Source organism: Helianthus annuus, chromosome 3 (assembly GCF_002127325.2).
Source record: "Helianthus annuus cultivar XRQ/B chromosome 3, HanXRQr2.0-SUNRISE, whole genome shotgun sequence".
Lineage (NCBI taxonomy): Eukaryota > Viridiplantae > Streptophyta > Magnoliopsida > Asterales > Asteraceae > Helianthus > Helianthus annuus.
The window spans coordinates 74,872,399-74,944,487 of NC_035435.2; the positions used below are offsets into that span (position 1 = coordinate 74,872,399).

Sequence of the window (72,089 nt, forward strand, 5' to 3'; positions counted from 1 at the left end):
GGTAATGACATTATATCATATAGACGTTCAAAATACTGCACTCCAAACTCCCTTCTGATCGCATAAGCATTAACATGAGGCAGGAAACCCCAGCTAATGATGTCACCAAGTGAAATGCTTCGATCTCTCTAATAATACTTCAACGGCCTTTTGAATTTTCTTTCATGACTAACATTAAACCACTTCTGCCGTTCTTCCTTCTGCATATCCTTAGGAGTACCATCGAAATTTTTGTCTTTTAAGATCTCAGCCACTTTCCTTCTCAACTCGTCTCTATTCTCTTCAGTAAAGAACTCCATCAGTATAGGATACTGAGAAGTATCTTCACTCATACTCTCATCATCAGTGCAATCTTCAACCTCAACCCTATCATACATATCAGCATCCTCTACATACTTGTACTCGTATTTTGGTTGATGGTTGATGTCGAACGCATTTAATTCCTCTTCAAAATCAAATTTGAAGTCAGGATCCACCATACGTGTCATTTCCTTAATCTCTTCCAATGTATACGTATGTCTGTGTTCACCTTCCTCCATATCAGTGTCTAATCTCAAAATTAACTTTTCAACATGTTTTACATTCTTATCATCACCATGCTCCCCCTTTCCTTCAGCTCTCCCTGTCTCTTCATTCACACTGTTATTCAAAAAATCATCAACAGTTCTTTGACTTGACTGTTCAGTCATTTTAATTCCCATACCACCTTGAGCATCATCATCGTCATTATCAGAACCATGACTGCTAGCAGAAAAGACTTTCTCATCATCATCATCTTCCTTGTCATCATCGTCATCGTCGTCATCCACATCGTCACCTTCAACAGGATCATCTTCAAGTAATGCATCCTCATCAAAGATAGCAGATACAGCAGACAATGGTACAGGATTTTCAACGACCAAGGAAGGAACAATTGATCTTTCAGTCACTGTTGTACTACTTTCAACACCTTTGCCTTTATCTTTCATTTGCTCATCGCTCTCAGCTTGACGTTTAGCTCTAAGATCTTCCACTTGAATTTCTTCAAATTTCTTCTCAATCGACTTTCCAAGCATGTTCTCGACTACTTTATTCAACATGTAGAACTCATGCTCTCTAAACGCTTTCTCCGCTTCAAGTTCTTTGTTCTTTAATTCAAAATATTTATTTTGTTCATCTCAGCGACTTTTATCTTCTTCCAACTCTTCAACTCTCACTTTCAAGAAATCAATCTCTGTTTGATCAGTGTCAATCTTCTTCTGTAATGCCTTGTTATCAGACTCTAGTCTCTTCACACGCATTTCAAGAATCTTTTCACGATCAGACACTTTCTTGTTTTCAACAGCTAGTAATTTGTTTTCATTCAACACATCATCCACCTTCTTTTCTAACTTCTTCACCTATTCATCATTTGCAAAACCAAAATCTCCAATATCTTCAAGATTATCCGGAGGAATGTGAAGACCTTTGTGCCCAGAAGAACCAGGAGTTAGTTGAATTTGAGTGAGTGGTGGTGTTTTGAATATTTCTTGAGATGTGAATAAGGTTTGTTGTTGTGGTGGTGTGTAACATTTGTGCCTGAAATCATTGTGAACAGTTCAGTTATCAATAAAACAATGTTATTTGATCCCAATGTTTGTTTGTTTATGTTGTACATTTTCCATGTTTTGACTTTTGTTCGATTTTAAACTCTATATCGCTTTCTAGAGAATTATACGCAAACTGGTGCGTAAACGTACTCAGTTTAATGCGAAAAATACTCCGGCACATCAACATATACTTAAAATACCTTAAATAACCTTTACATGACTTAGAAATAAGTTTTGAAGGCTTTGGTATGACAAAAATAAGTTTATTTGCTTACAGGGACTAAACTTGACAAACAGCGAAAGTATGATGATTCGTACTAAAACAGACATTCCGGAACATGTCCATAAGTTAAACATACCATAAATATCCTTTACATAGCTTAGAAATAGGCTTTGAGGGGTTCGGTATGCTAAAATAAACTTTTGGATCATTCAGGGACTAAATGTGTCAAAAAGTGCATAAGTTTGCACTTTCGCGCATAACTTACGTTCTGAATACATCCGGACATCCAAAAATTTATGTAAACATCTTAATATTATGCCTTAGTGTTTGGCATGAGAAAAATCCATTCGTCGCGCATTTTGGATCGTTTTCGCGCTTATGCGCATTTCGTCGTAATTAAGCGAACATCGCGATCGTACGACCAAACGAACCGACATCCGGCATATTTTTAAGCATGTTTCATGTCCACAATTTTTAAGCATCATTTTAGGGCCTTAAAGATGGTTAACGGGCCCTAAACATGTCGGAAATGGCCTTAAACCACAACAGGGACCTAAACTGTCATTTCTGAAAGTTGGTTGCAGATCAGGATACCCAGGCGGCCCGCGTAAGCCCAGGGTGATCCTTTACACGGCCCGCGTCAGTCTTCCATACCAGATTCAATGTTTTTAACAACTTGTAACAGCCTTTCAAACCTCCAAAGGGCAATGCCACTTGTCAAATCCCTATGGTGGGGGCAAAATAAGCCACCACAACATTTCGACAAGTGTACGGGTAAGATCGAGGCACGATATTCAAGAAACAATCCTAACGGTCTTGCATATCCTATAAATACCCCCCCTCCATTTTGGTGTAAAACCCACAAATCTGATCTAAAAGCTCTAAGTTGAGGCCTTTGCTTCATACCTGAGCTCCTGGATCAAGATTAGCTTTCGGGGACCCTTCGTAAGTGTTCTTTTGTTCTTTTATCGCTTTCTAGTCCTAAAGTCAAACTATGTTTGACTTTCTACGTTGACCAACCTATGGCCAACACGAAGTTCGTTTGAACTTCATAACGTGAGCGTGATCACGATGGTTATAGTCCATAGCGACTATACATACTGATTACCACGTTATCTAGGCTCGGTGACGAGTCGTAGTTTCGGCCAAAATGCGCATTCTTGCGTATTTTCTAACCAAACTACTCGTAGGTATCAAAACCGTTTGTTTTTATACCAAACCTGTTTTCTAAACTTAGTTAAGCAAGTTCTAACATGCTTAGCTCGTCACTTTTAGTTTAGTGCTTATATAGGGTCGTAAGGTAAGCGATCTAAACAATCGCTTACACTCTCAAACCAGACCCATTTGGTCGATCATTAGGATCTGACCAAACACATTAGGTGACCATAGTATATAGGGAATAATCTTTCGAGGTTATACCTTATGGTCGCTTCGTTTAAGTAGTTGTGTGATAGGTAATTTATATGCCTTAGGTAAATTACCAAAATGCCCTTTTTACGCCAAAATTTATTTTTAGCATATGTAACATAACTTTTGGTATCTAAACTGATTTGGCAATAATATTAGACATGTTAAGGCATATTTTACTTATCATAGGGCTAGTTAGGCGTTCCAAACGCGTTTTACGCGAACGACGCGTTAAAATAGCATAAGTTACCTAAACGGGTCGTAATGGGTCGTAAGCACTTAGGTTAGGTTTCATTTTAGTATGTGGGCTTTGTTAAACCATATTACACGAGTCTCCATACCCGTTTGGTTTACAAACCCTCATTCTATCCAATCCTCCGATTTAGGTCCGTTATATTAACATAGCTACCTACTAGGTGCCGGTTGATATTCCGTGATCTCTAGCATTGTGTCGTTGTTACACAAAGACTTCAAAGCAATCTCAAGTGAGTACATAGTCCCCTCTTTTATTGTTTTCCAAACTGTTTTGGGGAGAAACACATGTGCCTACTTGTTACTTTCATGCTTTTCATGCTTTCATATCATATGCTTGTTATGTTCATTAGTACGTTATAGTACATGATTTCACTACATTCTATGCTATGTATGTCCATTGTGTGCATACTTAGTACATTGTTTTACTTTACATTTCTGCTATGTATGTTGACTGGTAGCATGCTAGCACATTGATTTACACGACTTTTCTGCTTTGTATGTTAACTTAGCATACTTAGTACATTGTTTTCATATAACATGTTTCACATTTGCTATAACATTTGGTTTGCACAAACAGGACTTATATACGTTCATTAACATTAGCTACGCCGCTCGGTAGTAAGTAGTGGTACCATAGGGCTTGACAAATCCCATTCCTGACATCCCGGGTTTGTTTGGATGTAAGGAATGACTGAATCCAAAAACATTTCTTTTGATAACCTTGACTTAGGGCTATCCAACTGTCTCAAGGCTTGAATGTATGCGTTAACTTACCACATAAATGTTTGTATTAATGTAACATGCATTTACTTTGCAAAACATAACATTTTGATATATTCAAAATACTTTGTTTTGTACATTTCTACATTTGGTTAATGTAACAACACATTACTTACAATACATAACCTTTTTTAGACATTACTGAACTACTTTTGGACTTTTAACATTTGATATGGTTTATACAAGGACTTTTGACAACTGGTTTAAACATAGACTTTATACAATGGTGGTATGTTTAAGTGACTTAAGTAACGAGATGTGAGTAGTATAATACAAACATGGTGGATACGCCGCTGGTACTTCCTATATATAAGTGCTTGTATTAAATTACATATCATAGCGTTACTTAAATCATTCGTTTTGGACTTATACATTTTTCACAAGTAACATGCTTTCCACAAGACCTTGGGTTTACAAACAACTTACCTTATACAAACTCATTTTTACTTAGTTAATCATTTAACCTTACATTTATTTATACATATCATCTGATCTTATCGTTTTTCAAAAGATTTACAAGACAAAGCAAATTACAAGGTTCATGACTAAACATTTTCTCAAAACATAAGTCATGAATTCGATTTTCACAAAACCTATGTATCTCACGGGCATTTTTATGCTGACGTACCTACTTTCACATGTGTTTTCAGGAGCTGTCGCTTAGGATGACGATTGTGACACTAGGGCGGACCTGTGCCTTAGAGACATAAAACGAAGATAGACTAGTTTAATTATGTTATAAACTCTTTATTTCCTGTTTAAAAACAATGTAACACGCTTGTTTGATAAATAAAATGTAACTTTAATTTCCATGGTTGTGAAACAATTAATTCTGTCTCAACACTCCCCGACGTTTCCGCCACACTTGGTTGTCCCACGTGGTCGGGGTGTGACAGAAGAGTTGGTATCAGAGCCAATGGTTATAGGGAATTAGGTTAATAGTAATGCTTTGACCTAGACTATAACTTTCTAAGACCCTAACACAAGTTATCTTGTGTTTAGATTTTAAAACATGCACTTCACCTATCCTTAGGTGATAACCACAACGAGAACATCGATTCCGAATCCGCTTTGAAAATTAATCATCTGTTCTAGGATGATTGATTACTAGGTTTTGAACCCTCTGTTATATGGTTTTGAACCTCTTTAAATTTTCAAAAATCTCGTCAAAGTTTTGGGTTCTAAATAGTGTGAACACGTGCAAACTGGAAGAGTGAATGCCTGTACCCTGAATTTTCTGTCTAAGGCTAGAGTGTTCGTACAAATCCACATAATCAGACCAGTCACTCTTACCTGGGAACTCTTGGGGTGAGTGTTCACTTATAGGCGAACATGTCTTCACGATACATTATTTTTGACCCATTTACTTTGATTAGACATTGTGTGTCGCTTGTTTGCTTAGCGATGCATAACCACCATCTTTGCTTTTGTTGATTCTGTTTCATCTCATTCTCTTCATCCAATCATCTCACTCGTTTCGTTTCATGTTTTCCTCTTTTAGAATGCCTCCTCGACGCGAAAATCAGGTAGCAAATGCCGAACTGGCAGAAATTATTGCACAGCAAATGGCTGCTGCACTTCCAAACCTCTTTGCTCAATGGAACCAAGCCAACAACAACAACAATGCCCCATGCAATTTCAAGAATTTTAACTCGGCTAAACCACTCAAGTTTAGTGGTTCTGAGGGAGAAACTGGGCTTCTTCAATGGTTCGAGAGCATTGAGAATACTTTTCGTCATGTGTAGTGTCCTGACAATCGCAAGGTCGAGTTTTCTTCGAGTGTGTTTCAGAAGAGGGCCCTTACATGGTGGAACGGGGTAATGAGAGACCGTGGTGCAGAAGTTGCTCTAGCACAGACATGGGCTGAACTTAGGGCACTGATGATGAGGGAGTTCTGTCCTCGTCATGAGCAGCGAGCTTTGGAGAAAGAGTTTGATGACTTAAAACAATACAGTGGCGAGCACCGGGCATATACTGATAGGTTTGAGGAGTTGAGTCTGCTTTGGCCAACTATGGTTGCCCCACTCGACAAGGCTATCGAAAGGTACACCGACGGCCTACCTGACTCGGTACAAGACATCATTACTGGTAGTAACCCTACCACACTCCGTCAGGCGATCGAGTTAGCAGCGACATTGACTGAGTCGCAGATTCGAAAGGGAAAGCTGCACAAAAAGGGTGACAAGGGTAAGAAGCAGGCATCTGACAACTAGGATAGCAAGAAAGGTCAAAACAAGAAGGGAAAGGATTCTGGTTCTCCAAGGGGGTCTAGGAAGCGAAAGGCTTCCCAAAACTATGCCGTTACTGCACAGGCTCAAGCTGCACCAAATCAGCCTGCGCAACCACTAGCCAAGAAGCCTTATCCTGGTAATACACCTTTGTGCAACAGGTGTAACGGCCATCACCCACCACATGTTCAGTATCGTCAATGCACCAACTGTGGAAGAAATGGTCATCTTGCTGCCACCTGCCGCATTCCTGCTAACCAGAATCAGGCAGTTCAGAACCCAGCCCAACAAATTGCTAGCCTCTTGCTCAGCAACAAGGTCAAGCTACACGACCTCATTTTCCTCCTGGTTCGTGCTACAATTGTGGGGATCTGACCCACTACAGAAACCGGTGCCCAAGGCTAGCCAACTAGAATCAAAATCAGAATCAGGCTCAGGCTCGAGGTCGAGTCTTCAACATGAACGCACTAGAGGCACAAGCAGATGATAATGTGGTGACCGGTACGTTCTTTATTAATAATCAGCCAGCATCTGTTCTTTTTTATTCGGGTGCCGATAAGAGTTTTGTGTCGTTATCTTTTGAACCATTGATTCGCGTGTCTAGAACGAAACTAGGTAAACCACTGACAGTAGAAGTGGCTAATGGCGAACACATTGTTCTTGATTCTGTTCTCCGCAACTGCCAATTGAACCTTAACAACCATTTTTTTCCTATTGACCTCACGCCCATGCAACTTGGAAGCTTTGATGTTATTGTGGGTATGGATTGGTTAGCCAAGCATCATGCAGAGGTAGTTTGTTTCGAGAAGATCATTCGTATGCCGCTTTCGACAGGTGAGATCCTGTAAGTTCGTGGTGAGAAACCTGCTGGTGGTCTTAAACTGATGTCTTGTTTTAAAGCTCGGAAGTATCTGCGAAAGAACTATGTGGCATTTTTGGCACATGTTGTAGCAGATAAGGGCAAAGGTAAATCTATTCAAGATATTCCTGTTGTTCGGGATTATTCTGAGGTATTCCCTGAATATTTACCTGGTCTACCCCCAGCACGCCAAGTCGAGTTCCGTATTGATCGCGTACCTGGTGCAAATCCCATTGCCAGAGCTCCCTATCATCTTGCACCGTCTGAGATGCAAGAGTTGTCTAAGCAGCTTCAGGAACTCTCTGACAAAGGTTTTATCCGTCCTAGCTTTTCACCTTGGGGTGCTCCCGTTCTTTTTGTCAAAAAGAAAGATGGATCTTTTAGGATGTGTATCGATTATCGTGAGCTTAACAAGCTCACCATCAAGAATCGATATCCCCTACCTCGCATCGATGATCTCTTTGATCAATTGCAAGGCGCTTCTTACTTTTCAAAGATTGATCTGCGATCTGGATATCATCAACTTCGTGTGCATGAAGAAGATATTCCCAGGACAGCGTTCCGCACTCGTTATGGGCATTATGAGTTCATAGTCATGCCATTCGGTTTGAATAATGCTCCTGCTGTTTTCATGGACTTGATGAATAGGGTCAGCAAGCCTTATTTGGATAAGTTCATCATCGTTTTCATTGATGACATCTTGATATATTCTAAGACGCGAGCTGATCATGAGCAACATCTTCGTCTTACTTTGGAACTCCTAAAGAAAGAGCAACTTTTCGCCAAATTCTCCAAGTGTGAATTCTGGCTTAAAGAAGTTCAATTCTTAGGACATATTGTCAACAAACAAGGTATTCATGTAGATCCCTCCAAGATCAGTGTGATTAAGGATTGGGATACGCCTACTACTCCTACTGAAGTTCGTTCTTTTCTTGGTCTCGCGGGTTATTATCGCCGCTTCATTGAACATTTCTCAAAGATTGCAGTTCCTCTAACTGCTCTAACTCAGAAGAACAAACCCTTTGATTGGGGATTCAAGCAAGAGGAAGCGTTTCTGACTTTGAAACAAAATCTTTGTGACGCACCTGTTCTAACTTTGCCTGAGGGCAATGATGATTTCGTCAATTATTGAGATGCATCTAAATTAGGTCTTGGCTGCGTCCTGATGCAAAGAAACAAAGTCATAGCATACACATCAAGGCAGTTGAAGATACATGAGAAGAACTACACCACTCATGATCTAGAGTTGGGTGTAGTTGTCTTCGCTCTTAAGATTTGGAGACACTATTTGTACGGTACAAAATGCATGGTTTTCACGGACCACAAAAGTCTTCAGCATATCTTCAATCAGAAAGAACTCAACATGAGACAACGACGTTGGGTGGAGCTTCTAAACGACTATGACTGCGAAATTCGCTACCATCCTGGTAAGGCGAACGTCGTAGCCAATTCTTTAAGTCGTAAGGAACGTACTAAGCTTCATTGTGTTCGTGTCCTATCTGATATTCAAGCTCAATCCGATATCCAAGCACGTATTTCTCAGGCTCAACAATCTTGTGTTTCACAAGGTTTGATGGATAAGGAATTTCCCTACCACATAACACCTGATCTGGAACTGAAGGATGATGGATCGTATTACTTCATGGACCGTTTGTGGGTCCCAAGCCAAGATAATCTTCGTACCTTGCTTATGGATGAAGCCCATAAGTCTCGTTATTCTATTCATCCTGGCTCAGATAAGATGTATAAGGATCTTCGTATTCAGTATTGGTGGCTTGGTATGAAGAAAGACATCGCCTTATATGTATCAAAATGCCTTACTTGTCTTAAGGTTAAGGCTGAACATCAGCGTCCTTCTGGTTTATTGGAGCAACAAGAGATCCCAGTTTGGAAATGGGAAAAGATTACTATGGATCTCATTACCAAGCTCCCGTGCACAAAGAAAGGTCACGATGCCATCTGGGTAGTCGTTGATCGTCTTACTAAGTCAGCGCATTTCTTGCAAATCCGCGAGGATTTTTCTGCTGAGAAACTTGCTAAAATCTATGTGGATGAAATTGTAGCTCGACATGGTGTTCCTTTGAACATCATTTCTGACAGAGATGCTCGTTTCACTTCTCATTTTTGGAGAACCATGCAATCTGCTATGGGGACCCAACTTAATCTGAGCACAGCTTATCATCCGCAAACGGATGGTCAGTCTAAAAGAACAATCCAGACACTAGAGGATATGCTTAGAGCTTGTGTGATTGATTTTGGTGGTAGTTGGGATTCACATCTTCCGTTGATTGAATTCTCCTACAACAACAGTTATCACTCCAGCATCAACATGGCTCCTTTCGAGGCTCTCTATGGTCGAAAATGTCGTTCACCAGTCTGCTGGAATGAGATCGGCGAGGCTCAGCTTACTGGACCTGCCCTCATTTTAGAGACAACAGATAAGGTTAAGAAAGTTCGTGATAATCTTCAGACAGCTAGAAGCCGTTAAAAGAGTTACGCGGACCTAAAATGCAAGCCCTTGGATTTTCAAGTCGGTGATCGTGTATTACTTAAGGTCTCACCTTGGAAAGGTGTGATCAGATTTGGGAAGAAAGGAAAACTTGCACCTAGATACGTTGGACCATTCAAGATCGTCGAAAGAATCGGTAAGGTAGCCTACAGACTTGAGTTACCTCCTGAACTTGGAAATGTTCATCCAACCTTTCACGTGTCCAATCTCAAGAGGTTTTTAGCTGATGAGAACCTCCACATACCGCTTGACGAAATTCGTGTTGACAAAACACTGAAATTTGTTGAGAAACCGGTGGAAATCATGGAACGTGAAGTCAAGTGGCTTAAACGCAAGCGCATTCCTTTGGTCAAGGTTCGTTTGGAATCTAAACGTGGACCCGAGTTTACTTGGGAACGCGAAGATCAAATGAGGCGAAGTATCCGCATCTATTCCCACGAGTTTTCTCTAAATAAATTTCGGGACGAAATTTCCACAAGTAGGGAAGACTGTAACATTTGTGCCTGAAATCATTGTGAACAGTTCAGTTATCAATAAAACAATGTTATTTGATCCCAATGTTTGTTTGTTTATGTTTTACATTTTCCATGTTTTGACTTTTGTTCGGTTTTAAACTCTAATCGCTTTCTGGAGAATTATATGCAAACTGGTGCGTAAACTTACTCAGTTTAATGCGACAAATACTCCGGAACATCAACATATACTTAAAATACCTTAAATAACCTTTATATGACTTAGAAATAAGTTTTGAAGGCTTTGGTATGACAAAAACAAGTTTATTCGCTTACAGGGACTAAACTTGACAAACAGCGAAAGTATGACGATTCGTACTAAAACAGACATTCTGGAACATGTCCATAAGTTAAACATACCATAAATATCCTTTACATAGCTTAGAAATAGGTTTTGAGGGGTTCGGTATGCTAAAATAAACTTTTGGATCATTCAGGGACTAAATGTGTCAAAAAGTGCATAAGTTTGAACTTTCGCGCATAACTTACATTCTGAATACATCCGGACATCCAAAAATTTATGTAAACATCTTAATATTATGCCTTAGTTTTTGGCATGAGAAAAATCCATTCGTCGCGCATTTTGGATTGTTTTTCGCGCTTATGCGCATTCCGTCGTAATTAAGCGAACATCGCGATCGTACGACCAAACGAACCGACATCCGGCATATTTTTAAGCATGTTTCATGTCCACAATGTTTAAGCATCATTTTAGGGCCTTAAAGATGGCTTAACGGGCCTTAAACATGTCGGAAATGGCCTTAAACCACCACAGGGACCTAAACTATCATTTCTGAAAGTTGGTTGCAGATCAGGATACCCAGGCGGCCCGCGTAAGCCCAGGGTGATCCTTTACACGGCCCGCGTCAGTCTTCCAGACCAGATTCAATGTTTTTAACAACTTGTAACAGCCTTTCAAACCTCCAAAGGGCAATGCCACTTGTCAAATCCCTATGGTGGGGGCAAAATAAGCCACCACAACATTTCGACAAGTGTACGAGTAAGATCGAGGCACGATATTCAAGAAACGATCCTAACGGTCTTGCATATCCTATAAATACCCCCCCCCCCCATTTTTGGTGTAAAACCCACAAATCTGATCTAAAAACTCTAAGTTGAGGCCTTTGCTTCATACCTGAGCTCCTGGATCAAGATTAGCTTTCGGGGACCCTTCGTAAGTGTTCTTTCGTTCTTTTATCGCTTTCTAGTCCTAAAGTCAAACTATGTTTGACTTTCTGCGTTGACCAGCCTATGGTCAACATGAAGTTCGTTTGAACTTCAAAACGTGAGCGTGATCACGATGGTTATAGTCCATAGCGACTATACCTACTGATTACCACGTTATCTAGGCTTAGTGACGAGTCGTAGTTTCGGCCAAAATGCGCATTCTTGCGTATTTTGTAACCAAACTACTCGTAGGTATCAAATGTGACAACTCGGACTTTAGACTTGCTTTGATGTAACGTTACGTGCTTACGAGAATTGAATTATATGATTTAATGAATGTTTTGTTTTATGTGTATTATGTGTGTGTGTATGTTTTGAACCGCACAACACTAGACAACCCGAATCGCACAACACCTTTCGGACCGCACAAGCCTATTGGGCTCTACACCTTGCATTCGGATTAGTAAACACCGAGTTGGGCTCGGCCCACTCCACTTTCACGCGAACAAACACCCACCTAGGGGTTGTTCTCTCATTCTAGTTACAACACATCAAAACACACAAAACCCTAGACAACTTTTGCTCTCTATCTCTCTCTCTCTCGTTTTGCTTGGAAACCCGGCGGCACTCATTCAACCGATTCCTACATCTCGGTTAGTGTTTGTATTGTTTTGCTTATTGTATGATTACATGCTTAGACTTGAATGATTAGGGTTGATGATTTGATGAACTATATGATCTACGTATGTATGTTCTTGTAAATCGGCTATCACGAATTGATTTTATGTGATGATGATGTTATGATCTTAACGTAGAATCGGATGTATGAATATATATATTCGGCTGTGATGTAATTACGTGTTAATCGGCTCACATGTATGGTTAATGTTCACAAGAATCGGATGGTATGATATAAATCAAATGGTAATCGTTGATGCATGAAAAACCAGTCGATGTGCTATATGTTCCGGGTTGAATGTGATGATGCATGTTCATGTAAATTGTTATGTTTTTAAGTGATGTTCATGTATGTTCCGGCTAGGGTTCATAAGGATTTGAGGATAAAAACCCATTTGATCGATAATATGTTGTATGATTTGTTGGAAACTGTTAATTGATTTGATAAACATGGAAACTAATTATGTTAATTGATTTGTATAAATGCCTGTAACCGATCTGCATGAAATCAGGAAGATGGTTACGAGTTGATAGACTTAGCACGGTTGCGAGTCCAGTTGCGACTCGGAACCTCACACACAGCAGCACAACACGGGACCGAGGTTGCGAGTCCGGATTGCGACTCGAGACCACAGCAGCACGAGCCGCAACCACGGTTGCGAGTCATGTTGCGACTCGTAACTGGACCATGATGAGCCGAAACCACAGTTGCGACTCGTAATCTCATGTTGCGACTCGTAATCCCTTGTTGCGACTCGAGACCAGTTGTGCACGTACACTGTTTTGGGCCTACGCTGTCACGGGCCCAATCAATTGGGCCAAATAATTGGACTTATGCAATTGACTGTTTAATGTATTGGGCCATAAGTATGTTCGGTTGGACTGCTATATCGTTGGGCCAGGTACTATTGGGCTTATTCTAATCGTGCAAGTAAATGTGTTGTGATTGTTACTTGTATTGCTTAACTGTCAAACGTTGCCATGATTTACATGTGATAGTAACGTGTTAATTTATGTGATGCATACGTGTACTACCTTAGTCAAAACCTGACTTGAATAATAACCATGATAGGACGTGGTTGACCATTTACTAGCTTACCTGTACTCTTTGTGTATCTGCCGAGCAATCCAAGGTGAGTTCACACAGCCAAGGCATGGGATTCCCGGGTTGGGAATTGGGTTGGAAATGTTGATATGGAATGATTACTCGTACTTACGCATTCACTAGACTATAGACCATCGTCCTCAGGATAGTCAGGACACGTTACGTAAAGCCTACGTAACCCAGTAATTGCCATTTGTCTCCCGGGTCGGGAGGACACGTTACGTAAAGCCTACGTAACCCAATACCTTCTACTGTCTTCCGGGTCGGAAGGACACGCTGCGTAAAGCCTACGTAGCCACCCACGCGTACCACTGTCCTCGGGGAAGGGCACGTCACGTAAAGCCTACGTGACCCAGTACGTATTCCTGTTCTCGGTTTAAGAAGAACACATGGTTGCACTAGTCTAGTAAGTACTATAATGGGAATCCCCCATTGTTAAGGATAAACGTGAGAATCCCTCACAAATAGTATATACTTGTATGGGAAGCCCCCACTAGATGAACTTACGCATTACTATTACGAACTTACTTTCTGTGAACTCGCTCAACTAGTTTGTTGATTATTTGTTGCATGCCTTGCAGGACCTTAGGTACATTATGGAGCTTGCACAAGGAGGAGCAGGTCGTTGTGGGATATGGATCATGAACGATATTTGAACTTATGACTATTTTGAGTTTACATTACTATGCTTCCGCTACTTAAACAATGTTGGGTTTTGAAACATCAATCATGTCATGATGAATTACATTAATTACTTTTATTATTAAATGCTACGTTTGATATGATTGATGGCTTGATCCTGGTTAGTCACGCCTCCAAGCGGTGGTACTCCGCGTGTGGGATTTTGGGGGTGTGACATCAAAACCGTTTGTTTTGATACCAAACCTGTTTTCTAAACTTAGTTAAGCATGTTCTGACATGCTTAGCTCGTCAATTTTAGTTTAGTGCTTATATAGGGTCGTAAGGTAAGCGATCTAAACAATCGCTTACACTCTCGAACCCGACCCATTTGGTCGATCATTAGGATCCTACCAAACACATTAGGTGACCATAGTATATAGGGAATAACCTTTCGAGGTTATACCTTATGGTCGCTTCGTTTAAGTAGTTGTGTGATAGGTAATTTATATGCCTTAGGTAAATTACCAAAATGCCCTTTTTACGCCAAAATTCATTTTTAGCATATGTAACATAACTTTTGGTATCTAAACTGATTTGGCAATAATATTAGACATGTTAAGGCATATTTTACTTATCATAGGGCTAGTTAGGCGTTCCAAACGCGTTTTACGCGAACGACGTGTTAAAATAGCATAAGCTACCTAAACGGGTCGTAATGGGTCGTAAGCACTTAGGTTAGGTTTCATTTTAGTATGTGGGCTTTGTTAAACCATATTACACGAGTCTCCATACTCGTTTGGTTTACAAACCCTCATTCTATCCAATCCTCCGATTTAGGTCCGGTACATTAACATAGCTACCTACTAGGTGCCGTTTGATATTCCGTGATCTCTAGCATTGTGTGGTTGTTACACAAAGACTTTAAAGCAATCTCAAGTGAATACATAGTCCCCTGTTTTATTGTTTTCCAAACTGTTTTGGGGAGAAACACATGTGCCTACTTGTTACTTTCATGCTTTTCATGCTTTCATATCATATGCTTGTTATGTTCATTAGTACGTTATAGTACATGATTTCACTACATTCTATGCTATGTATGTCCATTGTGTGCATACTTAGTACATTGTTTTACTTTACATTTCTGCTATGTATGTTGACTGGTAGCATGCTAGCACATTGATTTACACGACTTTTCTGCTTTGTATGTTAACTTAGCATACTTAGTACATTGTTTTCATATAACATGTTTCACATTTGCTATGACATTTGGTTTGCACAAATGGGACTTACATATGTTCATTAACATTAGCTACGTCGCTCGGTAGTAAGTAGTGGTACCATAGGGCTTGACAAATCCCATTCCTAACATCTCGAGTTTGTTTGGATGTAAGGAATGACTGAATCCGGAAACATTTCTTTTGATAACCTTGACTTAGGGTTATCCAACGGTCTCAAGGCTTGAATGTATGCGTTAACTTACCACATAAATGTTTGTATCAATGTAACATGCATTTACTTTGCAAAACATAACATTTTGATATATTCAAAATACTTTGTTTTGTACATTTCTACATTTGGTTTATGTAACAACACATTACTTACAATACATAACCTTTGTTACACATTACTGAACTACATTTGGACTTTTAACATTTGATATGGTTTATACAAGGACTTTTGACAACTGGTTTAAACATAGACTTTATACAATGGTGGTATGTTTAAGTGACTTAAGTAACGAGATGTGAGTAGTATAATACAAACATGGTGGATACGCCGCTGGTACTTCCTATATATAAGTGCTAGTATTATATTACATATCATAGCATTACTTAAATCATTCGTTTTGGACTTATACATTTTTCACAAGTAACATGCTTTCCACAAGACCTTGGGTTTACAAACAACTTACCTTATACAAACTCATTTTTACTTAGTTAATCATTTAACCTTACATTTATTTATACATATCATCTTATCTTATCGTTTTTCAAAAGATTTACAAGACAAAGCAAATTACAAGGTTCATGACTAAACATTTTCTCAAAACATAAGTCATGAATTCGATTTTCACAAAACCTATGTATCTCACAGGCATTTTTATGCTGACGTACCTACTTTCACATGTGTTTTCAGGAGCTGTCGCTTAGGATGACGATTGTAACACTAGGGCGGAACTGTGCCTTAGAGACATAAAACGAAGATAGACTAGTTTAATCATGTTATAAACTCTTTATTTCCTGTTTAAAGACAATGTAACACGCTTGTTTGATAAATAAAATGTAACTTTAATTTCCATGGTTGTGAAACAATTAATTCTGTCTCAACACTCCCCGATGTTTCCACCATGCTTGGTTGTCCCACGTGGTCGGGGTGTGACATGGTGAGAGATGTAGTGGTGAAAGATGTAATGGTGATGGTTGTCTAGATGGAGTTGGTTATTTTGGTGGTGAAGGTTGTCGTGGAGGTGTTTGATGTGGTGTAGGCTCAGGTGTTGGTGTTGGTTGTTTACTCTCTTCTTTGGAAGGTTTCTTCTTTAACACAATCTTCGGCTTCGTAATCTTCGTAGTAACTTTCTTTATCTTAGGAGATACAATTCTTTTTCTTGCTCCGGCTTTCTTTCTACCACTTGAAGGTGATTGCGATTCAGAGACATGTTCTGGAGATGGAACGTATGCAGCATCATCTTTCTCCTGTATCTTCCTCTTCCTTAATTGTTTCTCTTTCTCTGTAGCTTCTTGAATTCTTCTTAGACGTTCAGTCTCATCTATTTCATCATTTGAAGAACTCGAAGAACTTGTAGTATCTTTATCAACATCATCACCTTCAATATCATCAATAACCTTCTCTTTCTCAGCTTCTACATTAACTGCTTGCACAGACACTAAATCATCAACATTTAACATCACTTGATCAATATCAGCATACGGATCTTCTTCCGCAGTTACAACCGGTTCTTCAACCTCAGGCTCATCAATCACTAATGTCTTTGCCACTTTCTTTTGTTTTTTCTTTGGCTGTGACGATGACCCTCACCCTCCTGTGATTTAGGGGTAACCTTTTTGCCTCTTCTCCTCGTTTCTTTAACAAACCAGTCATTTCGGGTGGTTTTGAACTCTTCAAGAGTCTTTAGCTCATCAACATAAGCTGTTTCCTTCATCTCTTCTTCATTTCTCCAGTTTTTGTGATTAACTGGATCAGGATCAACGTAGTTCACATCTTTGATATATCCGAAGAATTCAGCAACTATCTTTGGTTCAGGATGGTTTGGGTGATATCTTGCAAGCTGCTTGAGAGAATCGTTGCTCATGTGTGACTGCACTAACAAATCATTCTTCAAATCACGTTCAATCTCTGGATATGCATGATCGATCAACATCTGCACAAATCTTGGATAAGTCCAAGTCCGACTCTTCGTTGTAATGTTCTCGGCCATGTAGTTAAAAACAATGTGCGAGAAGTTATACTTTTTGTTCAGAACCAATGCAGTAACCATGTTCATCTGGTAATCACGCATGGTATCGTATCCTCCCTTGGTATGACTAAGAGCCATCAATACAGAATGAATAATAAACCTGTAAGGTTTCTGGAACTTTGACTTCAAGTAATTTCCAACATTTAATGCACCAACATATCCCATCCTGAGCATACAACCCTTGACCATTCGTTCAGGAAACTTTTGTTGGTGAGTCTGCATCGTCAGGAAAATTCAAAACGTCACGAACAAGAGCTTCAGTAACAACAATCTCCTTCTTTTCATTATTCTACTTCACAATGGAATGAATTACTTTGTTTGCTTCATCATACGTTGCGTGCTTCCAGAATCGCTTTACATGTGATTTGTACACGGGATGTTGATCCATAAGAGCTTTCTGAATAGGTACACGACCCATGAACTCCAGAATACTGCTGAATTTTTCCAATTCTGTATTTTTCTTCACATCTAAGTCACAACAACTGTTGTGAAGTGGATCAAAAATCACATTTGAACCCTGCAAATCATCAAAAATACAACATGAATCAAACACTTAGAAAAATTTCAACACAAAACATCTACAAGCAAAACCATCCAAGACATTTAGGAGCGAAATCAACTAAGTGTTGTTAGAAGCGAAATAAGCAGAAACACATAGAAGCGGATTCAAGTTGGTACTTAGAAGCGGAATCAGAATAGACACATAGAGGCGAAATCAACTTTTTACTCAGAAGCGAAATCACTGGATTTAGTTAGGAGCGGAATTAGACTGATCACATAGGAGCGAAATCAACTAACACTCAGTTTGGGGTGGAATCACAGACAAACATTCAAAATCTGTTAGATGATGAAATTGAACACGTTAACTTGTTAATCTGTTGATTCCGACACTAGGGTTATATTTTGATTTCATTTTTACCCACTAAAACTGTCCAGATCTAAGATTATACTTATCAGTTCATCGACAAACATCATCTAACCCTAGATCTGTCACAATTAAACAATCATACATGATTTTCATAACAAACCGACAACACCCATATGATCTATACTCAGTTTCATCAACATTAAAACCCTAAAACTATGTTTTTGCACATAACATCTCCGACAGTTCAAATACAACATGATATCGGTCAAATCGAACAGTAATTCTACCTTGCCCATGTTAATAGTTGAGCAAACCAACTAATAACAACAAATCTATAAGAAATTGGGCAGCAATTCGTTTAGAAAACGAAGGTTTGGAGGTTTCGCTCTTAATCGCCGAAGAGAGATCAGTTGGGGCGGAATAGGAAAAGTGACTTAGGAGCGGAATCAAGTGACCTTTTATAGGTGGTCTGATTCCGCTCGAAATGGTCAAACTCTCTACGAGCGGAATCACCTAGAAGCTACGAGCGAAATCAGCTATAAAGCAACCAGGAGCGGAATCAGCTTTTAATGCATTTTCGAGCGAAATTAGACCATGATTTTCAAACCTTTTGATTTTTCTAACATATTCGATTGTTCACCGACACACCCAGTTAACCAAGTCCAAGTTAATGACCTTGGTCAACTGTTCAGTCTACCAAGTCCAAATTAATGGCCTTGGTTGACCTGTTTATGAAGTACGCTGACCTTTCAATTCTGAAAACAATCCAAATTAATGAACTTTCGAACTTTTCGAACTTTCAAACACTTTTTCAATTTTTCACACATGTACCAATCACATTTTAGTATCTCCTGCTTACCCAACCCTCATCAAACAGACATGATCTGCACAAAGCTTTGATCATCTGATCCCCAACATCAGTTGTCGAAAATTAAGATGAACAAATAAAATCTTTTTGGATTTTTTAACAGGATAAACTGAAATATGTACACACAATCTTTTTGTGAACGTGTTAGGGGATCATATCAGCATTTGACAAGACACAAGCACCGTTAAGCTACTATTTCATACCAAGCCTTAAAAAATTCGCGTAGATTGCTGATATACGAATCCTCTTAAATTTTCACAGAACTTTCAATCTGTCCGGGATACGGAATTAGTGTTTTAAGACTTAAACCTTTACATGTGTCCCACCTCAGTATATACTCCCGTATCTAGATACCAATATTCAGTCTTACATGTGAGTATACCTAGATGATATTTGTAATGGGGTGAATTGCGAGGGCCGTGAGAGCTCAGGTCGATACTTCCGTATACGCAGGGAGATGACGGCTTCGACTTTACGGTGGGTTCCCTTTAGAGAATCTTTTTTACAATAGCACATGATTTGACATTTTGCAATGTTTATATAGCATAGTTATGATTGTTGGCTTTTGCGGAAGCGTGGATTAATTGGTCCGACTGTTTAATCATTTTTTATGCTGAGGGGAGGCTTTACAAGTAAAGCATTGCGTAAAGCCTTATCCGGGGACTAGGTCAGTATTTCCATACAGCAGAAGTCCCGGGATATTACCCTAGATATCACTAAGCATAAAGACCTAGTATCTCAGAAAGAGGGACCTTTCAAACGAGATTTCAGGGGTTACCCATATATCCTGGAGGTGTTCCCCACGTAAAAGCAAGTAAATTGTAGGTTTATATCCCAAACAGATCTACTGATTTTGTAAAAACCTACGGCACATCTTTAGCAAGACTGCTTAATACATTTTAAACGTTACATTTCTTTAGCGTAATGTGTCCGTCTAGCTGATGTACTATCATTTCCCCTATTATACACAAACTCTTTTTCAAGTTTTCTAATGTTTTTGGATTTTTGAATTTTATCATGTTTTTGTATTTTTCTGCGAATTTCTCCCCCTAAAAAGAAAAACATATTTTTGTGTTTTTGATTTTATCGAAAAGTAGAAAACAAACTGTACAAACAAAGTTGACAACACGACATGGTTCACATCTGATCGCCGCCCTCCTCGGCTTCACATTCTACTACCCTCCCAGATCGCAGATTTTTCATCCCGTTCAATTTTAAAAGATAGTAAAATCTCTTTTTGTCAAATGGTTTTGTATAAAAATCAGCTTTTTGATCATCGGTGTGTATGTGCTCAATCCGGATTAACTTCTTATCGTGACAATCACGGATGAAGTGGTGACGGATTTCGATATATTTCGTTTTAGAATGGTGAACCGGGTTTTTAGTGATGTTTATGGCTGCTTCATTGTCCACATAATCTTCGTAGTAACTTTCTTTATCTTAGGAGATACAATTCTTTTTCTTGCTCCGGCTTTCTTTCTACCACTTGAAGGTGATTGCGATTCAGAGACATGTTCTGGAGATAGAACGTATGCAGCATCATCTTTCTCTTGTCTCTTCCTCTTCCTTAATTGTTTCTCTTTCTCTGTAGCTTCTTGAATTCTTCTTAGACGTTCAGTCTCATCTATTTCATAATTTGAAGAACTTGAAGAACTTGTAGTATCTTTATCAACATCATCACCTTCAATATCATCAATAACCTTCTCTTTCTCAGCTTCTACATTAACTGCTTGCACAGACACTAAATCATCAACATTTAACATCACTTGATCAATATCAGCATACGGATCTTCTTCCGCAGTTACAACCGGTTCTTCAACCTCAGGCTCATCAATCAATAATGTCTTTGCCACTTTCTTTTGTTTTTTCTTTGGCTGTGACGATGACCCCTCACCCTCCTGTGATTTAGGGGTAACCTTTTTGCCTCTTCTCCTCGTTTCTTTAACAAACCAGTCATTTCGGGTGGTTTTGAACTCTTCAAGAGTCTTTAGCTCATCAACATAAGCTATTTCCTTCATCTCTTCTTCATTTCTCCAGTTTTTGTGATTAACTGGATCAGGATCAACGTAGTTCACATCTTTGATATATCCGAAGAATTCAGCAACTATCTTTGGTTCAGGATGGTTTGGGTGATATCTTGCAAGCTGCTTGAGAGAATCGTTGCTCATGTGTGACTGCACTAACAAATCATTCTTCAAATCACGTTCAATCTCTGGATATGCATGATCGATCAACATCTGCACGAATCTTGGATAAGTCCAAGTCCGGCTCTTCGTTGTAATGTTCTCGGCCATGTAGTGAAAAACAATGTGCGAGAAGTTATACTTTTTGTTCAGAACCAACGCAGTAACCATGTTCATCTGGTAATCACGCATGGTATCGTATCCTCCCTTGGTATGACTAAGAGCCATCAATACAGAATGAATAATAAACTTGTAAGGTTTCTGGAACTTTGACTTCAAGTAATTTCCAACATTTAATGCACCAACATATCCCATCCTGAGCATACAACCCTTGACCATTCGTTCAGGAAACTTTGTTGGTGAGTCTGCATCGTCAGGAAAATTCAAAACGTCATGAACAAGAGCTTCAGTAACAACAATCTCCTTCTTTTCATTATTCTACTTCACAATGGAATGAATTACTTTGTTTGCTTCATCATATGTTGCGTGCTTCCAGAATCGCTTTACATGTGATTTGTACACGGGACGTTGATCCATAAGAGCTTTCTGAATAGGTACACGACCCATGAACTCCAGAATACTGCTGAATTTTGCCAATTCTGTATTTTTCTTCACATCCAAGTCACAACAGCTGTTGTGAAGTGGATCAAAAATCACATTTGAACCCTTCAAATCATCAAAAATACAACATGAATCAAACACTTAGAAAAATTTCAACACAAAACATCTACAAGCGAAACCATCCAAGACATTTAGGAGCGAAATCAACTAAGTGCTGTTAGAAGCGAAATAAGCACAAACACATAGAAGCGGATTCAAGTTGGTACTTAGAAGCGGAATCAGAATAGACACATAGAGGCGAAATCAACTTTTTACTCAGAAGCGAAATCACTGGATTTAGTTAGGAGCGGAATTAGACTGATCACATAGGAGCGAAATCAACTAACACTCAGTTTGGGGCGGAATCACAGACAAACATTCAAAATCTGTTAGATGATGAAATTGAACACGTTAACTTGTTAATCTGTTGATTCCGACACTAGGGTTATATTTTGATTTCATTTTTACCCACTAAAACTGTCCAGATCTAAGATTATACTTATCAGTTCATCGACAAACATCATCTAACCCTAGATCTGTCACAATTAAACAATCATACTTGATTTTCATAACAAACCGACAACACCCATATGATCTATACTCAGTTTCATCAACATTAAAACCCTAAAACTATGTTTTTGCACATAACATCTCCGACAGTTCAAATACAACATGATATCGGTCAAATCGGACGGTAATTCTACCTTGCCCATGTTAATAGTTGAGCAAACCAACTAATAACAACAAATCTACAAGAAATTGGGCAGCAATTCGTTTAGAAAACGAAGGTTTGGAGGTTTCGCTCTTAATCGCCGAAGAGAGATCAGTTGGGGCGGAATAGGAAAAGTGACTTAGGAGCGGAATCAAGTGACCTTTTATAGGTGGTCTGATTCCGCTCGAAATGGTCAAACTCTCTACGAGCGGAATCACCTCGAAGCTACGAGCGGAATCAGCTATAAAGCAACCAGGAGCGGAATCAGCTTTTAATGCATTTTCGAGCGAAATTAGACCATGATTTTCAAACCTTTTGATTTTTCTAACATTTTCGATTGTTCACCGACACACCTAGTTAACCAAGTCCAAGTTAATGACCTTGGTCAACTGTTCAGTCTACAAAGTCCAAATTAATGGCCTTGGTTGACCTGTTTATGAAGTACGCTGACCTTTCAATTCTGAAAACAATCCAAATTAATGAACTTTCGAACTTTTCGAACTTTCAAACACTTTTTCAATTTTTCACACATGTACCAATCACATTTTAGTATCTCTTGCTTACCCAACCCTCATCAAACAGACATGATCTGCACAAAGCTTTGATCATCTGATCCCCAACATCAGTTGTCGAAAATTAAGATGAACAAATAAAATCTTTTTGGATTTTTTAACAGGATAAACTGAAATATGTACACACAATCTTTTTGTGAGCGTGTTAGGAGATCATATCAGCATTTGACAAGACACAAGCACCGTTAAGCTACTATTTCATACCAAGCCTTAAACAATTCGCGTAGATTGCCGATATACTGATCCTCTTAAATTTTCACAGAACTTTCAATCTGTCCGGGATACGGAATTAGTGTTTTAAGACTTAAACCTTTACATGTGTCCCACCTCAGTATATACTCCCGTATCTAGATCCCAATATTCAGTCTTACATGTGAGTATACCTAGATGATATCTGTAATGGGGTGAATTGCGAGGGCCGTGAGAGCTCAGGTCGATACTTCCGTATACGCAGGGAGATGACGGCTTCGACTTTACGGTGGGTTCCCTTTAGAGAATCTTTTTTACAATAGCACATGATTTGACATTTTGCAATGTTTATATAGCATAGTTATGATTGTTGGCTTTTGCGGAAGCGTGGATTAATTGGTCTGACTGTTTAATCATTTTTTATGCTGAGGGGAGGCTTTACAAGTAAAGCATTGCGTAAAGCCTTATCCGGGGACTAGGTCAGTATTTCCATACAGCAGAAGTCCCGGGATATTACCCCAGATATCACTAAGCATAAAGACCTAGTATCTCAGAAAGAGGGACCTTTCAAACGAGATTTCGGGGGTTACCCATATATCCTGGAGGTGTTCCCCACGTAAAAGCAAGTAAATTTTAGGTTTATATCCCAAACAGATCTACTGATTTTGTAAAAACCTATCGGCACATCTTTAGCAAGACTGCTTACTACATTTTAAACGTTACATTTCTTTAGCGTACTGTGTCCGTCTAGCTGATGTACTATCATTTCCCCTATTATACACAAACTCTTTTTCAAGTTTTCTAATGTTTTTGGATTTTTGAATTTTATCATGTTTTTGTATTTTTCTGCGAATTTCTCCCCCTAAAAAGAAAAACATATTTTTGTGTTTTTGATTTTATCGAAAAGTAGAAAACAAACTGTACAAACAAAGTTGACAACACGACATGGTTCACATCTGATCGCCGCCCTCCTCGGCTTCACATTCTACTACCCTCCCAGATCTCAGATTTTTCATCCCGTTCAATTTTAAAAGATAGTAAAATCTCTTTTTGTCAAAGGGTTTTGTATAAAAATCAGCTTTTTGATCATCGGTGTGTATGTGCTCAATCCGGATTAACTTCTTCTCGTGACAATCACGGATGAAATGGTGACGGATTTCGATATATTTCGTTTTAGAATGGTGAACCGGGTTTTTAGTGATGTTTATGGCTGCTTCATTGTCCACATAAATCGACGTATCCAAGAATTGCAAACCGAAGTCACGCATTTGCTGCTGGATCCAAAGGATCTGCGAACAGCAGCTGGAGGCTGAAACGTATTCAGCCTCACACGTAGAAAGTGCCACTACGGTTTGTTTCTTGCACTGCCAGGTAACGAGTTGAGTTTCGAAGAACTGAGACCCAGCAGTGGTGGACTATGCATTCTGCTTGCAGCTTCCAAAGTCAGAGTCAGCGAAACCTGATAAGGAGAAGTCACCCGAGCGAGGATACCACAAGCCGATGCTTGGGCAGCCTTTCAAATACCGTAAGATACATTTGACAATCGTCAGGTGTGACTGCTTTGGGCTCGACTGATATCTGGCACAGAGACATGTCGGATACATGATATCCGGTCGGGAAGCCGTGAAATACATCAGAGATCCAATGATTGATCGGTATAGTGTCTCGTCCACTTTCACTCCACTTTCTTCTGGACAAATCCCGTGGTTCTGTGCAAGGGGGGTTGATGCAGGACTGCATTCAGTCATGTCGAACTTGTCAAGCACGTCCTTCACGTATTTCGTTTAGTGAATGAAGATTCCATCGGGCATTTGCTCCACCTGCAGCCCGAGGAACAACTTCATCTCCCCCATTGAACTCATCTCAAACTTTTTCTTCATTACTTTCTCAAACTCTTTACAAAGCTCGTCGTTGGTGGAACCGAAAATGATATTGTCAACGTAAATCTGCACGACCAACAAATGGCCTGCCACTTCCTTTGTGAACAACGTGCTATCTACTGTCCCCCTGGTGAACCCATTGGCCAAAAGATATTGGGAAAGCGTCTCGTACCAGGCTCTCGGGGCCTGGTGAAGTCCGTAAAGCGCTTTGTCCAGCAGATAGACCTTGTTTTTGTGTTGTGGATCCGTGAACCCCGGCGGTTGTCCCACATACACCTCTTCTTTAATCTTTCCGTATAGGAAGGCAGATTTGACGTCCAGCTGGTACACTTTAAAGCCTTTCCATGACGCAAACGCCAGGAAGATCCGAATCGCCTCGAGTCTAGCAACAGGCGCGTAAACTTCGTCGTAGTCGATGCCTTCTTGCTGACTAAAGCCTTGTACCACTAATCGTGCTTTGTTTCTCACCACGACTCCTTTGTCATCCCTTTTGCACTTAAATACCCACTTTGTTTCTATCAACTTTTGATTCTGTGGCAGATCAACTAGTCTCCAAACACCCAGCTTTTCAAATTGTTGCAGCTCTTCCTGCATCGCATTTACCCAGCTATCCTCAGTCAACGCCTCTTTGTAAGTTCTGGGCTCGATCTGCGAAATAAAACACTTTAATGAGAATTCTTCCTGCAAATGAGCAACAGAAGAATAGAAACATGTAAGAGCTCGATTGATTTGGTCTCTGGTTTTGACACCACTTTGCAGGTCACCAATTATTTGCTCTGACGGATGGTAAGACAAAGTCCGAGGCATAATGGTGTCTGGCACATTCACTTCCGATTGCAAGTTCGATATATCAAGATCAACGGTTTGATCCTCAGCTTCCGTCGAAGGATCATTTGGTTCCTCGTCAAATGTTGGAGCGGGTTCCACCTCTGAGTCATCAGAATCGTCAAATGTTGGAGCTGGTTCCTCTGGTGGTTCGTGAGCTATTCCACTCGGTCCGGCTTCATCATTGTGAGTACCCTCAGTGGGTTGAGAAACCACTAGCGGTCTAGGCACTTGCTCCTGTGGCATAGATTGCTGGTACTGGTACAGAAGTGCTAGTTCCTCATCACTCGGCTGAACCGGTAGTTGAAACGACTCCCAGAGCTTGTCATAATCGAACAGGAATCTTTGTCCGCGAAGTTGTGGTGATGGAGTGTCCTTATGAAAATCCACATGCTGAACTTGTATCACTTTCCCTAGGCATGGTACGAACACCCTCTTCAATGGGCTTGCGTAATCTACAAAGAAACCCTCGTTTGATTTAGCACCAAATTTTCCATTCTCATCAATAAACATACACAGAGACCCAAATGGCTCCAGAAACTCAAGATTCGGCTTGTATCGTTGCAGCAACTCAAAGCATGTCTTTTTGTACTTTTTGACAGTGAGTACGCGATTCAAAGTATAACAAGCTGCAGCTACTGCTTCGTTCCAGAAGAAGATCGGTAGTTTGGAATCGGCTAACATTGTTCGAGCTGTCTCTATTAGGGTCCGATTCTTTCTTTCAGCAACGCCATTCTGTTGTGGTGTGTATGGCGCACTGAATTCATGAAGAATTCCTTTTTCATTGCAAAACTCATACATTTTGTTGTTTTTGAATTCCGTTACGTTGTCACTACGAATTCTTCGGATCGGCAGCTTATACACCGTTTCCATCTTCTTGAACAACACCATCAATGACTCAAAAGTTTGATCCTTTCTTTCTAAGCACACAACCCACGAGAATCTTGTAAAGTCATCAGTCACCACCAAGCAGTACAAATCTCCACTGATGCTCTTTACATTGACAGGCCCGAAGAGATCCATGTGTAATCTCTCAAGAGGTAACCTGATCGAATTAAGTATCTTCGGTGGGTGTGACTTCTGAGTCTGCTTCCCTTTTTTACAAGCTACACAATCATCAGACAAGTGAAAATTCTTTAAGTTTACACCTTCTACCAAATCATTGTGTACTAGAAAATTCATTTTTCGAACATGTATATGGCCCATCTTTTGATGCCACATAATTGATTCTTTTTCCGTTGCTTTAGATTTTGACACAAAACATTGTTTTTGATGAGTTGTTGGTGTTGCGACGCTCATATCAAGAATATACAGGTCGTTCTCCCGCGGAGCACGCAACAACACCATCTCATCAGGGATTTCAAACCCCGGTTTTATAATCACACACTCGTTCTTTGTGAAATGTACACTGATAAATTTATCACATATTTGCGAAATACTAAGTAAATTGTTTTTCAACTCTACGATATAGTTCACTTTCTCGAATGACATGACACCATTCGTCAACGTTCCCTGTCCAACAATTCTCCCGCCTTGATTTCCGGCGAAGCCCACATAACTTCCATTTATTGATTTGACGTCGTAAAGAAGAGCTAGCGTCCCTGTCATATGTCTCGATGCACCACTGTCCATGATCCACTTCGAAAGGATAGACCTGGGCAGCCCCTGCAAACATCAAATCAACTTATTCAAACAATGACGCCCATGATTTCTTAACCTCAGACACACTGCCAAACACTACATCATACTTCTCATCTGTTTTAGGAAAGTTAAATGTGACATTAAGAACATCATCTTTCATAATTTGTTTTACTTTGTTGTTAATCGGGGGAAACTCAGCAAGAAATTTGTCAAGTTCATATTCAAATTCTGCAACATCATCTTTTAAAACCTTTGTTTCATTTTTTAACGCATTTTCCATCTTTTTGACCTCGACTGATGATTTCGACTTCACAATCCATGATTGGTTTTCAAAAATTTTTGTTTTCTGATAAATTTTTGAAGTCTTGCGAGACTTGGAAGATTCGCCAACCTCGAAGATCGATTTCAGCTTATCCTCCGACTTTAAAGATTCACCTCTCTTTAAAATGCGAATCGGAGAAACCATTGGTTTTTTACCTTTTGTATCAATCGGTGATTTTGGTCGAGGTTTTTGAACAGTTGGTTTTTGAACAGGTTTTTCAAACACTTTCTTGCATTGTTTTGCCATGTGCCCGATTTCATTACCGCGATAACAGACTCTTTTGTCATATTCGACAAAAGTTGATTTGAATGTCTCCTCTTTCAACTTTTTCGCTGCATTGAAATCGTCTACGGCTTTTTGACTAAAAATGTAGTCCTTTTCATCATCTACACTTGGTCCAGCAACAAAGATATCATTCATTTTCTCTTTTGGTTTAACCACCTGCGTAGCCGTCTTCTTCTCAAAACCGATCCCTTTGTTTTTAAAATTGTTTTTCTTGTTATTACCCTTACCTTCCCACTCTTTCTTTCCCGAGCTGGTAGGACGTGATGTAACAAAAGATTTTTTAGGTTTTGAAAAGAATTCTTTGTTGTTAACCTCATCAATGTTCATTTCAACCAACTTGAAAACTTTCTCAACATTCTCAATCTTCACGTTCTGAAGAGGATACTCGAAATCGGAGTAAAGTTTGTCTGTTCCAATCATAGTGTATACCACCATAATCGGATCATCATTCGCACTCTTTTCCGATTTCGGTATGAAACGATCCAAGAAATTACCCTCATCTTCAGACTCACTAACAGCTTTCTCAGATTGAGACTTCTCAGAGTTATCACTCTCTTCATCTAACACCTGCTCGACAACGGTTTTGATAACCTGTGATTCGTTGTCGGTGTCGGATGCAGAGAATGTAACATCAGTGCTCTCATGCAAATCATCCTCAATTGATCTCAACTTGAGATTCAAAGCAGCTTCCACCCCATCTGGATATTTCTGTGTATAATGATTCCACATTGGGGGTGGAACACTGTTAAAGACCGGTGCAGCACGTGGCTGCTGTGGAACAATCTGTTCAAGGACATAGGTTGAAGCCACATAACTCATCAATTTCCTATCAATTCGCTCATTTTCAATTTTAGCTAATTCAAGCTCTTTCTTTAATGAAGCGATCGTGTCTAGATGAAAATTAACCTCAACTTGTTCATCAAACAGTGTTGCTTTTACCAGTTTTGTTGCTTTGTCATTTTCAACACTCTCTTTTTGGATCATTTTAATTGACCTGGCAAGAGTATCATAAGCCTCTTTGACTTGTCCAAGGTCAAATTTCAGCATATCTGCATGATGTTTCAATTCCTGAAACTTAGTGTCTTTCTCAAGACACTCCATGCACGGTTGTAAACACTTTTGGCATGGTGTTTCGGGGATTGAAACGACTTTCTCAACAACCTGTTCATCACAGTCAACTGTCCCATCTTGTTTACCGACATTTTTCAACTCAGACTCAGACACTTTGACCTCCTGAACTCCAGATTTCTGATCAGACTCCTGTTTGACTTACACGGTACTGACAGACTCTGACTTCTCGAGTTCTGGGTCTACCTCTTTCAGCTTTCCCATGAGGGCTCTGTCAGTAATGTCTTTCAACGTCTCTCCAGTCATCTCTTTTGTCACATCTACCAGTTCCTCTACAGATTCTTTCTTTTCTTCGTATCTTGGACACGATCCAGTCGTCGGTTCTTCGAAAAAACCTGCAAAAGATTCAAACATTTTAGGAGGTATTATTGATTTCAAAGAGCTTGCCAATACTTCCTGTTCTGATTGATAATAGTAAACTTCTGCAGCGATTTCTTCAATGTCAACCACATTCTCAACAGAAACATCTTCAACAACTGCTGGAACATCTTCAGCAATCATTTCTGGCTCAGTCACTATCTCCGATACTTCAACAATTTCTGCCATCATGGCCTGCCCATCACTTCCAGGGATATATTTATCCCAACTGAACCCTTCGGCTACTTTTTCATCGTCTTGATTCACAATAAGAGCCTTCTCCGGTTTGTTCTCGATTTGCGGCCTCTGAACAGCAGGTTGTTGGTTAGGCCGATGATAGATTGCCTGCCTATAATAATCGTTTGTGAACGGGTTCTGATGGTTGTTCACTTCACGGTTCGGGCATTCTCTCTTGAAATGGCCACGTTCTTTACACTTGATGCAGGTAACTTTCGATTTGTCGAACCCTAGCTTCTGATCAGGACCTGAGACACTGTTTCTGCCTGTGATCTCCATAAAGCATTGTGCCCTTCTAACCAAACTTGCCATGCACCATTTTATATCAATCAATTCAAGCTCCTTGGGGTCGATCTGGTCGTAATCCTCTTTGTCATATCCGGATTACCGATCCTGCCTGCCACTAAACCTTCATACGCCTCTAAAACGGAAGCAAGTAACGCAATGTGTTGTTTCGCGGCTGTTTCCGTAATTTCATTTCCATTCTTAATGTTCACCGCGATGTTGCATTACACCCCAGAAACGTAAGCCTGATTGTTGGAACTTGTAGAGCTTTGAGGTGATCGCTGCTCTGGAGCTTTGAAGTTTGGCTCATAGTTCGCAAATGGTGAAGACTTGTTTGATTGTGGAGTATTTGTAGAAACACTTGAATTTGTATCAGCACTGAAACCTGTTTGTATCTTTGGACTCTGGTTTGTTGTAACAGGTGTTCCGCCTTTATAGTACAAAGATACATCTTGTTGTACACTTGCTGAATTCATCTTCCTGATCTTCAACAATTCCAATTCATGAGCTTCTATCTTTTCAATGAATGCGCTGAGATTCAAACTCATGAAATCCGAGTTGTTTTTCAACATCATTAAGTATGTGCCCCATTCATCATAAGGTAATGCATCGGACAACTTGTCGATCCATTCCTCGTCTGTCTTTGTAATCTCCAATCTTTTCATTTCTACCACAAGATGGCAATAATGTTCAATCAACTGCTTCGTTGTTTCACCCTTCATCCCGGTGAAGATGTCAAACTCTTTCTTGATTAAAGCTTTCTTGCTTTTGATCATAGATACGCTGCCTTGGAACTTCAACTTTAATGCTTGCCACATCGATTGCGAGTCGTCATCATGTTGTAACAGCACAAGAATATCTTCTTTTATGGCCTGTTGGAGAATACTGACCATCTTTTTCTCAGCCTTAAAATCATTCTGTTCAGTCTCAGTCAAACTTCCAATGCCTTTCTGTAAGCCCAACCCATCAACTGGTGGAACGTATTTTTTCTCTATCTTCATCCAACATTCAAAATGGTTGGCTTGTACCCAATTCTTGAATCGACCCGACCATCCGGCATACTCGTCTAAGTTCATAAGCTTTGGCGGTTTCTGCATTGTTCCTAGCTCGTTCTCCATGTTGACATTTTGAACTATGCTTGTCGGACTTTGTGTTGCCGTCATGCCGCTACCCGCGAAAAGGTTGTAAAAATCTTGATTTTCCATTTTAGGTGACAATTTCTGAAAAATTTTTAACTTTTTGAAAAACAGGTTACTTTTACTAAAAACTTTCTACACAGACTGAATTACCAACACGATATCACGAACGAAACAGACTTAAACTTTCAAACCATGATTTTTCACTAAAAATGATTTTATGAGCGGAATCACAGTTTTAATTTCGAGCGAAATAAGAAGTTATCACTCGAGCGGAATCACAGTTTGATACTTTGAAGCGAAATTAGCAGGTAATTCCGAGCGGAATCACCTTAGGAGCGGAATCAATGAAATCACTTGGAGCGGAACCTCAGTATACGAGCGGAATCATTGATTCCGCTTCTACAGTTTGGAGCGGAATTAAAACTTTTCAAATGAAAACCTGATTTCGCTCAGAATTACGAGCGGAATCAACCAAATGCACATTCGAGCGGAATCAGGTCTCGAGTCATTTTTAACCACTTTTAAGCTGTTTTTTATGCTGTGTAGGATCGCGTTCGGCCCTGTTTGAATCGATCAGAGAAATTCTTATCCAAATCAAGAGGCGGAAACTAATGATTTGGTGCTATTCAAGCTGTATTCACTTTAATCTTGCTGTTTTATTGATCAACTGTTCGATTACACGTACAGACAGCACTTCGGCAGCACTTCGTGGCTCACCGGAACAATCATACCTTTAGATTCGCTCAAACACACCCTATATATAGACCTTTGGGTTCGCTTATACGTCTATGTACGTATAAGCGGACCTACAACTTGACACATGGGCGGACCTCATTCAAAACCATATAACCGGACCTAACCTGACACATGAGCGAACCTGGTCTATTACATGACACAAGAGCGAACCTAGAACATATATACATAAGCGAACCTATACAATTTACTATTTCTAGGTTTCTGTGTCGTTTCCGATCTGTCTAACTCTAAGACTCAATGAAAGACGTAGTCGACAGACGTAAGTGCACCAACAGACTCCCCCTCGGATGTTGACGGAGTCTTCATAGAGTCTTCGCACATATCAATCTACAGTCTTCATCAGTCGTCAATCTGCCTCTGAAATATCTGTCATTCCAAGAATCCTCGAACTTTATCTCTATCATCAACAAACTCCTCTCTCTCGAATGTTGACACGGTGTCTTCAGACTCCCCCACTCAAACAACTGGGATCGTAGTCTGGAACTCAATTTCTACAGGTTATTAGATCGTAACCTGGCACTTCAGCACATAATCGTCATCTGGCTCAAGACCTGCACAATCTCTACCTAACCATAAGTTTCTATTAAAAGATCAATCTTTCAAACTTTTTAGAGATTTATACCAGAAACTATATTAATGATTTTACATTCAAGATCTTTACTGGCTTTTATCAAATAAATTTACCACTTCTCATACATTCTCCCAAACCAGTTCTTCAAGTTTAGCACTTTGAATTTCGAAAAACAGCATCTCAACACCAGTTGTCGAAACTCTTTTTGACTTTTTCAAAATTTATGCTAAAACACACCAAAAATCTTTTTGAATTTTTAGAAGTAAATGCAGAAAACAAATATTTACAAACAATATTTTTGTGAGTTTGTGCAAGAGGATCATATCAGTTTTTTAAACATATCATCAACACCGTTAAGCTTGATTACATTTTAAGTTCTAAACAATTTACCTAGATTGTCAGTATGTTTGTCCACTTAAATTTTCACACAAATTTCAATTGATTCGAGATACGATATTTAATGTTTTAAAGACTTGAACTTAATTGTGTATCACTCCACTTGAATATACTCCTGTATCCAGATCCCAAATATTCAATCTTACAGGTGAGTATACCACAGCTGATATCTGTAAAAGGGTAATGTGCGAGGGCCGTGAGAGCTCAGGTCGATACTTCCGTATACGCAGAGAGATGACGGCTTTGACTTTAGGTGGGTCCCCTTTAGAGGATCTTTTATTGCAACAGCAAAGATTATCAATTTTATTGTTTAATCAGATTGCTGAGGGCGAGCTTGTATTTCAAAGCTTTTTGCAGAAAGTATTATTCGGGGACTAGGTCAGTATTTCCATACAGCAGAAGTCCCGGAATAATAGCCCAGATATCAATGAGTATAAAGACCTAGTATCTCAGAATACGGGACCATTCAAACAAGATTTCGGGGGTTACCCATATATTCAAGAATAGTTACCCACGAATTAATCAAGTTCGAATTTAGGTTTATATCTCGTTTCAATTTACTAAATGTGCGAAAACCTACTGACACATCCACAGTAAGATTGTTTATCACTTTTAGCTTTACAATTCTTTAGCATGTTGTGATAGTCCACTGATGTACTATCATTTCCTCTTTTATGTAACAAAACTCATTTTTCAGTTTTATCATGTTTTTGTCTTTTTCAAATTTTCTGATGTTTTTGGATTTTTCTAAAAATTTCTTACTCCCCCTAAAAATCAAATACATCTAAAGAAAATTGAAAACAAAACTGTACATAACATGACAACTGATATCAAATTGCCTCAATTCTCCATTCGTTTGGCTTAAACAATCAGAACTCCCCCTCACAACAAAACTATTTTCCCATAATGATTTCAAAACACTTAAGTTTGTTTTAATCAGAATGGTTTTTCCGGAAAATAAGTTTTATTGATTTTACCTCTTGTAAAATTGGGGATCCAATCATCACATTGTTTTACCAATCTTCTGAATAATAGTTAACTCAAGTTCAATTTAATGACCTTGATTTAACCACATGTAAGATCAACTGGTTCTCATTCTGAACCACTTATGACAACCACAAACATACAACCACTTGCAGGTTTAGCAATTAAGCTTTTCAAACCTGTTTTTCAACCAATTACCATCTTTTGGTTGAATTCTCAAGGTGCCGATTCCTACTCCTCGCTTACAAACCTGGGAGTTCCGGCAAGTCCTGCAAAACCTCAAATACAGATTAAGAAGGATGCCGATTCATGATCCACGATACCAACTTGGGATCTTCGGCAAGTCTGGTTTTTATTCTTTGAAAAATATATCCACCCAAGCCTGACCTTCCTTGGGTGTAACAACATCTTCTTTATCTTTACTTTCAACAGGCTTGTAAACACGTCCTTTGGAAGCATAAAAATCTTTGATGCTTTTGGCCTTACCGTTGACCATTTGTCCAAAGATACGTTTCACATTTCCGTTGAAAGTTTTTTCAACATCAAATTTTTTCTTGTCAGAATAAAATTGATTTGAAATTTCAACTTTTCCAACTTTCTTCATAAAATTTTCAGCACGCAAAGGTGGAAAATTTTCATCGTTCATAGTTGGAACTTTCTTTTCAACCTTTTTCTCAACACGTGGCTCCTCTGATTTTATGGAATCAGATTCATCACCAGAACTATTACCTGAACCTTTCACAACCCATTTTTGATTTGGCATATTATCTTTCCTTTTTGAAGCACTCTTTGAACATTCTCCTTTCTCAAAAGTTGAATTTTCAAAGCCAGTAAACTTCCGGGTTGACAGTTCAGTCTTTTCAACAACTTTTTCTTTCATTTTCCCAGAGACTTCCTGTTTTGGTCTGAATGTCTTTGGACAATCCTTTGCCACATGACCAGCAATCTTGCACTGAAAACAGGTTCTCTTTTCAATTTTCTTTGGAACTTCATTCTTCTTTAGTTCTTCTTGCTTCTTGGCAAGGAATTCCTGATTTGTCTGTCTTCTGAATGATTGTTCTTTTTCAGCCTCTGACGTTTTCCCTGAAACAAACATAGTTTTTGGTTTATACATTTTTTCATTTTTATAGTTTTTCGGTGGGACAAAACCAAGACCTTTCTTTTTGAAATTACGATTATGGTTTGGTTTCTCTCGGAAACGATAACCACAATTATAACCCATTTTCTTGTTTATTCTTTGTTGATCTCTTGAAGTGTACTGTTTAGGTTTTCCAGAAAGATGTAAATCTTTTATTTCAGAAATATTGATTTCTATTATTTTGAAAACCTTTTGAATCATTTCAAGTTTGACACTTCTTATTGGAAAACTTTCATCTGAATATAATTTGTTAGAACCTTTCAAAGTATATGCCACTTTGACTGATTCATCATTCAAATTAGATTTCAAAAGTAAAAACTCTTTATCATAAACCCGTTTGTCCTTTTTATTTGTCAGCTTTGACGTATTTGACCCAGACTTTGACTCGGGTTTGGACTCCGGTTTTGACTCCTCACTATCATCTTTATCTAACACTTGATCGACCACACCTTTTATCAACTTTGACTCATGATCAGTGTCTGATGACGTATACGTAACATCAATACTTTCTGGCAAGTTATCCGACGGCCCAGACTCCCATTGTAAATTGATTGCCTTATTGACTCTTTCAGAATTTGGATTTCGAGGTGAATATCCATTTTCGACCGGGGGCGGACATCTATTGTAGACCACACTTGATTTCTTACCAGAATTCTTCAACTTTTCTTCATCTTTTGTCACGGATTTTTCTTCTTCAGATGTCTTCACTTCTTCAAACTTCTTCAAACGTCTTCAAATTCTCCACGACTGGATAAATTCTGTCAACAACAAAAGAAGAACATGAGTAGCTATCTAATAACTTTTTAACTTTCTCAGTTTCTATCTTTTGCGTTGCTAACTCCAACTCTAGATCTGCACACTTCTTAATATGAAAGTTCGCATCATCAAGCTGTCTAAGATATGCTACTTTCAATGTGTTCATCGCCACTGCTTGTTCACCACTCGAATCAGTATATTTGTTGATCTCTCTGTTCATTGTATCATACAATTCTTTCAACTTGTGAATATTGTGCAACAACTCATTGTTTTGTTTGATCAGTGAATCACAGTTCATGCATTTTTCTGGAACTTCAACTTGTTCTGCATCAATTTTCACTTCAAATTCAGGAACCTCTTTGACAATTCTGCTTGATTGTAAGAACTCAGCTCTTCTCTTCTTCTCAGCTTTTGCTTCGGCTTTCAATCTCTCTTCCTCTTCTTCTTCTTCTTTGTTCTTCCTTCGTCTTTCTTCAGCAGCTTCTATGACTTTTCTGCACCTTTCTGCACATTTCAAATCATAAGCATTAGCAAAGAAAGCATGAGAAATGTTTTTGGACATCTCTTTGGCCATGAGATCTTAATCCGGACAAAAATCATCCCAGGTAAAACCTTCAGCCAACTTCTCATCATCTTGTTCAGCCCAACACCCTTTGCTGTCTTTCGGAAGATACTTTTCCCAGGTAAAATTATCATATTTTCCCTGACTAACAACACATGCCTTTTTATCAACCACATCTCTCCCATGAGCAGTTTGTGCTTGTTGCTATGCTGGTGGTGTGATTTGATGATAGATGGCCTTCTTGTGATAGTCGTTGTTTCCGAAAGGATTCTGGGCTCCGGTAGCTTCACGGTTTTTGCACTCCCTCTTGAAATGCCCCTTCTCTCTGCAACGAAAACACGTAACTTTAGATTTATCAAAACCCAAAGTTGAAACGTTTGCATCACGAATATCATCACGGCCTGTAATTTGTTTAAACTTTTCAGCACGTCTCATCACACTCGCCATACACCATTTGATATCCATCAATTCCATTTCCTCAGCATCGATTTGATCGTAATCCTCTTTCGTGAGCATTGGATTTCCGATCTTTCCTGCAACAAAGCAACTATAAGACTCTAAAATCATCCCTAACAAAGACATTTGATTTTTTGCAATTTCTTCAGTGTAGTCTTGATCATTTTCAAGGCTTAACACAATGTTACACTGAAGTTTTCTACCATTCTTTGTTACAGAGATGTTAGGATCGTAAGATGAAAATCTTGTGCTGTTTGATCCTTGAGATGCCTTCTTCTCAGGAGAATCTTTAACACTGTAAGCAGTTTCGATCTTTGGAGAATACTTTGTAGAATCAGTAGCACCACTTTTGTAGTACAAACTGATATCCTGTTCTCCATCATAGTTTTTCATCCTAGCGATCTTCCTCTGCTCCATCTCCTGAGCTTCCAGATGCTTGATGAAATCTCCCAATGTCATAGCTTTGTAATCTTTTCTGTTAGATCTCAGCATCATCAGAAATGTTCCCTATGTTTCGTGTGGAAGCGCATATGCAAGTTTTTCAACTAATTCATCAGTATCTTTCTTAATACCAAGTTTTGTCATATTTCTCACTAGGTTACAGTATCTATCAATAATCTGCTTGGTGTTTTCAGATTTTAAACCACGAAACAAATCGAATTATTTTTTCATGAGAGATTTCTTATTCTTAAGCATATCATCACTTCCAATAAACTTTGCTTCCAATTCTGACCATACTGAATATGCAGTTCCATCATGTTGAAGCAAGATCAGAATGTCCTCTTTTATTGCTTGCTGAAGCAGACTCACCATAAGTTTTTCATCTCGGTATTTCTTTTTGTCATCTGTACTCATTTCTCGAATTGTTTGCTGCACACCATTTTTAACTGGTCTAACATATGGCTCTTCAGTGTGTTCCCACACATCTAGATGATAAGCCTCGACCCAGTTACCAAACCGTTCAGACCACACATTATAATCATCAATATCCATGAGTTTAGGTGGTTTCTGAGATGTTCCGGTTTCATTTTCAATCATAGCACTTTGAGTCACTGACATCGGTGTTGCAAAAGCGTTATAAAATTCAGTATCCATTGTTCAAATGTCCAAATATCACAAAAATTTCAAAACTTATGCAAACTGGTCAAATAAGCGAAACTGTAACTGTCTTAAAAGCGAATTGGTCAAGTGTCGTAAACGCGAACTAGACTAACTGTTGTATGAGCGAACCACTCTATTATCCCTTGGAGCGAACCGGATGAACGAACCAGAAAAAAGTCTGATGAGCGGACCAGTCAAATAGCTTTTAAGCGGACCAGAAAATATGTCCAATGAGCGGACCAGAAGAGCGAGTCTCTTTGGAGCGGACCAACTCTGATTTGTAATTTCGAGCGGATCTGTTTTGGTAACTTCGAGCGAACCAGATAAATGTCCAGTCGAGCGAACCTGGTCTTTTCAAGCGGACCTGGTATGAATTTTTAAGCGAAGCCACACAAAGACTGTCTCTAAAAGCGAACCAGGTAAGTTGCTGATGTCACCTTTTGCGCAAATCCGTATGAGCGATCCTCTAAAAATCCTATTGTCTAGGTCGATTTTAGATCTGAAAACTTCAAGGATTTATTAGTTCATGATTTCGAGTGCACTGTGTGATATTGAGCCGGTTTTACCATGAAAAATTTTGAAAAAGTGAAGAAAGTGTAGAAAAATAGATGAAATCGAGCTAAAATGGCAAGAACTCCTCCTCCTGAGCTCTGATACCACTTGTAGGATCGCGTTCGGCCCTGTTTGAGTCGATCAGAGAAATTCTTATCCAAATCAAGAGGCGGAAACTAATGATTTGGTGCTATTCAAGCTGTATTCACTTTAATCTTGTTGTTTTATTGATCAACTGTTCGATTACACGTACAGACAGCACTTCGACAGCACTTCGTGGCTCACCGGAACAATCATACCTTTAGATTCGCTCAAACACACCCTATATAGACCTTTGGGTTCGCTTATACGTCTATGTACGTATAAGCGGACCTACAACTTGACACATGGGCGGACCTCATTCAAAACCATATAACCGGACCTAACCTGACACATGAGCGAACCTGATCTATTACATGACACAAGAGCGAACCTAGAACATATATACATAAGCAATCCTATACAATTTACTATTTCTAGGTTTCTGTGTCGTTTTCGATCTGTCTAACTCTAAGACTCAATGAAAGACGTAGTCGACAGATGTAAGTGCACCAACATGCTGAAACTCTCAAGGGTTTGTTAATTGTCAATTTTACACAATATGTCAAAAGTTCAGTCCATTTTGTCCGTGGCAATGTCCAGAAACTCAAAAAGTGTAGTAAAAAAGCTTTGATTATGGTATTCTAGCTCATAACTGGCTCTGATACCAATTGTAGGATCGTTATTAACGATCGAATGAGTCAATCAGAGCATGAACACCACTGTTTATGCATCGGAAATACACAAACAGCTTGAATCAAAGAGAATGGAGTAGAAATAGAATGCAGATCACTTTAAACACGTTTTCTCATTAATACTTCTTAGAAAAATTCGGCAGCAGTTCGGCTACACATTCGACATTCAGTTACAAATGAGAAAACAACAACTACTATATATAGGGGGCTGATTCCGCTCCTAATGACATTGTGTCATTTCGGGCGGAATCACTAAGTTGTGATTTCGCTCCAAATTACATAATGTCATTTCGAGCGGAATCAAGACTTAACATCACAAAACTTACAAAACAGCCCCTATACAATACATAATTCACATATATGACCCCTAGACCCTATACAAGCTTGACTAAGACTAAGACGCAGGCTTTAGACATTCGTGCATCAACAAACCCTAAATTGAGATGTTAATAAGGATCTGTATCTACTTGAGAAACTGCCATCTTGGCCTTGTCCTTAAAATGAAACATGGGCTAGGTCTTGTCCTTTTTGGATTTTGCTAATTTATAATATTGGTAGATCTTATAATAGGAACGTCATTTTAAATCTAACCGTTCCATTTTAAAATTTAAACAGGTACATAGTTGCTCTAAACAGGACTTCTAACAATACTGACTCGCCCATGCAGGGGCTAATCAGAAAAATAACAAGGAAACGAATAAAGGACAAAAACGAATCAGGAGTAGTCCTAAATTCTTTGTCTAGACTCAAGAATGTGCAACTGTGTAACTGAGATTAAACACAAAAGGCTAGTGTTTAATTCACTCAGTGTTGGCTCTGATACCAACCTGTCACACCCCTATTTTCCACGTGTCACCAGTGGGCCTGGTGGGGAGTATCGTGACGTAGTTGATATCATCATAGTCGCGGAAGCAAAAGATAAATATATTACAATCTGAATCAAAAGTAATGTCAATTATTACAACGGAATGTAAGTTGGATCCACAGGCGGATCTTAAAACAGAAAGATAACATTGTTCAACAGACTTTAGGCATCTAGAACTTGCGAGATTCCCTATTGACGCCCTGAGCTCTCAGCCAATTACGTATAGTACCTGTCACTTAAACGTTTTGGTAAAATACGTCAGTTTACACTGGTAAATACAACTTAACTGACTCATTTTGAAAATGTTTTAAAAAATTGATTTGAATGCACATGGCATAAAATTTTTATAACTTGGGACAATTATATAAAAATAATCTTGTATGCAGATTTACATGTTCGTTATACATTTAGAGCCCGATGTAGAAACCGAGTCAAGATTAACAGACACGGCACAAGTATAGGCCCACAAGAGAGTGAGATACCGTTTCCCTTATGCAACTGTCAGGTGTACGCCTACACCCCGTGCATAAGACGTGGCCATTTTATAATACAATGATGCTAAGGATATCCGGGACATGGTCATTAACCCCCAAAGGCTTTTATTTAGAACAATACAGATTAAAGCAGGTTACCTCAATAATTTAATCACGATACGATCAAACATTCAATACTCGACCAAGCGGTATTATTATAATACCGTATCCCAAGCCCGTATAGGGAAAATAAGTTAAGAGTATTTACCTGAGCTTAAAATTGCAATTTATACTCAGTCGTATATCCTAATCAGCAAGCACAAGTACTTCTACTGGGGATCTTAATCTGGAACGAAGGTTTTTATTAACCTATTAGATTCCTAACTGGTCTTGTTTAAGTATTAACTTAGACCGGTTAGTTTTAAGGAAAGGTTTACGGTTCAAACGCAAGATTAAGCGGAGACCGGATTAGAATGTGGTTTAGTCCCAACAAGTTTGAATACTTGTTTAATATGGGTAAACTAAACACATTCTGGGTTTTGAGATGAAAATGATAAGGTTTGACCCGTTTCGGCTAATTTATGCAAACTAGTTACATAAGCCGATCCGAACGCGAAAAGTGCGTAACGGGTAACCAAATGAGTCATGAACAGGTTTCCTAAGTTAATATGCCCTAAACATGTTGTGATATCAGTAGGATACCTTCCGTTATGCCCAAGATGATTTTAAATTCAAACTATGCCTCGCAAGGGCAATTTGGTCATTTTAAAGTTTATAAAAGAGTTTAAATAGTAATCTGAGTTACAGGTCTGATTAAATCAGTAAATAAACTCATTTTAATAAGTTATAACAGTAGGGTATCACTTATATGTGAAATTTATTAATTATAACCATAATATGCACCGTAGAGGTATTTTGGTAATTTCACATAAGCCTAAAAGGTCAAAACTGGAAATCTGAGTTTAAAACTTTTGCTTACTGTTAAAATATGAAAATTTACTGAGAAAATCAGTAGGCACCAACCCTTATATCTTTAAACTAGTTTTGATACATACTATGCGTTAAAAACGCTTAAAAAGGCGATTTGGAGCCATTTCCGGGTTTTATATAGAAAGCTGATATTTTTAATATTCTAGAAGGCTCAAAATATTTTAATTATCATATTAGATCAGTAGTAAAAGGTTTGGGGTCAAAAGGATTTATAAAACTCATTTTATAGCCCAAAAGGGCAAAACCGACAATTACTGAATTAAAGCTAGAATCCTATGTTATGCTCAGCCTAAAAATAAATAAAAATCTTTAAAAATCTAAAAATATTACTTTATATCAGTAGGTAAAAAGTTTGGTTTCAAAAATTAGGTTTAGATAGGCTTTATGCTAATTATGCCGTTAAATAAATAAAAAGGCTTTCTAATTACGCTATTGAGCATAACTCCTAATCTAGACCTCAAACTGATTTCAAATTTTAGGGACAAGTTTATAAATTAGTAGTGAAGGTTTCTATTCTTTCACTTTTTCAAAAATTACATTTTAAGGTCAAAAGGGCATAACGGTCAACAATTCGGCATATAACGGAAACTTGCAAATGAATAGGATAACTAAGGATCCAAGTTGTATAACCTCAGAGGGTTATACTAACCTATAACATGATCCTAAAGGAATCCTAAGGCATATCTAAACTAGGCTAATTCGGGTCAGAACTGAAAGTCAAAGCAAAAGTCAACTTTTGCGAATTCGGTTCCGAACCGGGTCTATACTTAGAATTGTCCGGTTGAATCATGCTTAAACATGTTCAACTAATATTTACCAAGTTATTAAAGTGACAAAACTGATTTTATGACTTTTATATTAGTAGTTACAAATTTATTTAAAACTAACCCGTTTGACTTTCATTTGACCCGACAATTTAACTAAGTAAACGTGGTAATTAGGAGGCGCCCTTTTGAGGGTTAATCACCTACCTAATTACGGTCACGTAGCCATGTTCGTTGCGAATCATGGCTTAGCCGTTTAAAAGTCAAAGCGTTTATCGAAACGCTTGACTTTTCGGCTATAACTGCTAAAAATTAAACTAAGCATGAAGGGATTACTTACAAGAGTCCAAAGGACTGAGGGAGGTTCTCAAAAAGGTTCAAGATCCTCTCCAATTTAGAGAATAAGCAGATTAGAAGGAAAGGTGCAAAAGAAGTGAAGTGGGGAATGGGTATTTATAGGTTTTTGAGAACCGTTAAGATCGTTCCTCAATAACCGTGCTTAAATCTGGACCGTACACCTCATACCCATTGTTTTTCAATACCATGGGTGCTCAAAATGGCACATAGAATGAAGGAAACAGTGTGTGGAAACCAGAAATCAGCTGCTGTAATGAAAACAACTGTTTTTACAGGTCTGATGCACTTTAGTTCAGCAAACAGAACTTTTAAAAATTGTAGAAATGGTCCCTGTGAGCATATAAGGTCATGTTTGACATGTTTAAGGCCCGATAACCTCATTTCAAGGCTCTACTATGATGTTAAGGTATAGGGAACATGAAACATGCTTAAAAATATGCCGGATGTCGGTTCGTTTGGTCATACGGTCACGTTGTTCGTCTAATTACGACGAAACACAAACGGACGCGAAAAACGATCCAAATTACGCGACGAATGGAATTTTATCATGCCGAACACTAAAATAAAATATTTTAGTGGTTACATAAATTTTTGGATGTCTGGATATATCCAGATTGTAAGATATGCGCGAAAATGCAAACTTATGCACTTTTTGACACTTTTAGTCCCTGCATGACATAAAAGTTTATTTTTGCACACCAAACACCTCTAAGCCTATATCTAAGCTATATAAAGGATAAATAGGGTATGCTTAACTTATGGCCATATTTCAGAAGGTCCGATTCTATACGAATCAACATACTTTTGCAGTTTGACGCAATTAGTCCCTTAATTGCGCAAAGTAGCGCGAAATGCCGTTTAATGATATCTAAGCCTTCCATGGCCCACAATAATAATTCCCAAGCATATATTTAAATATTAATACACTCCTGTTTGCTAAAATGGTCACCGAATAGCGTAGATTCAAAAGTTGACGCTTTAGGCCCCTCTATTGCGCAAACTTGCGCATTTCATCATTTATTAGCATTGAAGCCTCATTTAATCCATATTAAGCATCCTTGAAAGTATTATTAAACATTACGATGCTTCGGGTTCGTTAAAAGGTCATTCAGAGGTATAATTAAACATATTGACACTTTTAGTCCCTGTAACTTGCAAAGTTGCGCGTAACTTTACTTATAGGCATAAAAACCTTAGACGACCATTATTTGGCATTCCCGAGAGTATAATTAAATATTATGAAGCTCCCGGGTTGTTGAAAGGTCACTCAGAGGTAAGAATTAACATGTTGACGCTTTTAACCCTTTATTGCGCAAACTTTCAATTAATTACGCAAACGGCTACACTTATTCATCAAGTGGCACATTTGTGAATATAAACATCGTAAGAGGTTATTTAGAAGCTTATTTTAAGTATGCTAACACTTCCAGTCCTTTCATAAACAAAGTTTTTGATTTTTTGAAAAATTAGTCCCTTAATTTCTGTGTTGCACTTTATTAGGGTTTATCACACGTGCATTTTTTTATTTATTTCATCTATTCCATGACCGGAACAGGGGAGGATAAAAATCAATGCCAGCCGTCTCAAAATAAGGATTGTCAATACATCATTGGACGTGATTTTACGAGGTGTTACATTATAATACTCATTTTACTGGGTTATTTAATTAACCATACATCTATCTTTTATATAATCTGATTTCCTATCACATTTTCATATGATTTATAAAAGAAAACAGTTAACAAGATTCATGACTAATGTTTATTAAATATCTCTTTAAACTCAAGTCATGAATCCTATTTTCACAAAACCTATGTATCTCACAGGCATTTTTATGCTGACATACCTATTTTCACATGTGTTTCAGGAGCTGGCGCATAGATTTGAGTAGGATACACTAGGGTGGACTCGGGCCTTAGTGACATAAAATGAAGCTAGACTAGTTAATACATGTTATGTACTCTTGTTTTTCCCTGTTTAAGACAATGTAATCCTTTTGTTTGATAAATAAAACATAACTTTTATTTACCATGGTTGTGAAACAATAATTCTGTTACAACACTCCCCGATGTTTCCGCCACGATTTGATGTTTTACGTGGTCGGGGTGTGACAGTTGTATTTGGATGGGAAGGGGGGAAACACGTGTGACAACTCGAGTTTCTGACTTTCACTTTCGCATTAAATGCGCGTTGACTTTGACTGTTTAGTTGTTTGGATTGTGGACTTGATATTGTATGCGTTGTGTTTTAATGTAATGTATTGTCGTTTTGCCTATATGTGATTACTTGCTGTGGTAGAAAGTAATATTAGAAATTATTATTTAAAACACTTAGTCTAGATCACGAAACATGACATACAGTTCGAAGGATCTCGAAACATATCCTTCGATTCGAAGGATCAACTTTCGGTTCGAAGGATCTCGAAACATATCCTTCGACCAAGGATTTTATCCTTCGACATCTTTCGGCCCAGTCTTTCCAATGGGCTTGGCCCATTCCTGTCAAACGATTTAAATACGTGAATGCATGTAAGTCGACAGTTAGTTTTCGAAAACCCTAGTTCCATTGTGTGTGTGTGACGGCATATAGCAGACCTACTCTCTGTTCGAAGGATTTCATTCCGTAATCCAGATTTCCGGTTAGTGTGTGATGTTGTTTATGATGCTTTGATTTCATGATTAATAATTTGTCTTGCAATATATTGTTAGTATGTTAATCGGATCTGTTTTGATGATGTTCAATGATAATGTTTTGTGGATCGACTATGATAACCGGATATGTATGTTAATCGGATATACGTTAATCGAATTGTTCATATTATAATCGGTTGGTATATATGTTTTGGAAAATATTTATGTTAGTCGGATTGTTACGCCATGGGTTCGAGTATTGATCTTGATTAGTTATGAACTTGTCGTGTTTTAAAGTTAACCTGATTGAATGTAAATAGGTTGTGTTCATGTATGGTTCGATTAGGGTTCTTGTGAAACAATTGAAATCTGCCTGTTTGATCGATTCTGAAGTAACTGAATACTTGGATTGGTGTTAATTGATAATCGGTTAAACTTGGAAACTTTGTAAACGTAACTGTTAATTGTCGAAAGATATTGGTTGGTCGAAACATAGTTGTGACCGAAAGATACATGTCCTTCGAACCATAGTAGTGTTGACCGAAGGATAGCTTTGACCGAACCATAGTAGTGTTGACCGAAGGATAGCATTGACCGAAAGATGACACTGGTTCGAAACATAACATTCGGTCCGAAAGATAACTATGATAACTGTTTGTCGAAAGATCACGAATGTGTCGAAAGATAAGAGTGGATCGAAAGATATATGGTTGTGAACATACTTTGAATGATTGAATGTATGCTTGATTTATTTGGCATGCCATGCTTGGTGATGAATGTTAACATTGGTATTCGTGTACACTAGCTGATGATTGGATGTGAAACAATACGTGTTGTGCCGATATGCAAACTGACTGTTATGTGAACATTAAATTGCATGCGTATCATTGCGAACATGAACTGATTTGTTATACGTGCATACAATAGGACGTGATTAATTACTTGTGAGTGCATAACCTAGCATACCGAGCAAACCAAGGTGAGTTCACACAGCCAAGGCATGGGTTCCCAGGGTGGGAATGGGTTGGATGATTGTTTGTGCATGCTTAAATGATACTTGTCGAACTGCCTTCGCACACACCCTGGTTGGTAAAGACTATGGTCGCGAACGAACTACTCAACTGCCTTCGCACCCACCCTGGTCGGTAAAGACTATGGTCGCGAACTGATCAATTGCCTTCGCACACACCCTGGTCGGTAAAGACTACGGTCGCGAATTAACGAACCTAATCTTCGCACACATGCCTGTGAGGCCGCGATGGAACTGATACGATATGAAACTTAATTGAACAAACGTACTATTACCCAAACTAAACTATTAACTGTGAACTCGCTCAACTAGTTTGTTGATCATTCTGTTACATGCCTTGCAGATCGTTAGGTACTGGGAGCTTGCACTGGAGAAGCGGGTCGTTGTGGGCAGGAATCGTGGTTTCTACGTTGAACTATTATGACATTAAAAACTATTAACTATTGTTGATTTATTTACTATGCTTCCGCTACACTTTGAAACTATGGTTATGTTTTGAACACCTATCGTATTGATTGGATGGTTTACATTTATTTTACTTAATATTAATTACATGTTCAATATGATTGGTGGCTTGATCCTGGTCAGTCACGCTCCCAAGCGGTGATACTCCGCGTGTGGATTTTGGGGGTGTGACAACACGCTTGTGTAGATCTAACTGGATTCTCCCCCCTTGTCGGGCTCAAGGATAAGGGCTTTGTCATAGGGCAAGCGGTGCTCAAGGCAGAGGCAAGCAAAGTGGCAAAACATGAGAAAGCCTGCCTGGAGAATCAACATGTGTTTGTCCCGTTTGCGTTTGATACCTTTGGTGGTCTCACTCCTGACGCTGTGCGACTTTTGAATCGGGTTCAAAAAGTCGTTAATAGTAATTCTTCGTCGCTAAAGGTTTCAAACTTTATATTTAGTAAAATTGGTTTTTCTATTCAAAAGGAGGTGGCGACGCAACTTGTTGCCCGACTACCTGCCATTGCTTTGTAATTGCCCTTTTTCGTGTGGAATGAATATAGATTTTCAAAATAAAAAAATAAAAAATCTTTGGTTATGCTTGATTCATGTTTTAAGTTGCTGATTTCACTTTCTTTTTGAAACAACTTGGATTTTAACACTTTAAAAGTTTTCTCAAATTGTACTTCATCGTTTAAGATCTAGTTTCTAAAGTTTTCATTCACCTCTTTGATGTTAGCAAAAGCAATAATGCATTTATCTTAACACAAGTCTTTTAAAAATTGAGGTGATACCTTAGCAGCAGCCATCATGGCACAATCACATTCACCATCACACACACTGGAATCCCACGGGTCAGTCAGAGGTTCCAACAGAGGTTCAACAACCTTTTTTCTAACATCTGTTCACCAACATTTTCTGCTGTAACATCTGTTTCAGCATTTTCTTCTACCACTTCAGATTTGGAGTCCACTTCCACATATTCAAGCCATCTGGTATTGTTTCTAGTGCCATAAAACAAAATTCATCAAGTAAAACATCAGAATTAGCAACTAGAGCAAAATTTTCATTGGTTAAATCCTCAGGTAAGCTACTCTAATCAACAATGACTTGTGTAAAGAAGCTCTGTTGACTGGCCTCTGCTGGAGCAGATATTTATGCAGCTTGTGGTGCAGGTTGCACTTGGACCTGAGGTGCGGGGGCTTGAACATACTGAATTTGAGGAACAGTGGTTTGGACATACTGGACAAGAACCGTGTTTACAGGGTGTGCAAAATGAGCAGTGTTTTGCATTTGAGGAGCAGGGGTATATTGGGAATAATGAACAGTATTTTGGGTGTTTTGAGGTCTTGGACTAGGGTAAGTGATTATAGGACCACTGGTTTGACTCCTACATTCCCAAGAAAAGTGACCAGGCCTATTACACTTATAACACTTAATCAAATTCCCATGCAACCCTAGAAACTTCCTATAAGTTCTTTTATAAAACTTTCTTGTTCTCACACTCAATAAGGCAAGTTGATCAAATGTTAAAGGTCACTTAATTCAAAGGATAAGTTGTTAGAGATCTGGTTTTCCCCATTTGCTGTGAAAGCAAAATTGGTTGAGTAAAAATCAGAGTTGAATGCTCCACCAGATGTTATATTAATGAAATGATCATAACTCTGATCCTTACTACCATCAGATGATTCCTCATGACCAAAAAGTGTTGTACTACCAAAAGAGTAGTCATCAGCTACATTTCCTTGAAACCAACAGAGTTTCTAGTAACAAAGGCTATAGTGTCCCACTTTTCTGGCAATGATCTAAGGAACCTACTATTCAAGGTTGAATTAGCGTATTCTACATTAACCAGTCTTAGCTCACTTATCAGACAACTAAACCTCTCAAATTGTTTGGTTAATGACTCTCCCTTAACATGACAAAACGTTTCATATTGTTGGTTCAACACTTCTCTGTTGTTCTTAATGACCTCTTCTGTACCATCAAATTGCTCTTTTAGTGCATCCCATAACTCTTTTGCACTGTTACAATGTAACAGGCCAGCATAGATATCATTGGGGAGCAACTATACTGGATGCTTTCGCATCTAACTCAATTTTCTGAAAATCCTGCTCAGAGTAATTCTCAGGTTTCTTAGGTACTTGGACCTTGGGATCTTCTGCACTCGGCACCATCAGAACATGTGGTCCAAAGATAACCGATTTCCAGCAGCCGGTGTTTTGCTGTGCAAGAACATGACCCATCCTACGTTGCCAGATATTGTACTCAGATCTGACAAGCATAGGTGGTTTGTACAGGGTGCCAGTGTTATGAGGATCTTGTGTGTTTTGAGACATTTTGGTTGTTTTACAAAGTTTTTCGTTTAAACTACTTTGAATGTGATTAAACTTTTAACTCTGTTTTTCAACTTACTATGAACAAACGATATCAATGAATTGAGCTAATCTTTTATATCAAATTGATTGTTAAATCGAACTTCATTGGCCTGTGCTCTGATACCAATTGTTAGGATCTGAGTTTGAATTGTTTGTGTTTGTTTAAGATGAGCAATGGAAGAAGATAACAACTATGAAATAATTGCAGCGGAATGAAAGTAAACTTTATAGCACAAACAATGAGAGATTTGCTTTCATCATGAATACTTTCAATTGAATGATTGATTTACATATGCATGAATTACAAACTCTCCCTTAGGCTTAGATCACTCAGATTATTCGTACAAAATGCAAGTGTGTGAAGTGATCCAATAGAACAGTACATGCACTGTTCTATTTATAGTACAAAGCAAACCACTGTGGAATCTATGCTGACGTCACCTAGACAATGACATCTAACAACTATAACAACTTCTAACCTCTACTAAGATAAACACTGTTACATTACAAAGAACTGATTACAAACCCTGATGACTCTATCCTCTGATGAGCTCTATCCTTTGATGAAGCTTTAGCAGAGCTTCTTTAAAGGGTGATCAGACCTTTGCTTCCAGCAGACCTTTGGTCATTATCAGCGGTTTAGCTTTAGCAGACTTTGTGAACCAACAGACCTTAGCTTTGTAGCAGACATTAGAAGCAGCAGTTGTTTAATGCCTTTGTCATTGGGAGGAGAATGAATCCAAAACACTGTTATTCTAGATCAATTGATTGCAGAATTATTTTGGCTTTCTATCATCTGTTCTCAAGGTGGGATCCACATAAGCCAACATGCGGTTTCCGATTTGTAATAGGATTTGTTTATTTTTTAATTGGAAGTGTTTGAATTTTATTTTTCCTTGTTTTCAGGATGTAACGGGTTCATGTCAAAACGAGTGATTTTTATAGGTCAAAAGGATTTGGGTCATGTTAGGCCAACGTTTCAACACCTTTTGTGCATTCTATTTTATATATATATACATTTTGTAATGTTTGATGTATTGTTTATGAGTAGCAAAAACATATTATCAAAAGTATGATATAAGATTTATTTCTAATAAAATGATTAATAATATTTTAAGCATTCAAATACTTTTGACACATGTGGTCATTTTACTTTTTTGTTTTTTTAAATGAAACATGTTTCTCAGTTAAATCTTTCCGAAAAAAACGACTCCAATTAATCGTTTCTACTATCATATGTAAAAATATAATTTTTCCTATGATGTATTTAAAGATTTATAAATTATATATATACACACACATATACACACATAATCCGTGCAATACACGGGTCTATAACCTAATGAAATAATAATTATCGACTTGAGTAATAACAGTTGTGAAACTTTTAATGTGTAATTTACCTTCAAAAGTCTAAAATATCAACCATTACTCATGCATTAAATTGGAATACAATTACTTAAAAAAGCCATTACTAGTAAATTATTTCACACATGTTAATATTATTAGTAAATTGCCCCGTACGTTGTCGTGGCATTTCGAAAAAAATTTACGTCAAAACGTAGCTCAACAAAAAATCTACATAAAAAAGTGAGCACGAATATGCATTATATTTGACTCGACTCATTTTTAAAAAAACATTACATCAAAATCTAGACCAACCAAAAACATACATAATTATAAGCAAAACATATTATATTTGACCCAACTTATTTATGAGGAAACTATACATTGAAACGTAAATCAACTTAAATTTATACCCACGTGTACATAAAAATAAACATGTAAAACTGGATTACAAAGTTTTTAGAAAGTTAAGGAGTTGTAAGTATCTATGCTAAAAGTTGATGGGTAAAAGTATAAAACATTACAAAAAAAAAACAAAAATAAGAAAAAAGCAAAAAAACAAACTTAAAGCACTGTTCACCAAGCTTAGAAAATTTATATCAAAACATAAATCCGCTTGAATTTATACCCACGTAAAAATAAACATGTAAAACTAGATTACAAAGTTTCTAGAAAGTTGATGGGTAAAAGTATAAAAATATATAAAAATAAGAAGAAAAAAAAACTTAAAGCACTATTCACTGAGGATGATAATTGTATTATATATAGGGCAACTATAGGAAGAAATCTCATATTAGTTAAGAAAACTAAGAAACCCAAATGAATGGACTTCCTTTTGCCGCGTGTTACACCTTTTTGCAAACGTGTTACATGTAACAACCAGAGACTGTCACTTGTTACGTAACAGCTTTTACTTTTTAAGAAAAAATGAAAGTCTGCAAAAGCTGCTACACGTAACATGTCGCAGCCTCTGGTTGTTACACATAGCACAATCTACAAAAAAGTGTAACACGTGGCAAAATGAGATCCATTCATTTGGGTTTCTTAATTTTCTTAATTAATAGGGTTCTAGAGTGAACACTAGTGTATTTGTGAACTAAATGAACAAATCTTGGCCATTGATTTACATCATCAAATCATAAAATATACTAGTGTATTTTCATCGTCAAATTCTAATGAAATCCTGGTCATTGATTTACACTTGTGTATTGATAATTAAGGGCTAGGATTAGTTCACACAGTTGACTATTAAGGGGTTTGTTCACAAATAAACCTAACCCTATATATATATATATATAGGGGGCCGCTAAAATGAAAACCACCTCCAGTTGTAAGAACCGCGAGAACCAATATTAACCAATTAAAAATGGACATATCATTACACATGTGTGTATTATAGGGGGGTATATTTGTAAATTAAACAAACTGACATATGTATATGTCAGATCTTCTCTCTCCATCAAAAGTCATGTGTTCTCTCTCTCTCTTTCATGTCACAATTGTAATTTTGTGAATAAGGAAAAAATCCAAACCAAACACACACACACAAGTCAGAGATAGTTGTTGTGGTGCAAGGTTACCGAGCAGTGGTGTAGAGGGTGGTTAATGGTGAAGGTGACGGCGAATGGAGATGGTCGGAGTTGTAGAGCAGCTTGATGGTGGTCGCCGGAGGTGATCAGAGATGGTGGTTCGAGGTGTTGTTTGGCGAGGTAATGGTATTGCAGGTGGTGGCTATGGTGGTTGTTGTTGGTTACCTGAGGTGAGAAGGATGATCGGAGAATGGCGGTGGTCGGCGGTGAACGATGGCCATCGGAGAAGATGACCGGGAGTGACGATGAACGAGGGTGATAAGATAAGTGATGAAGTAGATCAGTGATGAAGATACCGCCGCCGGAGCCTCATCCGGCGAACCAGTTTCTTTCCAATTGGTTTTCCAGTAAGGTGGTCGGTGCCGGACTCCGGTTATGTTCACACGCTGGATGCAAAATCATTTATCTCACATCAACAACCTCTTTGATTGAAAAGCCTTAAGTGATGAACACTATCTTGCAATGTCTCTTTAAAGTGCTTCACAAGATATAAGAGATACGTACATTTGTTTCTTACTAAAATAAATTTAACGACATATTGTGATATTCTTACTAAAATAAATTTAACGACATATTGTGATAGAATGACCTCTTCATTATTGCAATTAAATTGTTTATATGACCACATTTTGGTATCAAACACCTAACAATTTGCATATATTTACTTTTAAAAAAATTGAAGGGAAAGAGGGGGCGGTTCCGGTGGTGGTGAGGAGCGACGGTGAATGGTGGCTGGTGGCGGGTGGTGACGGTGTTGGTTGCTTATAACGTTGGGGTTGGTGGCGGCGGCATCTCCGGCGATTTTCTGTAAAAAACGTAAAAAACGGCGATTTTCTGTTGCGTTCGGTTTTGCGTAAAAAACGTTTTTGTAAAAAAAAAATAAACCGTAAACTTGTTAACGTAAACCGTAAACTTTTTATCATAAAACGGCGCGTTAAAACGTAAAAAAATTAACTTAAAAAAACGGCGATTTTCTTTTGCGTTCGGTTTTGCGTAAAAACGTTTTTGTAAAAAAAATTAAACCGTAAACTTGTTAACGTAAACCGTAAACTTTTTATCATAAAACGTAAAAGCGTGAAGCGTAAAAAGTGTTACGTAAATTTTTTCGTAAGTTTTACGTAAAACGTAAAAAGTTTTTCGTAACGTAAACTTTTTCGTAAGTTTTTCGTAAATTTTTTTCGTAAGTTTTATTTTTCGTAAGTTTTTCGTAAAACGTAAAAAGTTTTACGTAAAAAGTTTTACGTAAAACGTAAAACGTAAAAAGTTTAACGTAAAACGTGAAAATTTTAACGTAAAACGTAAAAACTTTTACGTAAAACGTAAAAAGTTTAAATTTTTAACGTAAAACGTAAAAAGTTTTACGTAAAACGTAAAAAGTTTTACGTAAAAAGTAAAAAGTTTTACGTAAAACGTAAAACGTAAAAACTTTTACGTAAAATGTAAAAAGTTTAAATTTTTAACGCAAAACGTAAAAAGTGTACAAAAAGGGGCGCGTTAAAAAGAGTGAAAAAACGGCGCGTTTAAAACGGCGTGTAAAACGACGCATTAAAAAACGTGGAGAAACGGCGCGTTTTAAAAAAACGACGCTTGAAAAAACGGCGCGTAAAAACGCGTAAAAAAACGGCGCGTTAAAAAACTTCGGAAAAACGGCGCGTTAAAAAACTTCAAAAAAACGGCGCATTAAAAAACTTCGGAAAAACGGCGCGTTAAAACGGCGTGTAAAAAGCGTGTAAAAAATTTGGCGCGTTAAAAAACGTGGAAAAAACGGCGCGTAAAAAACGCGTAAAAACCGCGCGTTAAAAAAACGCCGACTGAGAAAAACGACGACTTAAAAAAACGACGACTTAAAAAAACGGCGCGTAAAAAACGGCGTTAAAAAACGGCGCCTTAAAAAAACGCCCATTGAGAAAAACGACGCCTTTAGAAAACGGCGCGTGAAAAACGGCGCGTGAAAAACGGCGCGAAAAAAACGGCGCGTGAAAAACGGCGCGTAAAAAACGGCGTTAAAAAACGGCGCGTTAATAAACGGCGTTAAAAAACGGCGCGTTAAAAAATCGGTGCGTTAAAAACGGCGCGTTAAAAACGCCTATTGAGAACGGCGCGTTAAAAAACGGCGTTAAAAAACGGCGCGTTAAAAACGCCAATTGAGAACGGCGCGTTAAAAACGGCGCGTTAGAAACGGTATGTTAAAAAACGCCGATTGAGAAAATCAACGTCTTAAAAAAAACAGCGCGTAAAAACGGCGCGTAAAAAACAGCGCGTGAAAAACGGCGCGTAAAAAACGGCGTTAAAAACGGCGCGTTAAAAAAACGGCGTTAAAAAACAGCGTTTAAATGGCGCGTTACGCTTGAAAAACGGCGCGTTAAAAAACGGCGTTAAAAACGGCGCGTCAAAAAAACGTAAAAAGTTTAACGTAAAACTTAAATTGTAAAATGTATAAAAATCTTTTAAAAAAAATCTGAATTTAAAAATGTTTTTAATAAAGAAATTATGTTTAGAAAATAAAAGTAATAAAAAGTAATTAATGAATATGACAAAAAAGGTAATTTAAAATTAATATATATAAATAGACAAAATAGAGTTATTTTACTTAAATACCCTTTTGTATTATAATATTAAAGACATAATAAGACAAAAAAGCTTTTAATATTAATATTAACTACTTTTAATCACAACCATCCATCTAGTTGATCTAAGGGCCATAAAGTGGTTCTCATGGTTTTTACAACTAGAGGTGGTTTTCATTTTAGCGATCTCCTATATATATATATATATATATATATATATATATATAACTAGAAACTTCTATATATTTTAAAATCTAATTCTAATAAAAGAATACAAATAATGCCACATGGCAGACCACAACATGAAGCAGACCTTTCATATGAAAGTATGCTTAGAAGCACCCCCCCCCCCCCAAGAGCAATGTCGCTTTCTACACCACAACCCTCTTCCCAACTTCCATTAACAATATTACCTCTGTTTGAAGCAATTGAAATTCAGAATCAAAACAGTCCCTCTCGCCCACAGATTACTGACAGTATAAACCAACAAATGACTTTGTCTGAACCAATTCAATCTGCTATCCCACAAACAGTTGAGGAGATTACACCCCTTGAGTTTTATGAAACTGTTGGTCGTAGTTCAAGTGGAGCAGCCACCACAACTGCTGAACCCATTGGTTATCAGTTGGACAGTGGTTACATCATTAAGACTCCGTTGAAGGCAACCACTGTTGAGGCTACAACTGTAACCTCTACTTCAGTGGGAAGTCCCCAAAATCAAAAAAGGGGCATTTGTTTCTAATGATATGGAATCTTCTCCTATTATCAAAACAAATACAACCACTATAGGTGGGAATCAGATGATCCTATTAAACTAGGTGATGAATTAAAATATTGGTGATGAATGTCTACCATTGAAACATTTGTTGTTGAAATGAAAGAAATGATGAAGCAGATGATGGAGTTTTCTAAAAGTCAACCTAGCACTCAGCAAATTGCCAATGAGCTTTGGAATTCTATGCAACCCATCCTTCAAGCTCAGAGGAATTTGGCTGAAAGCAACCACAATTCCCATATGGAACTTATCAGAAATATGGTTGATGCTAGGTATAAAGATACACAAGCATATGTTACGGACGTTAAGGAACATCTGTTCAAACTTACTGTCTCTACCCGTACACCAATCTTTGAGAAAGATGATGATGATGCTAAAAAGAGGGAGAAAAGGGGGCATTTGTTTCATTGAGAAAGTTTCCAATATAAGCATTCAGGGAGAAAGTTGCCACCTGATTCAAAAGCTAAACCAAAACCAAAGGTGCAACAACAGCCAGAGTCAGCTGAACAAAAATCTTCTGCAAAAGCTTCAGAAGCTGGAAAGGAAAAAGGGATTGATGAGATCCTAAACAAGAAAGCTAAAGAGATAGCTTTAGAAAAAGCAGAAGAAGCAAGATACAAAGGAAAGCACTGCTACTCCTACAAAAATTGTATCATCTGCTAAACCTAAACCCAAACCCATACTCCTAAAAGGCTTCTCTCACCATCAACTTTCTCCGCAAATGCCTTAAGACAATTAAAAAGGCAAAAGCAGACTGATAAGGAAGATGAGCAGAAGTATGAAAAACATAGAAAAGAGGCAATAAAGCAGATGATGGAGGACCACATTGACCCTGCTGCTGACTTACTTGCTGCTCAACTCAGAGAAACAGTTGCAAATTTAGTTAGTAGACCACAATCACCAAACTCATCTTCAATAAGTCTTTTCCCAAGAAAACCATCCAAAAATAGCAAAGTGGAAGTCATGCTTAGAAACCCAAGTATTGACTTTGATTAGATCAGATGGTAGTGTTGAAGAGGTTAAAATGGATAGTGTATATAATCTGAATGTATATGTCACACCCCGACCACGTTAAAACAACAAACCGTGGCGGAAACGTCGCGGAGTGTTGTAACAGAATTATTGCTTCACAACCATGGATATAAAAAGTTTCGTTTTATTGATTCGTTAAGTAATTTACATTGTCTTAACACAAAACAAACAAGTTACATATCGACTATCATTGTTATTATGTCACTAAGGCCTCATCCAGATCCTATGTGACGCATGCATCCTAGAAATCAACATCACACAACAACACCTAAAACATATGTAAAAACAAAGTCAACAAAGAAATGCTGGCGAGCACATAGGTTTTATAAGAGTGTTGGATTCATGGCTCGTTTATATGTTGCAATACTTTATTATACTACAAGAGTCAAAATACAAAAGTGTATTGCAACATAATTAACCAACTCAAATCAAGTTGGTTATAGTTTATAAAAATCTCGTAGCCATGATTCTTAACCCCAAAAACATTTGTTTTAGTAAACCAATTCGTAAAATATTTCGTAAAAACTCGTTAATAAAACTCGTATGGTTTATATCTTCTCAAAAACATTGTTATGTGACATCGTGATAACCTCGTTTACCCAAGTGAACTAAATAACGCCACGGTATGTAATATGAGGAAAACACTTATATATAAGAAGTACCAGCGGCGTATCTACCATGTTTTCATCACATTACACCCGTCCCGTTATCTAAACACTAACCAAAAACCAATCGTTTATCCAACTCGTTTAACTTTTTTAATTTGTTTCGAAATCGTTTAACTCGTTTAAATCATCCTCGTTTTAATTGTGAAAACTACTATTTGGTCGTCTCGCTACTATTTGCGCTCACTTGGTGGAACGCACAAGTGCAGATCTTAGGGTTGGCAGCTGCTAACGCCACACCCTGGAATGATTTCAAAGAACTGATCAAGAGGGAATACTGCACTAGAGAAGACATTCACAAGTTGGAGGACGAGTTGTATAACTTGAAAATGGTTGGTTCGGAAATCGAAGCTTACACCAAGAGATCGAATGAGTTGGCTGTGTTATGTCCAACTATGGTGGACCCTCCATACAAGCGTATTGAGTTGTATCTCAAAGGTTTGGCGCCAGAAATACAGAGCCACGTTACCTCGGCTAATCTCAACAATATCCAGGAAATACAGCGTCTCGCTCATCGCATCACCGATCAGGCAGTGGATCAGAATAAACTGCCAAAGCGTGTCGGCGCTACTGCTACAGTCACTCCAGCTGCTACTTCTGCTACACCCAGCGACAACAAGAGAAAATGGGATGGGGATTCCAGCAGGGGATCGGTGTCTGTTCAGTCCCAAACTCAGCAACGTCGCACCAACGATTACCAGAGTCCGAGCCAGCAATCATCGGGAAGTCAGGGACAACGTGGTTATCAGGGAAATCATCCGCGGTGCAACAGGTGCAACAAACACCACAGTGGAAGGTGTCGGAAAGAGCGCTGTCAAAGATGCCACAAGATGGGCCATGAGGCCAAAGATTGTAGAAGCGCGCGACCAGTAAACCAGAACCAGCAACTACCACCGCCAGCTCCACAGAATCAGCAGCAGCAGCCACAGCGTGGAAATCGGGGATGTTTCCAGTGTGGGGCTGAAGGTCATTACAAACGCGATTGCCCTCAGTTGAACCAGAATCGCAACAACAACAACAACAACCAGGGCAACGGAAATAACAACAATAACCAGAACAACGGGGGAAACAACAACAACAATGGCAACGAAGCTCGGGGTCGTGCTTTTGTGCTAGGTCGGGGTGACGCAGTGAATGATCCCAATGTGGTTATGGGTAAGTTTCTTCTCGACGATATTTATGTTACTGTCTTATTTGATTCGGGTGCTGATACAAGCTATATGTCATTGAAAATGGGTAAATTATTAAAACGTACACCAACACCCCTAGACACCAAACACGTCGTAGAACTAGCAAATGGTAAGAGTGTAGAGGCCGCGCATGTAGTCAAGGGTTGTAGTATTGTTCTAGCGGGTCAGACTTTCTCGATTGATCTCATACCCATAGTTTTGGGTAGTTTCGACGTCGTCATCGGTATGGATTGGTTATCCCAACATCATGCGGAGATCTTATGCAAAGAAAAAGTTATTCGTATTCCTCGCTCCAGTCAAGAACCTCTCGAAGTACAAGGTGACAAGAGTGGTGCTGTGGTTGGCATCATCTCTTTCTTAAAGGCGCAGAAATGTTTACGAAAGGGACATACTGCCATTCTGGCACTTGTCACTGACGCATCAACAAAGGAAAGGAAGCTGGAGGATATACCAGTTGTGCGTGATTTTCCTCAAGTGTTTCCTGAAGATTTACCTGGTTTACCTCCTCATCGTCAAGTCGAGTTTCAGATTGAGTTAGCTCCTGGAGCAGCACCAATAGCCCGCGCACCGTATCGTTTAGCTCCAACCGAACTGGAAGAACTGTCGAAGCAGCTACAAGAGCTCTTGGAAAAGGGCTTTATTCGTCCAAGCTCTTCGCCTTGGGGAGCTCCAGTGTTATTTGTGAAGAAGAAAGACGGTACGTTCAGGATGTGCATCGACTACCGCGAACTCAATAAGGTGACGGTGAAGAACCGTTATCCTCTTCCGCGCATAGATGACCTATTCGACCAGTTGCAAGGGTCGTGTTACTATTCCAAGATTGATTTAAGGTCAGGGTATCATCAGCTGAGAGTCCGGGATGAGGACGTCTCCAAAACCGCTTTCAGAACTCGCTACGGTCATTACGAGTTTCTTGTCATGCCATTCGGGCTTACGAACGCGCCTGCAGTCTTCATGGATCTTATGAACAGGGTGTGCAAACCTTATCTTGATAAGTTTGTTATCGTTTTCATCGACGACATTTTGATTTACTCCAAGAGTCAGGAGGAGCATGAGCAGCACTTACGTCTTATTTTGGAACTTCTTCGAAAGGAGCAACTGTACGCAAAGTTTTCGAAATGCGACTTCTGGCTTCGTGAAGTCCACTTCCTAGGTCATGTGGTGAACAAGGATGGGATTCATGTCGATCCATCCAAGGTTGATTCGATTAGAAACTGGCCAGTACCGCGTACACCGACTGAAATACGCCAATTCTTGGGTTTGGCGGGTTACTACAGGCGATTTATTAAAGACTTCTCCAAGATCGCGCAACCACTTACTATGCTAACACAGAAAGGTGTCGTTTACAGATGGGGTAATACGCAAGAGACCGCTTTTCAGTACTTAAAGGATAGGCTTTGCAGCGCACCTATTCTCTCATTGCCAGAGGGCACAGATGACTTCGTGGTATACTGTGATGCATCCATCCAGGGTCTTGGATGTGTGTTGATGCAACGTGATAAAGTGATAGCCTACGCTTCTCGGCAACTCAAGGTTCATGAACGGAACTACACGACGCACGATTTAGAGCTGGGAGCTGTTGTTTTCGCGCTTAAGATATGGCGACACTACCTGTACGGTACCAGGTGCACGATTTACACCGATCACAGGAGTCTCGAGCATATTCTTAAGCAAAAGGATTTGAATATGCGTCAACCGAGATGGGTTGAACTTCTAAACGACTATGAATGCGCCATCAAGTATCATCCAGGCAAGGCCAATGTTGTGGCTGATGCCCTCAGTCGGAAAGACACTCTACCGAAGCGCGTGCGAGCGCTACAGCTTACCATTCAGTCCAGTCTTCCTGCACAGATACGAGCTGCTCAGTTAGAAGCACTGAAACCCGAAAACGTCAAGGCTGAAGCCTTACGCGGTTCAAGGCAACAGATGGAACAAAAGGAAGACGGCGCCTACTATGTAACGGGGCGTATTTGGGTCCCACTTTATGGCGGTTTACGCGAACTTGTAATGGATGAAGCTCACAAGTCTCGCTATTCGGTACATCCAGCGTCGGATAAAATGTACCACGACATCAGCACAACATACTGGTGGCCAAGTATGAAAGCCCACATCGCCACCTATGTTGGAAAATGCTTAACCTGTGCGAGAGTCAAGGTTGAATACCAGAAACCAGCAGGCCTACTTCAACAGCCCAAGATACCTCAGTGGAAATGGGAAGAAATTTCCATGGATTTCGTTACGGGCTTACCTAGATCTCAGCGTGGGAATGACACTATTTGGGTGATCGTTGATCGACTCACAAAGTCTGCTCACTTCTTGGCTATCAAAGAAACGGATAAGTTTTCTACCCTAGCAGACATCTACTTGAAAGAAGTTGTTTCGAGGCACGGAGTGCCCACTTCTATTATTTCGGATCGCGATGCACGATTCACGTCAGAGCTTTGGCAAGCGATGCACAAATCCTTCGGCTCACGGTTAGACATGAGCACAGCATATCATCCTCAGACGGATGGGCAGTCTGAGCGAACTATCCAAACTCTAGAAGACATGCTTCGAGCGTGTGTCATCGATTTCGGCAACGGCTGGGAAAAACACCTCCCTTTAGTGGAGTTTTCATACAATAACAGTTACCACACCAGCATTCAAGCCGCTCCATTTGAGGCATTGTACGGACGTAAATGCCGGTCACCTCTCTGTTGGGCAGAGGTGGGGGATAGTCAAATTACGGGTCCAGAGATCGTAGTGGACGCCACAGAAAAGATTGCACAGATACGTCAACGCATGGCGGCAGCACGCGACCGTCAGAAAGCCTACGCGGACAAGCGTAGAAAGCCATTGGAATTTGAGGTCGCGGACCGGGTTTTATTGAAAGTTTCACCCTGGAAGGGTGTGGTTCGATTTGGTAAACGAGGCAAACTGAATCCGCGGTACGTCGGACCATTCGAAATCTTAGAAAAGATTGGCAAAGTAGCCTACAGATTAAACCTACCAGCTGAACTCGGTGCAGTTCACAATGTATTTCACGTGTCGAATCTGAAGAAATGCCTATCAGATGAGACCCTTATAGTTCCTTTTAAGGAACTCACTATCGACGAGCGGTTGCAGTTCGTCGAGGAACCAGTTGAAATCACGGACCGGGATGTTAAGGTCCTCAAACACAAGAGAATCCCTCTTGTTCGAGTTCGTTGGAACTCCCAGCGTGGCCCGGAGTATACCTGGGAACGCGAAGATCAGATGAAAGAAAAGTATCCCCAGTTATTCGAAACCAATGCATCCACTTCTGAGGCTGAAGCTACTACTACTGAATTTCGGGACGAAATTCCAAATCAACGGGGGGATGATGTGACACCCCAGGAAAACCAGTGAACGATGTAACTTACCTAGCTTCCTCAGTGAGTGCGTACCAAATTTCGGGACGAAATTTCTTTTAAGTTGGGGATAATGTGACAACTCGAGTTTCTGACTTTCACTTTCGCATTAAATGCGCGTTGACTTTGACTGTTTAGTTGTTTGGATTGTGGACTTGATATTGTATGCGTTGTGTTTTAATGTAATGTATTGTCATTTTGCCTATATGTGATTACTTGCTGTGGTAGAAAGTAATATTAGAAATTATTATTTAAAACACTTAGTCTAGATCACGAAACATGACATACAGTTCGAAGGATCTCGAAACATATCCTTCGATTCGAAGGATCAACTTTCGGTTCGAAGGATCTCGAAACATATCCTTCGACCAAGGATTTTATCCTTCGACATCTTTCGGCCCAGTCTTTCCAATGGGCTTGGCCCATTCCTGTCAAACGATTTAAATACGTGAATGCATGTAAGTCGACAGTTAGTTTTCGAAAACCCTAGTTCCATTGTGTGTGTGTGACGGCATATAGCAGACCTACTCTCTGTTCGAAGGATTTCATTCCGTAATCCAGATTTCCGGTTAGTGTGTGATGTTGTTTATGATGCTTTGATTTCATGATTAATAATTTGTCTTGCAATATATTGTTAGTATGTTAATCGGATCTGTTTTGATGATGTTCAATGATAATGTTTTGTGGATCGACTATGATAACCGGATATGTATGTTAATCGGATATACGTTAATCGAATTGTTCATATTATAATCGGTTGGTATATATGTTTTGGAAAATATTTATGTTAGTCGGATTGTTACGCCATGGGTTCGAGTATTGATCTTGATTAGTTATGAACTTGTCGTGTTTTAAAGTTAACCTGATTGAATGTAAATAGGTTGTGTTCATGTATGGTTCGATTAGGGTTCTTGTGAAACAATTGAAATCTGCCTGTTTGATCGATTCTGAAGTAACTGAATACTTGGATTGGTGTTAATTGATAATCGGTTAAACTTGGAAACTTTGTAAACGTAACTGTTAATTGTCGAAAGATATTGGTTGGTCGAAACATAGTTGTGACCGAAAGATACATGTCCTTCGAACCATAGTAGTGTTGACCGAAGGATAGCTTTGACCGAACCATAGTAGTGTTGACCGAAGGATAGCATTGACCGAAAGATGACACTGGTTCGAAACATAACATTCGGTCCGAAAGATAACTATGATAACTGTTTGTCGAAAGATCACGAATGTGTCGAAAGATAAGAGTGGATCGAAAGATATATGGTTGTGAACATACTTTGAATGATTGAATGTATGCTTGATTTATTTGGCATGCCATGCTTGGTGATGAATGTTAACATTGGTATTCGTGTACACTAGCTGATGATTGGATGTGAAACAATACGTGTTGTGCCGATATGCAAACTGACTGTTATGTGAACATTAAATTGCATGCGTATCATTGCGAACATGAACTGATTTGTTATACGTGCATACAATAGGACGTGATTAATTACTTGTGAGTGCATAACCTAGCATACCGAGCAAACCAAGGTGAGTTCACACAGCCAAGGCATGGGTTCCCAGGGTGGGAATGGGTTGGATGATTGTTTGTGCATGCTTAAATGATACTTGTCGAACTGCCTTCGCACACACCCTGGTTGGTAAAGACTATGGTCGCGAACGAACTACTCAACTGCCTTCGCACCCACCCTGGTCGGTAAAGACTATGGTCGCGAACTGATCAATTGCCTTCGCACACACCCTGGTCGGTAAAGACTACGGTCGCGAATTAACGAACCTAATCTTCGCACACATGCCTGTGAGGCCGCGATGGAACTGATACGATATGAAACTTAATTGAACAAACGTACTATTACCCAAACTAAACTATTAACTGTGAACTCGCTCAACTAGTTTGTTGATCATTCTGTTACATGCCTTGCAGATCGTTAGGTACTGGGAGCTTGCACTGGAGAAGCGGGTCGTTGTGGGCAGGAATCGTGGTTTCTACGTTGAACTATTATGACATTAAAAACTATTAACTATTGTTGATTTATTTACTATGCTTCCGCTACACTTTGAAACTATGGTTATGTTTTGAACACCTATCGTATTGATTGGATGGTTTACATTTATTTTACTTAATATTAATTACATGTTCAATATGATTGGTGGCTTGATCCTGGTCAGTCACGCTCCCAAGCGGTGATACTCCGCGTGTGGATTTTGGGGGTGTGACAACACGCTTGTGTAGATCTAACTGGATTCTCCCCCCTTGTCGGGCTCAAGGATAAGGGCTTTGTCATAGGGCAAGCGGTGCTCAAGGCAGAGGCAAGCAAAGTGGCAAAACATGAGAAAGCCTGCCTGGAGAATCAACATGTGTTTGTCCCGTTTGCGTTTGATACCTTTGGTGGTCTCACTCCTGACGCTGTGCGACTTTTGAATCGGGTTCAAAAAGTCGTTAATAGTAATTCTTCGTCGCTAAAGGTTTCAAACTTTATATTTAGTAAAATTGGTTTTTCTATTCAAAAGGAGGTGGCGACGCAACTTGTTGCCCGACTACCTGCCATTGCTTTGTAATTGCCCTTTTTCGTGTGGAATGAATATAGATTTTCAAAATAAAAAAATAAAAAATCTTTGGTTATGCTTGATTCATGTTTTAAGTTGCTGATTTCACTTTCTTTTTGAAACAACTTGGATTTTAACACTTTAAAAGTTTTCTCAAATTGTACTTCATCGTTTAAGATCTAGTTTCTAAAGTTTTCATTCACCTCTTTGATGTTAGCAAAAGCAATAATGCATTTATCTTAACACAAGTCTTTTAAAAATTGAGGTGATACCTTAGCAGCAGCCATCATGGCACAATCACATTCACCATCACACACACTGGAATCCCACGGGTCAGTCAGAGGTTCCAACAGAGGTTCAACAACCTTTTTTCTAACATCTGTTCACCAACATTTTCTGCTGTAACATCTGTTTCAGCATTTTCTTCTACCACTTCAGATTTGGAGTCCACTTCCACATATTCAAGCCATCTGGTATTGTTTCTAGTGCCATAAAACAAAATTCATCAAGTAAAACATCAGAATTAGCAACTAGAGCAAAATTTTCATTGGTTAAATCCTCAGGTAAGCTACTCTAATCAACAATGACTTGTGTAAAGAAGCTCTGTTGACTGGCCTCTGCTGGAGCAGATATTTATGCAGCTTGTGGTGCAGGTTGCACTTGGACCTGAGGTGCGGGGGCTTGAACATACTGAATTTGAGGAACAGTGGTTTGGACATACTGGACAAGAACCGTGTTTACAGGGTGTGCAAAATGAGCAGTGTTTTGCATTTGAGGAGCAGGGGTATATTGGGAATAATGAACAGTATTTTGGGTGTTTTGAGGTCTTGGACTAGGGTAAGTGATTATAGGACCACTGGTTTGACTCCTACATTCCCAAGAAAAGTGACCAGGCCTATTACACTTATAACACTTAATCAAATTCCCATGCAACCCTAGAAACTTCCTATAAGTTCTTTTATAAAACTTTCTTGTTCTCACACTCAATAAGGCAAGTTGATCAAATGTTAAAGGTCACTTAATTCAAAGGATAAGTTGTTAGAGATCTGGTTTTCCCCATTTGCTGTGAAAGCAAAATTGGTTGAGTAAAAATCAGAGTTGAATGCTCCACCAGATGTTATATTAATGAAATGATCATAACTCTGATCCTTACTACCATCAGATGATTCCTCATGACCAAAAAGTGTTGTACTACCAAAAGAGTAGTCATCAGCTACATTTCCTTGAAACCAACAGAGTTTCTAGTAACAAAGGCTATAGTGTCCCACTTTTCTGGCAATGATCTAAGGAACCTACTATTCAAGGTTGAATTAGCGTATTCTACATTAACCAGTCTTAGCTCACTTATCAGACAACTAAACCTCTCAAATTGTTTGGTTAATGACTCTCCCTTAACATGACAAAACGTTTCATATTGTTGGTTCAACACTTCTCTGTTGTTCTTAATGACCTCTTCTGTACCATCAAATTGCTCTTTTAGTGCATCCCATAACTCTTTTGCACTGTTACAATGTAACAGGCCAGCATAGATATCATTGGGGAGCAACTATACTGGATGCTTTCGCATCTAACTCAATTTTCTGAAAATCCTGCTCAGAGTAATTCTCAGGTTTCTTAGGTACTTGGACCTTGGGATCTTCTGCACTCGGCACCATCAGAACATGTGGTCCAAAGATAACCGATTTCCAGCAGCCGGTGTTTTGCTGTGCAAGAACATGACCCATCCTACGTTGCCAGATATTGTACTCAGATCTGACAAGCATAGGTGGTTTGTACAGGGTGCCAGTGTTATGAGGATCTTGTGTGTTTTGAGACATTTTGGTTGTTTTACAAAGTTTTTCGTTTAAACTACTTTGAATGTGATTAAACTTTTAACTCTGTTTTTCAACTTACTATGAACAAACGATATCAATGAATTGAGCTAATCTTTTATATCAAATTGATTGTTAAATCGAACTTCATTGGCCTGTGCTCTGATACCAATTGTTAGGATCTGAGTTTGAATTGTTTGTGTTTGTTTAAGATGAGCAATGGAAGAAGATAACAACTATGAAATAATTGCAGCGGAATGAAAGTAAACTTTATAGCACAAACAATGAGAGATTTGCTTTCATCATGAATACTTTCAATTGAATGATTGATTTACATATGCATGAATTACAAACTCTCCCTTAGGCTTAGATCACTCAGATTATTCGTACAAAATGCAAGTGTGTGAAGTGATCCAATAGAACAGTACATGCACTGTTCTATTTATAGTACAAAGCAAACCACTGTGGAATCTATGCTGACGTCACCTAGACAATGACATCTAACAACTATAACAACTTCTAACCTCTACTAAGATAAACACTGTTACATTACAAAGAACTGATTACAAACCCTGATGACTCTATCCTCTGATGAGCTCTATCCTTTGATGAAGCTTTAGCAGAGCTTCTTTAAAGGGTGATCAGACCTTTGCTTCCAGCAGACCTTTGGTCATTATCAGCGGTTTAGCTTTAGCAGACTTTGTGAACCAACAGACCTTAGCTTTGTAGCAGACATTAGAAGCAGCAGTTGTTTAATGCCTTTGTCATTGGGAGGAGAATGAATCCAAAACACTGTTATTCTAGATCAATTGATTGCAGAATTATTTTGGCTTTCTATCATCTGTTCTCAAGGTGGGATCCACATAAGCCAACATGCGGTTTCCGATTTGTAATAGGATTTGTTTATTTTTTAATTGGAAGTGTTTGAATTTTATTTTTCCTTGTTTTCAGGATGTAACGGGTTCATGTCAAAACGAGTGATTTTTATAGGTCAAAAGGATTTGGGTCATGTTAGGCCAACGTTTCAACACCTTTTGTGCATTCTATTTTATATATATATACATTTTGTAATGTTTGATGTATTGTTTATGAGTAGCAAAAACATATTATCAAAAGTATGATATAAGATTTATTTCTAATAAAATGATTAATAATATTTTAAGCATTCAAATACTTTTGACACATGTGGTCATTTTACTTTTTTGTTTTTTTAAATGAAACATGTTTCTCAGTTAAATCTTTCCGAAAAAAACGACTCCAATTAATCGTTTCTACTATCATATGTAAAAATATAATTTTTCCTATGATGTATTTAAAGATTTATAAATTATATATATACACACACATATACACACATAATCCGTGCAATACACGGGTCTATAACCTAATGAAATAATAATTATCGACTTGAGTAATAACAGTTGTGAAACTTTTAATGTGTAATTTACCTTCAAAAGTCTAAAATATCAACCATTACTCATGCATTAAATTGGAATACAATTACTTAAAAAAGCCATTACTAGTAAATTATTTCACACATGTTAATATTATTAGTAAATTGCCCCGTACGTTGTCGTGGCATTTCGAAAAAAAATTACGTCAAAACGTAGCTCAACAAAAAATCTACATAAAAAAGTGAGCACGAATATGCATTATATTTGACTCGACTCATTTTTAAAAAAACATTACATCAAAATCTAGACCAACCAAAAACATACATAATTATAAGCAAAACATATTATATTTGACCCAACTTATTTATGAGGAAACTATACATTGAAACGTAAATCAACTTAAATTTATACCCACGTGTACATAAAAATAAACATGTAAAACTGGATTACAAAGTTTTTAGAAAGTTAAGGAGTTGTAAGTATCTATGCTAAAAGTTGATGGGTAAAAGTATAAAACATTACAAAAAAAAAAACAAAAATAAGAAAAAAGCAAAAAAACAAACTTAAAGCACTGTTCACCAAGCTTAGAAAATTTATATCAAAACATAAATCCGCTTGAATTTATACCCACGTAAAAATAAACATGTAAAACTAGATTACAAAGTTTCTAGAAAGTTGATGGGTAAAAGTATAAAAATATATAAAAATAAGAAGAAAAAAAAACTTAAAGCACTATTCACTGAGGATGATAATTGTATTATATATAGGGCAACTATAGGAAGAAATCTCATATTAGTTAAGAAAACTAAGAAACCCAAATGAATGGACTTCCTTTTGCCGCGTGTTACACCTTTTTGCAAACGTGTTACATGTAACAACCAGAGACTGTCACTTGTTACGTAACAGCTTTTACTTTTTAAGAAAAAATGAAAGTCTGCAAAAGCTGCTACACGTAACATGTCGCAGCCTCTGGTTGTTACACATAGCACAATCTACAAAAAAGTGTAACACGTGGCAAAATGAGATCCATTCATTTGGGTTTCTTAATTTTCTTAATTAATAGGGTTCTAGAGTGAACACTAGTGTATTTGTGAACTAAATGAACAAATCTTGGCCATTGATTTACATCATCAAATCATAAAATATACTAGTGTATTTTCATCGTCAAATTCTAATGAAATCCTGGTCATTGATTTACACTTGTGTATTGATAATTAAGGGCTAGGATTAGTTCACACAGTTGACTATTAAGGGGTTTGTTCACAAATAAACCTAACCCTATATATATATATATATATATATAGGGGGCCGCTAAAATGAAAACCACCTCCAGTTGTAAGAACCGCGAGAACCAATATTAACCAATTAAAAATGGACATATCATTACACATGTGTGTATTATAGGGGGGTATATTTGTAAATTAAACAAACTGACATATGTATATGTCAGATCTTCTCTCTCCATCAAAAGTCATGTGTTCTCTCTCTCTCTTTCATGTCACAATTGTAATTTTGTGAATAAGGAAAAAATCCAAACCAAACACACACACACAAGTCAGAGATAGTTGTTGTGGTGCAAGGTTACCGAGCAGTGGTGTAGAGGGTGGTTAATGGTGAAGGTGACGGCGAATGGAGATGGTCGGAGTTGTAGAGCAGCTTGATGGTGGTCGCCGGAGGTGATCAGAGATGGTGGTTCGAGGTGTTGTTTGGCGAGGTAATGGTATTGCAGGTGGTGGCTATGGTGGTTGTTGTTGGTTACCTGAGGTGAGAAGGATGATCGGAGAATGGCGGTGGTCGGCGGTGAACGATGGCCATCGGAGAAGATGACCGGGAGTGACGATGAACGAGGGTGATAAGATAAGTGATGAAGTAGATCAGTGATGAAGATACCGCCGCCGGAGCCTCATCCGGCGAACCAGTTTCTTTCCAATTGGTTTTCCAGTAAGGTGGTCGGTGCCGGACTCCGGTTATGTTCACACGCTGGATGCAAAATCATTTATCTCACATCAACAACCTCTTTGATTGAAAAGCCTTAAGTGATGAACACTATCTTGCAATGTCTCTTTAAAGTGCTTCACAAGATATAAGAGATACGTACATTTGTTTCTTACTAAAATAAATTTAACGACATATTGTGATATTCTTACTAAAATAAATTTAACGACATATTGTGATAGAATGACCTCTTCATTATTGCAATTAAATTGTTTATATGACCACATTTTGGTATCAAACACCTAACAATTTGCATATATTTACTTTTAAAAAAATTGAAGGGAAAGAGGGGGCGGTTCCGGTGGTGGTGAGGAGCGACGGTGAATGGTGGCTGGTGGCGGGTGGTGACGGTGTTGGTTGCTTATAACGTTGGGGTTGGTGGCGGCGGCATCTCCGGCGATTTTCTGTAAAAAACGTAAAAAACGGCGATTTTCTGTTGCGTTCGGTTTTACGTAAAAAACGTTTTTGTAAAAAAAAAATAAACCGTAAACTTGTTAACGTAAACCGTAAACTTTTTATCATAAAACGGCGCGTTAAAACGTAAAAAAATTAACTTAAAAAAACGGCGATTTTCTTTTGCGTTCGGTTTTGCGTAAAAACGTTTTTGTAAAAAAAATTAAACTGTAAACTTGTTAACGTAAACCGTAAACTTTTTATCATAAAACGTAAAAGCGTGAAGCGTAAAAAGTGTTACGTAAATTTTTTCGTAAGTTTTACGTAAAACGTAAAAAGTTTTTCGTAACGTAAACTTTTTCGTAAGTTTTTCGTAAATTTTTTTCGTAAGTTTTATTTTTCGTAAGTTTTTCGTAAAACGTAAAAAGTTTTACGTAAAAAGTTTTACGTAAAACGTAAAACGTAAAAAGTTTAACGTAAAACGTGAAAATTTTAACGTAAAACGTAAAAACTTTTACGTAAAACGTAAAAAGTTTAAATTTTTAACGTAAAACGTAAAAAGTTTTACGTAAAACGTAAAAAGTTTTACGTAAAAAGTAAAAAGTTTTACGTAAAACGTAAAACGTAAAAACTTTTACGTAAAATGTAAAAAGTTTAAATTTTTAACGCAAAACGTAAAAAGTGTACAAAAAGGGGCGCGTTAAAAAGAGTGAAAAAACGGTGCGTTTAAAACGGCGTGTAAAACGACGCATTAAAAAACGTGGAGAAACGGCGCGTTTTAAAAAAACGACGCTTGAAAAAACGGCGCGTAAAAACGCGTAAAAAAACGGCGCGTTAAAAAACTTCGGAAAAACGGCGCGTTAAAAAACTTCAAAAAAACGGCGCATTAAAAAACTTCGGAAAAACGGCGCGTTAAAACGGCGTGTAAAAAGCGTGTAAAAAATTTGGCGCGTTAAAAAACGTGGAAAAAACGGCGCGTAAAAAACGCGTAAAAACCGCGCGTTAAAAAAACGCCGACTGAGAAAAACGACGACTTAAAAAAACGACGACTTAAAAAAACGGCGCGTAAAAAACGGCGTTAAAAAACGGCGCCTTAAAAAAACGCCCATTGAGAAAAACGACGCCTTTAGAAAACGGCGCGTGAAAAACGGCGCGTGAAAAACGGCGCGAAAAAAACGGCGCGTGAAAAACGGCGCGTAAAAAACGGCGTTAAAAAACGGCGCGTTAATAAACGGCGTTAAAAAACGGCGCGTTAAAAAATCGGTGCGTTAAAAACGGCGCGTTAAAAACGCCTATTGAGAACGGCGCGTTAAAAAACGGCGTTAAAAAACGGCGCGTTAAAAACGCCAATTGAGAACGGCGCGTTAAAAACGGCGCGTTAAAAACGGCGCGTTAGAAACGGTATGTTAAAAAACGCCGATTGAGAAAATCAACGTCTTAAAAAAAACAGCGCGTAAAAACGGCGCGTAAAAAACAGCGCGTGAAAAACGGCGCGTAAAAAACGGCGTTAAAAACGGCGCGTTAAAAAAACGGCGTTAAAAAACAGCGTTTAAATGGCGCGTTACGCTTGAAAAACGGCGCGTTAAAAAACGGCGTTAAAAACGGCGCGTCAAAAAAACGTAAAAAGTTTAACGTAAAACTTAAATTGTAAAATGTATAAAAATCTTTTAAAAAAAATCTGAATTTAAAAATGTTTTTAATAAAGAAATTATGTTTAGAAAATAAAAGTAATAAAAAGTAATTAATGAATATGACAAAAAAGGTAATTTAAAATTAATATATATAAATAGACAAAATAGAGTTATTTTACTTAAATACCCTTTTGTATTATAATATTAAAGACATAATAAGACAAAAAAGCTTTTAATATTAATATTAACTACTTTTAATCACAACCATCCATCTAGTTGATCTAAGGGCCATAAAGTGGTTCTCATGGTTTTTACAACTAGA

At 38.4% G+C, this 72,089-nt stretch overlaps 2 protein-coding genes across 2 annotated transcripts; both read right to left on the reverse strand.

The window, feature by feature from the left end:
• Positions 1 to 128: 128 nt before the first annotated feature.
• Positions 129 to 4,674, reverse strand: LOC110931497 (MATH and LRR domain-containing protein PFE0570w-like). Its single transcript, XM_022174889.1, has 3 exons — positions 4,660 to 4,674; positions 1,197 to 1,379; positions 129 to 1,127 (listed from the first exon to the last, which is right to left on the reverse strand). Exons 1-3 carry the CDS (start codon positions 4,672 to 4,674, stop codon positions 129 to 131), a joined length of 1,197 nt encoding a protein of 398 aa, XP_022030581.1.
• A 22,569-nt stretch (positions 4,675 to 27,243) lies between these two features.
• LOC110931496 lies at positions 27,244 to 30,366 on the reverse strand. The gene is made up of 5 exons (XM_022174888.1): positions 29,613 to 30,366; positions 28,827 to 29,030; positions 27,802 to 27,953; positions 27,397 to 27,749; positions 27,244 to 27,325 (listed from the first exon to the last, which is right to left on the reverse strand). Exons 1-5 carry the CDS (start codon positions 30,364 to 30,366, stop codon positions 27,244 to 27,246), a joined length of 1,545 nt encoding a protein of 514 aa, XP_022030580.1.
• Between the last annotated feature and the right edge of the window lie 41,723 nt (positions 30,367 to 72,089).

Coding starts and splice junctions, on each gene's coding strand:
- LOC110931496 (XM_022174888.1), bottom strand. CDS start 30,366: ATGGCAAGTTTGGTTAGAAGGGCACAATGCTTTATGGAGATCACAGGC. Junction 29,031..29,612: donor CGAGAAGTCAGAGTCTGTCA/GTACCGTGTAAG, acceptor AGAAATATCCAG/ATGGGGTGGAAGCTGCTTTG. Junction 27,326..27,396: donor GCTCCGCGGGAGAACGACCT/GTATATTCTTGA, acceptor CAAAATCTAAAG/CAACGGAAAAAGAATCAATT.
- LOC110931497 (XM_022174889.1), bottom strand. Junction 1,128..1,196: donor CAGAGATTGATTTCTTGAAA/GTGAGAGTTGAA, acceptor TTTGAATTAAAG/AACAAAGAACTTGAAGCGGA.